This window comes from Salvia hispanica, chromosome 5, assembly GCF_029641045.1.
Source record: "Salvia hispanica isolate PSC_SH4W2 chromosome 5, Shi_PSC_v1, whole genome shotgun sequence".
NCBI lineage: Eukaryota > Viridiplantae > Streptophyta > Magnoliopsida > Lamiales > Lamiaceae > Salvia > Salvia hispanica.
Genome location: NC_142696.1, coordinates 15,361,638 through 15,431,822, shown reverse-complemented (window position 1 = coordinate 15,431,822; position 70,185 = coordinate 15,361,638). Strand labels below are relative to the sequence as shown.

General features: G+C 42.0%; 7 protein-coding genes and 1 pseudogene across 14 annotated transcripts; 1 reads left to right on the top strand and 7 right to left on the bottom strand.

Moving 5' to 3' along the window:
- Window positions 1–13,358: 13,358 nt before the first annotated feature.
- Window positions 13,359–14,852, bottom strand: LOC148926345 (uncharacterized). The gene is made up of 2 exons (XM_089059091.1): window positions 14,238–14,852; window positions 13,359–14,135 (listed from the first exon to the last, which is right to left on the bottom strand). The coding sequence occupies exons 1-2, from the start codon at window positions 14,850–14,852 to the stop codon at window positions 13,359–13,361; spliced, it is 1,392 nt and encodes a 463-aa protein (XP_088915217.1).
- Window positions 14,853–22,426: 7,574 nt separating this feature from the next.
- LOC125189809 (uncharacterized) lies at window positions 22,427–23,164 on the bottom strand. Its single transcript, XM_048087040.2, has 2 exons — window positions 23,102–23,164; window positions 22,427–23,028 (listed from the first exon to the last, which is right to left on the bottom strand). Exons 1-2 carry the CDS (start codon window positions 23,162–23,164, stop codon window positions 22,504–22,506), a joined length of 588 nt encoding a protein of 195 aa, XP_047942997.2. The 3' UTR covers window positions 22,427–22,503.
- Window positions 23,165–23,260: 96 nt separating this feature from the next.
- Window positions 23,261–23,920, bottom strand: LOC148926344 (uncharacterized). Its single transcript, XM_089059090.1, has one exon. It carries the CDS (start codon window positions 23,918–23,920, stop codon window positions 23,261–23,263), a length of 660 nt encoding a protein of 219 aa, XP_088915216.1.
- Window positions 23,921–25,075: 1,155 nt separating this feature from the next.
- On the bottom strand, window positions 25,076–27,537 carry LOC125189810 (pentatricopeptide repeat-containing protein At3g22150, chloroplastic pseudogene; annotated as a pseudogene).
- Window positions 27,538–35,503: 7,966 nt separating this feature from the next.
- On the top strand, window positions 35,504–40,364 carry LOC125186717 (pumilio homolog 4-like). 3 transcript variants are annotated; one of them, XM_089059662.1, is made up of 11 exons: window positions 35,504–35,646; window positions 35,939–36,549; window positions 36,813–37,587; window positions 37,787–38,357; window positions 38,453–38,594; window positions 38,664–38,771; window positions 39,013–39,225; window positions 39,315–39,425; window positions 39,511–39,705; window positions 39,816–39,990; window positions 40,061–40,364. In XM_089059662.1, exons 2-11 carry the CDS (start codon window positions 35,953–35,955, stop codon window positions 40,102–40,104), a joined length of 2,931 nt encoding a protein of 976 aa, XP_088915788.1. In that variant the 5' UTR covers window positions 35,504–35,646; window positions 35,939–35,952; the 3' UTR covers window positions 40,105–40,364. The 3 variants fall into 3 exon arrangements, with proteins under 3 accessions (XP_088915788.1, XP_047939106.1, XP_088915789.1); XM_048083149.2 differs by having other exon boundaries at window positions 35,842–36,549; XM_089059663.1 differs by lacking the exon at window positions 40,061–40,364 and having other exon boundaries at window positions 35,842–36,549; window positions 39,802–39,927.
- Window positions 40,365–41,662: 1,298 nt separating this feature from the next.
- On the bottom strand, window positions 41,663–45,465 carry LOC125186224 (OVARIAN TUMOR DOMAIN-containing deubiquitinating enzyme 9-like). Of its 6 annotated transcripts, none has more exons than XM_048082576.2 (11): window positions 45,374–45,465; window positions 43,777–44,224; window positions 43,599–43,687; window positions 43,435–43,508; window positions 43,144–43,198; window positions 42,648–42,722; window positions 42,474–42,547; window positions 42,352–42,400; window positions 42,164–42,251; window positions 41,999–42,055; window positions 41,663–41,922 (listed from the first exon to the last, which is right to left on the bottom strand). In XM_048082576.2, exons 2-11 carry the CDS (start codon window positions 44,108–44,110, stop codon window positions 41,876–41,878), a joined length of 942 nt encoding a protein of 313 aa, XP_047938533.1. In that variant the 5' UTR covers window positions 44,111–44,224; window positions 45,374–45,465; the 3' UTR covers window positions 41,663–41,875. The 6 variants fall into 6 exon arrangements, with proteins under 6 accessions (XP_047938533.1, XP_047938532.1, XP_047938531.1 ...); XM_048082575.1 differs by having other exon boundaries at window positions 43,777–44,204; window positions 45,374–45,464; XM_048082574.2 differs by having other exon boundaries at window positions 43,777–44,248; window positions 45,374–45,451.
- Window positions 45,466–52,309: 6,844 nt separating this feature from the next.
- LOC148926343 (uncharacterized) lies at window positions 52,310–53,161 on the bottom strand. Its single transcript, XM_089059089.1, has one exon. The coding sequence runs from the start codon at window positions 53,159–53,161 to the stop codon at window positions 52,310–52,312; it is 852 nt and encodes a 283-aa protein (XP_088915215.1).
- Window positions 53,162–61,390: 8,229 nt separating this feature from the next.
- On the bottom strand, window positions 61,391–63,357 carry LOC148926342 (uncharacterized). The gene is given in 2 exon segments (XM_089059088.1): window positions 61,391–61,494; window positions 61,497–63,357. Coding segments are annotated over 2 exon segments (1,965 nt in total).
- Between the last annotated feature and the right edge of the window lie 6,828 nt (window positions 63,358–70,185).

Sequence of the window (70,185 nt, the reverse complement as noted above, 5' to 3'; positions counted from 1 at the left end):
TGGGCTGATGGGAACCAACAGCTTCAACTACAGTACCCAGGTTCAGCAGAAACCCAACATAATTGGCCTAACCGTAATCAAGAAGGGCCATAACACAACAACTCGAACTGGTCATGGAAGAATCAAGAAGGGCCGAACAACTGGAGTTACCGCAATCAAGGGGATCAGTCCAATTGGAGCAGTAGGAACTAGAGTAACCAAGGGAATTCTTATGTGCCACCACACCAGAGGAATGCCACGGGGAACAATAAGAATTTCCAGCATAACCACCAAGGGAATCAAGGGTCAGGAAATCGATTCAGCAACAATCAGGGAGGTCAAGGAAACTATCGCCCAAATCAGGGGAGTGGACCGAACCATAATCAAGGGTCAATTTCCAATCAGCCAAACTATAAGCCTCAGAGGAATCTGGATGATATGGTACACGACCTAGTCAACTCTCAACAACATATGCAGAACAACATGCAGGCAAATAATGATGTGGTACATAAAATTCAAGATGCACAACAGGAGCAGAAGTCTGCCATGGACATGTTGGCCAAGAAAATCTCTCAATTAGCAACTTCGTTGAACGAGATGAGGGGACACGAGGGAAGGATACCAGCCTCGGTAAAACCACCTGACCGGGCAAACATCAATCAGATCACTCTGAGGTCAGGACGGGGCTATGAGGGTCCCATGATGAAGGATGGTGAGAGTGTTCCCCCCATGACAAGTAAGGAGGATGAAAAACTTACCCCTGACCAGAGGGATACTGAGATAAGAAGCACCAGAGTAGAAGATGACCTCCAAAGGGATGATTTGGAGAAGCTGCTACCTCGTATGGCTGATCCATTCTTCCTAGACCTAGAACCAAAGGTGGAGAGTGAAGAAACAAGGAACGAAACTGGAGAACCCTCAGCTGGGGGGTCAGTAGGAACATTGAAACGCATGAAGCCATTCCCTTACCGAGGGGAAGCCAAAAAGAAGAAGGATGATACTGAAGACTTCATGGAGATTTTTGCAAGCTGGAAATCAATTTACCGTTCCTGCAGGCTCTGAAGTTGCCCACTTTCAGCAAATTCATCAAAGAGTTCATAGCTGGGAAAACCAAACCCGATGAGAAGATAGTGATTGGAGAAAACGTGTCAGCTGTGATACAGAAGAGGAGAATGCCTTCAAAATGCATAGACCCAGGTATGTTCACTTTACCCATTTCCTTGGGTGACATTAAAATTGAGCATGCAATGTGCGATCTAGGAGCATCGATAAACGTTTTACCGCTTTCGATATATAAAAAGTTGATAGGGGTAAGTTTGGTTGACATGAAAGTGGTAATTTAGTTAGTTGATAGAACATGCATTTCACCCGAAGGTGTGTTGGAAAGTGTGATAGTTAAAGTGCATGATTTCCTGTACCCAGCGGATTTCCATGTGATAAAATTGAGTGAGAATGAATCTGCTGAGTCTAGCGGAGTGCTTTTAGGAAGACCGTTTTTACGCACTGCTAAGACTATAATCGATGTGTTTGATGGAACCATATTCTTGGACTATCATGGGGAGAAATACACATTTAGCATTGATGAAGCTAAATTTGCATGCTGTCGATGTTATTAACCCCCTGGTCCAGGAATATCTTGAGACTGAATTAATGCATGAACAGTTCAACAATTCAGAGTTGAGTCACTCTATTGACAAGAAGGTAGCAGGGTGGTGTGAAACCCTATTGACTCGGGACATGACAGACGAGCAGATCAATGAAGCAATCATGGCATTTTGCCACCAACCACCAGGATTTTGGAAAATAATCCTTCACCTCAGGAAGCCGTCACACCAAAGAAGGAGCTGAAGAAATTGCCCAAGAGTCTAAAGTATGCCTACCTTGGAGAGGATGAAACTTTCCCGGTGATAATAAACAACCACTAGACAGAGGAACAAGAGACTGAGTTACTGGAGGTAATCGGAAGGAACAAGAAGGCCATTGGATGGACTCTCTTAGACCTGGTAGGAATCAGCCCTGATCTTTGTATGCACCACATCAGACTGGAAGAACGCGCAAAGGCCCATAGAGATCCACAATGTAAGCTAAATCCGAACATGAGGGAGAAAGTTCTGAAGGAAGTCTTGAAACTGCTGTCCTTGGGTATTATTTACTCCATTCCAGATAGTGAATGGGTCAGCCCAGTTCACATGGTGCCTAAAAAGTCAGGGATACATGTGATCAAGAACGATAAAAATGATTTGGTACCGACTGGATGGAGAATGTGCATTGACTATCGGAAGCTCAACGAAGCCACCAGAAAGGATCATTTTCCCTTGCCCTTCATCGACCAGATATTGGAAAGATTGGTTGGGAAGCAGTACTTCTGCTTCCTTGACGGATACAGTAGGTATTTCCAGATATATGTGGATCCTGAAGACCAAGAGAAGACAACCTTTACCTGTCCGTTCGGCACCTATGCATACAGGAGAATGTCGTTTGGTCTATGCAATGCACCTGGAACCTTTCAGCGCTGTATGATGAGCATCTTCTCAGATCTGCTGGAAGTGTGCATTGAGATTATTATGGATGATTTCACTGTGTATGGGAATTACTTTAATTCTTGTTTGGCCAATCTAGATCTGGTACTGAGTAGATGTCAAGAGAAGAATTTGGTCCTAAACTTTGAAAAATGCCATTTCATGGTACTGGAAGGAATAGTCCAAGGTCATGTGGTTCCGAAGAGAGGTATTCAAGTGGATAAGGCCAAAGTGGATGTGATCTCGAAGCTACCCTACCCTACGAATCATAAAGAAGTCAGGGGATTCCTGGGGCATACAGGATTCTATAGAAGATTCATCAGGGACTTCGCGAAAATCGCGCAACCACTTACTAATCTCCTGCACAATGATGTGGAATTCGTCTTTGACGGAGATTGCAAGAAGGCGTTCCAAATGTTGAAGGATAAGCTTATCTCTGCCCCAATAATCAGAGCACCATATTGGAATCACCCATTTGAGGTGATTTGCGATGCAAGTGATTTTGCAGTAGGGGTTGTCCTGGGTCAGAAGATCGAAGGGAAAAGTTATGTCATTTTCTACGCCTCGAAGACCCTCAACCAGGCTTAGAAAAACTATGACACTACAGAGAAGGAGATGTTGGTCGTGGTATACTCATTTGATTAGTTCCGACCATACTTAATAGGGTCGAAGGTGAAAGTCTACACTGACCACGCAGCCATTAAATATCTCCTGGCCAAGAAAGAGTCTAAACCAAGGTTGATCAGGTGGGTGCTACTACTCCAAGAATTTGACTAGGAGGTAAAAGATAAAAAGGGCACAGAGAACAAGGTCACGGATCATCTAAGTCGAATATTTCAATGGGACACAGATGAAGCCATACCTGATGCTTTCCCCGAGGAACATCTGTACTATCTCGGGAAATCTGCTAGACCTATTAACAGGGAAACAGTATTGGTAGTAACGGGTCCAGGAATATCAGATAAAGGGAAATATCCGATGAATACAGAGCCATGGTTCGTTGACCTGGCCAATTACTTGGTCACAGGAGAAATGCCAGGTTCCTAAGAAATTTCCCGGCCTAGAGGATGAAGTTGAAGAGTGAGGCCAGATATTACTTTTGGGACGATCCTTATCTCTGGAAAATGTGCTCAGACCAAGTAATTCGACGATGTATTCCAGAATGGGAACAGATGGACGTGCTCAACCATTGCCACGCCCTGGCATGTGGAGGTCATTTCGGACCCAGGAAGACTGCGAGAGATGTCAACAAACAAGAGGTATTTCAAGGAGGGACGAGATGCCCCAAGTTCCAATAATAGTCTGCGAAATCTTCGACGTATGGGGGATGGATTTTATGGGACCGTTCCCATCTTCTTATGGTAACACTTACATCTTGGTCGCAGTGGACTATGTGTCCAAATGGATAGAGGCAAAAGCTACACCCACCTGTGAATCGAAAGAAGTAGCTAAATTTCTGAAGGCGAACATTTTCAATTGGTATGGGGTGCCCAGAGCTATTGTCTCAGACCATGGAACACATTTCTGCAACCGCACCATAGGGGAATTGATGAGGAAATACGGTGTACACCATCGGTTATCTACCCCATATCACCCCCACTCAAATGATCAAGCTGAAGTCTCGAACAGATAAATCATGAGCATTCTAGAGAAAACGGTGAACACCACAAGGAAAGATTGGAGTAAGCGTCTTGATGATGCTCTCTGGGCCTATAGGACCACTTACAAGACACCAATTGGGATGTCACCTTATAGATTAGTGTTCGGAAAAATGTGCCAACTGCCCGTGGAAGTGGAACACAAGGCATATTGGGCCATAAAGGAGATGAAGATGAAGGCTCCGGCCTGTGAAGAAGAAAGGAAGCTGCAACTACAGGAACTGGAGGAACTAAGGCTGGAAGCATTTGATTCAGCGATGTGGTATAAAGAGAGGACAAAGCTCTGGCTTGACAGGAACCTCTGGGTCAAAGAACTACGAGTGGGGCAGAAAGTACTTCTTTTTCAATCTCGGCTCAAGCTGATGTCTGGGAAGTTGAAATCCAAGTGGATAGGACCATACACCATCGTTGGCCTTCGAGCAAATGGAGCAGTGGAACCATACACCTTTCAAATCACAAACCCTAACCGAACTCTCTCTCTCTCTCTCTCTAATCTCTCTCAAAATTCTCTCAATACCCAAATTCTCTCAAACCCTAACCAAATTTTACCCTAATTTTCGTGAAATCCTTGCAAGACAGACATGAAGAAGGCACCAGATGCTACTGCAAGGAAGGAAAACCCCATCACAAGGCCACCTCCCGGCGAATCGTCTAAAAGACTGGCGGATCTGACGGCACAACCACCGGATCAAGTGCAAGCGACTTTTCCAGTGCTTGATATAAGCTCTGAGTGGCGTTTGACCTCAGTTCCAGAACCTCCTGCCATCAAAGATCCTAAAGAGGCGGCATTCTTGAAAGAGTTGGAGGAAAAATTTGGCAGTAAAGAGGAGGCCAACAGAATATTCGCCCTCTTTTCGGCGATGCACCAAGGAAAATCTACCGGAACCGCAGCCATAGTGCCACAACCGCCAATAATCCCTGACGAATCAACAGCCCAACCACCGATTACTCGCTCAGAGGGGGCCCAAACCTCAGCCGAAGAGCACACCCAAGTTCAACCACATGCAGAAATTGGGCCGAACCCAGATATAGAAGAGTAGGGATGTCAATGTAGCCCGCAACCCGTGGGCCGACCCGAATAGCCCACCAAATTTACAGGGTTAGGGCTGAAAATTTCTAGCCCGATAAAATTACAGCCCGATTAGCCCGCACCCGATTAACCCGCAACCCGTTAGGGCCAGACCCGAAAACCCGATGGGCTGGCCCGAAAACCCGATAAAATTTCTATCATGCTATTTGTTTGACTCTAATTCGACACTTCATTGATTATTTTATAATATAGATTACTAAAAAAATAACTTTCAATTTTATATATTAAATATATAAATTATATATTAACATAATAATGGATATACAAATTAGAAACTTCAAATTCACTGAAAAATATATTTAAACTTCTAAAACATGCTTTAAAATTTCTTTGATGTTTATGTTTTATTTTGCATAAATATAAAATATTAGTATTTGATCATGTTTATATTTGAGTTTAAGCATATATCTCAAATTTATCATAATTAAATATTTTACATTTTATAAATGTAACTAATTTTCACCATTATTTATTGGATTGAACGCGCGCTAATTTTATCGGTAGCAACCCGATTAGCCCGCTGGGCTAGCCCGAAACCCGAGCTTTTAGGGTTAGGGTTGAACTTTTATAACCCGAAAAAATCACAGCCCGATTAACCCGCACCCGATTAACCCGCAACCCGAATAGGGTTGGCCCGAAACCCGGTGGGCTGGCCCGATTGACATCCCTATAGAAGAGCAAGAAGGCGTTGGTGGACTCGAGGGGGAGTAGGAGGGTGTTCGTAGTTTTGCGGAGGAGCTCGATGGAATGCCAGTGGACGATTTTGGGAATGAGGTCGCGAAGGAAGTCAAAATTTATTGGGAAAAGTGTGTTGAGGGGAAAACCCCTGTTTCAATGTCTGTGGAGGGGGTAACCCCAAATCTGTATGTTGAGGGGGGAACCCCATTTGAATCTCTTGTGGGGGCAACCCCAGAGTTGTTGGCTTAGGGGGAAACCCCAAAAAATACTGAGGGGGAAACCCGAAAAACACTGAGGAGGAGACTCCGAAACTATCTAAGGGGGAAACCCCGTCTATGTTTGCTGAGGGAAAAATCCCTAAAAAGTTTGTGCGAGATGAGGTCCCCGTTATTACTGAAAAACAGGAGCCCAGGGAAGATGGGCCACGAGAGATTGTGGATCTGGACGATGTGCCAGAGGGAGACGACTCGCCAGTACATCTGAGGGAGTCAAGAAGAATGGCGCGAAGGAGTGTGCTGGATGAGGTGGACGACGGAAACCAGTCCAGGGGATCAGGATTCCTCGCCCCAGGGGCAGGAAGCGTACAGGAAGGGGAAATGGGTCGGAAGAGGAGGTAGACACTGCGGAAGAGCGCCGCGTGGCAATGGAGCGCATGAGAAAGGGCAAGAAGGTGTCCACTCCTAAGCCCAGGAAGTCGCAGAGAATCTCTTCCGTCAGAGAAGCAGTGACGCCGCCCCGTGCACCATCTAAATTTCCTGGATCTGGCAACGCAGATGCCGGTAGTGAGTCAGAAGAGGAAGTCCCCAACTATGAGCGGGAAGAAATCTGGGTCACCAAGAAACTCCTGGGATCTATGGCCAAATTCAACGACTCCAGACGAGCACAGACCTACAAGGACCGAAGTGCAGTTGGGAAGTTGGCCAAGTCAGGGAAGCGGTATGACCCAGATTCCCTGAAACAAATAGAGTCGGAGGAGAAGTTCCTCGGCCACATCAGGGATATCGGTTTCGAGTGGTTGCTAAAACACAGTGACCACGATGTCCCTGTGGACGCAGCAAGGGAGTTCTTCTCCACATTCCGCTTCAAGGAAACCACTGATCCAGATGCAGAGTCGATCTCCTTCCGCCTCTTCAATATCGAGCATACTATGAGTGTCAGAGAGTGGTCCCTCCCGATGGGGTTGTTTACAAACGCTCAGGACGAAGAGGGTATCTGGGATGACAGAATGTTTGGCCCACCAAGGAACACGACAACGGCAGGATTCACACCATAGACGGCATGAGAGTCTATAATATACGCCAGGAGTGGAACCTTCAAGACCAGTGTGTCGAAGGGAAACCATATCACAGATCATCTCCTCCGGTTCGCACAGGAATTCATTGGCTACAACTTGATGGGCACGGCCAGTTCAAGCCTCACCACCACCGAGCTTTATTTCACATGGTGCATGTCGAAGCTTATCAAAGTCCACCTTGGCTATTGGTTGGCCCAAGCCTGCCACCAAATGACAGCCAACCCTTCCCGCCATATGTATACCTGCCATCTCTTGGGTGCCTATATTGAGCGGAACTTTGTGATGAAAATTGGAAAGGCGGAGCCCAGTGTGAAGATGTGCGGGCCCCTAGAGCTATTCAGCCTGGAGTACTTCTTGAACAAGGGGCTCTTATACATGGAGGGAAAGGAGGTGTGCTTTTACAACGTGGGAGCAGCTGTGGATAAGGTGAAGAGGGAACCACATGAAGAGGTGGTGAGTGCCGATGTGGAGGAACTAAGGAAGGAGGTCGCCGCGATGCGTGAGGAGTTGGGCGGGGCAAAAAGGGAGTTGCAGGCCATCAGAGGAAGTATTGATGTCCTGGCAGAAAGGTCGTCAGCCCAAAACGAAAGGATGACCGATGCAGTCAAATTAATGAAAAAGATGGCGGAATGGCTGGAGGAAAAGCTTTCCCAGACCCAGCAGAGGCAGCCTCCTAGACCCGACACTGTGGTCAAGTAGCCCGGTCAGGGAAGCTCGGCGCTCCAGCAGCTCCCACCCCAGTCTAAGCCTTTGGTAGCCCAACTTACATCGTCGTCCCTTGCGTCTGTATCTGTGAAGAAACCCTTGTCTAAAACACCCGTGATAGCTGGAGAGGAAGCGCCGGCATCGCCGGCTAAGAAGAAACTGAAGATGAACCGCCCCACCGTACCATCCAAGTCTGGCTCCCGAGGGGACCAGACTCAGAATTGACACCACCCATTGACCAAGTAAATTTTATATTTTAGTCATTTTTTTTTTAATTTTCTTTCTTATGTTTGTGTTTTATATGTGCTGAGCATGTGTAGTTGTTATGTGCATTCACCCACTTAGCCCAATCATTGGTCTAAGTATGAGAAGCTTTTGTTTAAATTGAGCATGTTGTTTTTCTGTATAATTCTGCTATCTCCCACTTAGACCAATTCTTGGTCTAAGTGTGAGAAGTTTATGTGTATACTCAGCATGTTATTTCCTTTTTTGTATCTCTGTGTTCTCCCTCTTAGCCCGTTGTCCGGTCTAAGTGTGAGAAGTTTTCTAGTGTTTTGTATATGTTTTTTTTTTCTGTGTTTTGATTGATTGTGTGCACCAACTTCCATATTTCCCCTCTTCACTAGGATAGCTTGGAGACAAGCTGGAGTGAGATGGGAGGGGGTAGGGGAGTTAGTGCAATTTGTGCTCAGCATGTGTAAAAGTTAATAGGTCTCGTTTTTTTTAGGACTTATATGATTTAGCATGAACTGGTGATAATAATAAGGCAAGATTCCCTTAGTAAGAGTAATTAAAGATATGATGCACTACAACTTTGAGACCTCTTTCCTTTAAAAGCTGAAATCGGTTTGGAAGAAGCAAGAACGACAGAAGGTGTCTTAGCTGACGTAGTTGTGAAGCCCTACTATGTAAGTGAGTTATAAGCCTGATGCTTAGGGAGAAGAATTTAGGAAGGAGAAAATAGGGGTAGAAAAAGAAAAAGAAAAAAAATTTAATGTCTGGAGGAATAAGCTAGACGAAGTCCAGAGGAGGAAAATAAAAAAATATATATTTTGGAGGTATAAGCTGGACGAAGTCCAGGAAAATGAGGAGGTATAAGCTGGACAAAGTCCAGGAAAACAAGGAGGTATAAGTTGGACGAAGTCCAGAGAGAAAAAAAAAAAGAGAAAAGAATATGAAAGGAGGATAGAAGGAGGAATTTTCATAACCCGAGGCATCAGTGGTAGGAAATAACTAAGAGTGATCGATCCTAACATCCCTGGTGAGGAATGACTGATCGAGCAACTCCAACAATTAGTAAAGCTATAGGCTATCTGGACGAGCTGACAAACCGACTAGGAAGATGAAGGAAAGGGGAGGATTTGGAGTGTGTAGACTATTTGATTGACCTTAAACTTCTGGGGACGACTGCTTAAAAGTTTGAACTAGTTCATGCCTATGTGTTTTGTTTTCTTAAGTGTTTGTTTTCTTTCTTTTTATGTCATTAGTATGTCTAGGTCTAGGAGTATGGTGTCTTTAGGGGTCGGTCATGAAATAACCATGCATTGAAATTCGCCTTTTTTTTTTCTTGTCTTTATTCTTGAGGACAAGTATGGTTTAAGTGTGAGCAGTTTGATAAGGCTAATTTCATGCATTGGTTATGGGGTTAAATTCTATAATTTCCCGGATCTGACAAGGTTTTATAAGCCAGGTGTGTACAGAAAAGGCCAGATCCAGGAAGAAAAAGAAATCGCCTGGAGCAAGGAGCTGGCAGAGGAAGCAAGCAGAAAAGGAGATGAAATTCATTAGACGGAGGAGCATTCTGGACAAGGGTAGAATGGGAAGCACAAGAAGAATCTAGAAGCTCCATCCCTTATAAATAAGAGCACGCGACTTACATGATCATGATCATAATCCTCCTTTAGCTCTCAGCTTAGCTTTCTCACTCTATACACACACACACTTGGGGAATTCAATTTAGGGGTTTTCGGTTCAAAGTTCGTCGGTAGTTGTGTAACACCGTCTCCACGGGAGGCGAAGATACAATCTATTTTCTGTTTTCAGTTTATGTTTCTGAATTTCCCGAGACTTCGTTGTTCGAAGCTCGGCTGTATTTTGCTAAGTTTCTGTCGGATATTGCACTACTGTGTTATGGAATCTGTTGCTTTGGTTTCGTTTTATGTTATCGCTGCATATTCTGTTTACTTTTGATGCTTTTTGGTGATTGATCTGAGTTTGGAGTCGAATTGCATGGAGATTGTAGTTGATCGGCTGAATCTGGTTAAATCTATGTGATCGGAGATGGAATTTGATGTTTAATTTCTGTTTTCTCGTTTACCTCGTCTAGCAATATTATATCTGCTTTAGGTTCAGTAGTTGATCGAATTAATCAGTTTAATTTCGTTTGCTCTGTTTCAATCTGTGTTTTTCTCTGCTTTTACTCTGCATTTCGTGATCAAAGTTTTGAGAAGATGAAGTCACTGTTAGTTAAGCCTTTAGTTAGTTAATCTGCAGCTTTTCATACGTACAATGCTATTTTGGGAAATGGTCTCCACGCTCTGTTTTTCCTCTGTCTAGGCTAGTTTAGGAAGTTATTTGCTCGGTCTGGTAATTGTTTTAGTTGGAAGGTTATCTTGAATACGTCTGGTTATCATCATGCATGTTTATGTTATTTTTGCCTAGGTCTAGCTGTTAGGATAGAGCATTTCATTTCCCAAGTCTAGGAATATAATCTCAACCCAAAAAAAATGCGTGGCAGCAGCCAAAAACAGTGTCCATGTCTTTTTCAATGTTTACTTACGCATCCATCTCTGTGGGATTCGATCCCTGCTTCGCAATACTAATCTTTTTAGCATTGCGGGTTGAGGGTTTTGAACACACACAAAACACACACTCACAGGGAAGATATCAAAATAAATATATAAGATTATAAAATAAAAATAAAATGAAAGCGATTAAAATCCAAAGTAGTAAAATTATCCATTTGAAGATATTACTCCAAAGTGAATTGTCTTCCCCGGCAACGGCAAAAACTTGATGCACTATTTTTTTTTTTTTAAACACCTTTACGGTGGAGGGTTCGTGGGTCCCTCATCCCTATATTCCACAATCAGATGAGTACACTGCGTGGCCGTGCCCAAAAGTGGCACTCCAAAAGAGCAAAAAGCAGGAGTAGGACGTGGTCCGGTAGATGAAGTGACGGACCCCATACTATTCCCGAGAAAGCAGAAGACAATCAACATCAGCAAATCTAAGAGGAGACCTACCTAGGACTATTTACCCTAATATAGGGAATGCCCAACTGTTCCGTGCGAATAGTCGCCTTCAGGAGTCTAGGGATTGAGTTGGGGTCGAGACAGTGGAAGGTTGTCATTTCAGAGCCCATTTTTGCGAGGTAGCATGCCGGTTTGTTGCACTCCTTGTGAATGTAGGAGAACCGGACTCTCCCTTCTCTCGCGAGCATCCTCAAACTTGCCAGGGCGTGCCTCGATGGCGCTGGGCCGGCACTATCCGAGTTTAAAAGAGCAATGGCTTGAGCATGACTCCACCCAAGTGTATTCCCCCGACTCCCTGGCCAACAAGATCCCCTTACGGATGGCAAGAAACTCGGCCTCAAGGAGAGAGGAGGCTGCGAGAGGGGTTGAGAATGCCGAAACAAGGCTGCCAGAATGGTTTCGCACAATCCCGCCCCCGCTGGCTTGGTCTGTCGACGCGTTGAAAAGCCCATGTGTGTTTAGCTTGAGCCACGGTTGATTCGGGGGATCCCATTTGATAGAGACCACGAGGTCGAGCCTATTTCTGTTTAAATGGGGTTGCTCTGGGACCGGGAAAGGCAATGCGACCCCCTTCCACTGTTTTGGACCAATGACACGAATTTCCATAAGCTTCCTAATGTGCATATGTACTTGCCACACCACATTGTAGGCTCTGAACTTTAGCTCGTTGTGGCGGCATTTGTTTCGCTCCGACCACAGAAACCATAAGATAAGGCAGGGGAGCAGACGGCAAAGGTAAAGTTTCGAGTGTTGTTGTATTCTTTTCGCCCACTTTTCCATTCTCTCCGGGATAGAGTCTTGAAAAAGAAGGGGCTCTCCAAGTCCACCAAACCAGGAATCAAACTCGCTCCAGATACTTGATGCTCCAATCCCTTGAATGAACAAGTGTTGCAATGATTCGGTGTTAGGGCTATCCGGGCAGCAATGGCATTTAAAAGCTAGGCTGATCTTGCGCCATTGGAGCTTCGCATCAACTGGGATTCTGTTTGAGAGAAGTCTCCAAACAAAAATGGATATGGATACGGTGAGTCCTTTGTTCCAAACGTCATCAAGAGCCGGGATGATTGGCCGGTGGGATCTGCAGGTGTCCCATGCCGAAGCTAGGGAGAAGTTGCCATGACGGGAAAGGCACCAACTGGGATATCCTGCTGGCCCTGTAGGATTGGGATGTTTTGAATGTCTTCAATCAGCTGGGCCGGGAGACCAGCTTGCATCCGTACAAGTTGGAGCTTAGCAGAGCTCCACCTACCATCATCCCAGAAATCCGAGACCCGTGCCAAGGGATCGCCTCTGTCATCCAGACTCTGTTCCCGCAAGGTGGTATTCCCGAGCCATATATCATCCCAGAACAGGACGTTACCCTCCCCGATGACCCAACGAATGTGGGGATGGGCCTGGATCCATGCTCTGGAGAGGCTTCGCCATATTGGGCTTGCCCGCCCCGAGATCGACGTGGAAAGCGGTGAGGCTTTGCTGCAATATTTGCTGAACATATGTCTTGCCCACATCGAGTTTTGTTCCCGGAATCTCCACCATAGTTTAATGTTGAATGCGCGAAGGACTTCGTGAAACCTCCTGATCCCCAGGCCGCCTTCCGATGTGGGTAAGCAGACTTGTTCCCAGCCAATCCAGTGAGTTTTTCTGATTTCATTGGTTGCACCCCAAAAGAACCTAGCCAGTTGTTGTTCCAGTAGTTTCAAGGCTCCACCCCGTTGGTTCGATAGCTTGGAAGATATGTAAGGGGATCGCCTCAAGTGTACTCTTGATAAGAGTGAGTCTACCTCCGAATGAGAGGTGTCTGTGAGCCCATCCGCTGATTCTCCTAGCGATCTTTTCCCGCAAGAAGAGGAACATATCTGTGCATTTGTGTCCTCGGTAGATGGGTACACCAAGATAAAGGAATGGGAAGTTACCTCTCGAGAACCCACCTTCTGACTCGATTGTTGTCGACCACCCTTCGTGAGCTTCGGTTATGTAAAAGTTGCTTTTGGAGAGGTTGACCTGCTGGCCCGAGACGTCCGTGTAGTCTGTAAGGCATTCCTTGAGTCGCCTGAGAGGGGCAGCGGCTGCTTGGGTGAAGATTAAGATATCATCCGCGTAAGCCAGATGGCTTACCTCTGATCCAAATTTAGAAGACTTGAATAGCATTTCTTTACGCCCGAGGATCAGTTTGTCCAAGGATCACGAGAGATAGTCCGCGGTGATCACGAAAAGAGCCGGCGAAATGGGATCCTCTTGCCTCAATCCCCTGGTTGATTTGAAGAAACCCGAGGGGGAGCCATTGATCAAGACTGAAAACCAACACGAGCCCACACACCTCTCGATCAGGTTCACCCACAAGGCTGGGAACCCCATTTGGTGAAGGATCCTTAAAAGAAATGGCCATTGAACCCGGTCATACGCTTTGGCCATGTCGAGTGTGAGGGCGACGTTCGGTGCAGGCCTACATCGAGGGAGTTCATGAAACATTTCTTGAGCCAAGAGGACGTTATCATTAAGCAACCGCCCCTTGACAAATCCGCTTTGATTTGACGAGATCACGAGAGGAAGAAGAGGCGTCAATCTTGTAGTAAGGACTTTTGTGATAATCTTGTTCGTCACGTTACACAAGCTTATCGGTCTATAGTCCGACCAAGAGGATGGATTAGCTTTCTTCGGTAGAAGCACGATCATGGTAGCGGTGACGCTACGTGGGAGAAAGGCTCCTTGAAAGAACTGATCGACTGCCTCAATGACATCTGGCCCCACAATCGGCCAGCATTTTTGGAAGAAGAGAGCTGTATATCCATCTGGGCCCGGGGTGCTTTCTCCCGAGATACCGAAGACCGTCCTTTTTACTTCTTCCGCCCCCGGCGTAGCAGTGAGCTCATCAAGGTTTATGTCAGGTGGAAGTTGATGAATGATGCCAAGGTTGGGTTCTTTAAGCGAAGCGATGCCGGTGGTGGAGCTAGCAGATCTCTGAAGTATTGAACCGCGGATTCCTTAACGTCTTCTTCCTCCGAGATGGGTGTTCCGTCCACTATAATAACATGAATTCGGAGGCGAGCCCTTTTGCTTGACCCAGCTTTGGTAGAACTTAGTATTTTTATCCGCGTCCGAAAGCCACCTAAGAGTAGCTTTTTGTCTCCAGAAATCCTCTTCCATTTTGAGGAGGAGGATGTATTGGGCAATATTCTTATTGACCTCGGCTCTGTGGGTTGGGGAGGGGTCCACTTCGAAGTTAGCTTGAGCCACAGCCACCACTAGCTCAGCCGCAGCAAGGTTGGAATGGAGGTTTCCAAACACTTCTTTGTTCCATCTTTTCAAGGCTGATTTAAGCCTTGTGAGTTTGATTTGTAGGTTCAGCAAGCCCACTGCTTCCGAAGGCTGACTCCAGACATTGAGGACAAGATCAAGGAAACCGTGGTGTCTGAACCACATGTTCTGGAAGCGGAACGGGTTACCTGGTGGTCTAACCGAAGAGGTCTTGCATCTCATAAGGATTGGTCCATGATCCGATGCCACCCGAGGTAGATTGGTCACTCTAGAAGTCTCAAAGAGGTTGGTCCAAGACTCACCTACAAGCATTCTATCGAGTTGCTCGAAGAGATTATTTTTAGACCAAGTGAACTCGGATCCGTCAAAGCCCAGATCCAGCAGCCTACAATCTTCGATCATTTCTGCGAAATCCACCATCTCCTCCTACCGGTTAGTCTCGCTCCCCACTCTGTCTCGGAGGTGGAGGATTGTGTTAAAATCACCACCAATCATCCAAGGAACCCCGTTCAGGGAGTTAGCCAACGCCCGAAGCTTGTCCCACAGAAGATATCTCTCGGCTCTCGAGCACTTCCCATAGACTGCTGAGATGCAAAGAGGAAGTGCGAGCTTCGGACTCACAAAACGCCCATGAATGATCTGATCCGAGTCCTCCAAAACTTCGAATTCTGAGCCATGTTCTGTGAAGACCCAAATCTTCCCATTAGCATTTGTGCCTCTGTACTCCAGCCCAAAGATTCTTGAATATAACTCCGGGTCGGGTTGAGTCAGCGGTTCAATTATTACAAGGAAAGCACCATTGTAAAGGTTAATATATCTTTTGATGACGTTTCGGGTTGGCGAGTTAACTACACCCCGAACGTTCCAAAACATAAAATTAAGAGACATATTAATGGGTTGGATTCTTACCCGAACGGTGTGGAGTCCGCCCATGAGAACCATTTGTCTCATCAATTCTATTCATGTTGGTTCCCTCAGAGAGGGGGAAGTTTGGCTCGAGGACAGGGACGTCTTCTTCCTCGTTGACGTCCATGTCAATCCCTTGCGTCTCCTCAAAATTTTCCGTATCATATTCGCCATTCCCCATGAGTTTATAGTATTTGTTAGAGCTCAATATCTCCCTCTGCCAATCTTGTGATTTGTCTTTTAACGAGGAGTCACGACCTTTTAGTCGACCAGAATCCGGTGAGAAGGAGTGTCCTCTCGAACTAGGCCCTTGGGGAGTCCCCTGTTTCACTTGATGCCCCTATTCTGCCGTGGCCAGGTTCTCTATCATCGGCCAATTGGAAGGTCCAATAATGTCTGGAGTTAGGTCGCCCGTGTTCGGAGCGACGGGGGGGGAGGGGGGGGTCCTTTCTCTTTCCCTTCCTTTACCATCATTACGGTTAACGGTGTAGTTATCCCTTCCCTTGTGGTTTCCATTGAGAGTGACCATGTTTGCCGAAGGGACAGAGGAAGCTCCTTTCGGTGGGCGGGTCTCGTCTTTGCCTCCCCTGTTTTGAACAGCATGATAGTTTTTCTTTTCTGGTCTGGCTCTCCTACCAACCGCGTAGCAGACCTCCCCCGTGTGCCCCACATGCTTGCATTCCGAACAATAAGGAGGGATCTTATCCCATCTCACTTGCTGAGTGTGCTGCCTCCCGCACAAATATAGGATTATCTCCTCTACTGGTGGTTTGGTGATGTCAATCTCAACGCAAATGCGAGCAAAGGATAGCCGAGTCTTGTTAGCCGTTGCACGATCGACCTGAGTTGGACTGCCTAGGAGCTTACCGATTGCAAAGAGGGCTGCGGGGTCATATAGATGAATCGGTAGGCCAATGAGGTTGCACCAAATGGCCGCAATGGGGGACTCACAGAAGACGTCGAAGTCGGGCGACCATTTGAAAACGCGCATCGGGTGTCTGTCTACGTACCAGACCGGGTTACCTTTGGGACCACTAAGGAGCTTTGCATAGTCTTCCATGGCATCAAATTAGATGAGGATATGCTTAGCGTTGATGAATTTCCAGTTAAAGCCACAAGAAAACTTGATGTTGTTGAGGGCCTTTTGAATTTGGGTAGTCGCTGGGATTGAATGGGAAAATTTTCCAACAATGGCGAAACCCAAACTTTCTGCCAGGATTTTTGTTTCCGCACCAGAGAAGTAGATCGAGGGAATACCGTTGCTGGAGCTCGCGAAGCCCATGCTCTTGATTTTATCGGGGTCGAAAATATGGGGACCCTCCGGATCCGCTCCCCCCGGACAACATCTGCCATAGATGGAGGCGTGGTGCTAGCAGTTGGTTTCAATGGGGTTGAGTGAGTATTGGTATCAGCTGACGGTCCTTCATGGTGTTGCTTGATTGCGGTGATCGTCGACGAGCCTCCTGGAACTCCACCAAACCCACTACGCTCGGTGTTAGTACTCTTCTGCCATACCGAGGGGCCTCTTTCAAACGCATTACAAAGCAGCTTGGTATGACCACGCTCAAGTGGTGGGAACTGGTCGAGAGGAGGCGCATATTGGAGAGTAGTCGGTGATGGAGGGGCTACAACCGCCGCCGGTGGAGCCCCCTGAATGAGCTTGAGGAGGGGATGAGGAGCACATGTCGAACTAAGCTCCATGTGATTAGTTGCCAGCAGTGGTTGAGCTACGATGCAGTCTAAGATCTCAGCAGATTCAAGGTGAGCCAGGTGCAGCAAGGAATCCTTCTTTGACTCAGTAAGAATTTCCATACGCTGCGAAGACATTGGGGTATCAGCTGAAAGAGTGGAGTTGGCATGAAGCACTACAGCGAGGTGACCGGCCTCCGGTGAGCTTCCGGCGAGGGAGGGTTGACCAGCAGGAGGGTTTCAGGAGAGGACAATAGAACAGGCTGCAACGGGGTGTCATTTTTTGGCTGCATTGGGGTAGCAACGGCTAGTACACCTTGAGGTCCTTCAGTATGGCAAGCCTCCAAACTTCTTTCCAAAAGTAGTTTTGTCTTTGGATCTTTTTGAGGAAAGTTGACTAAACCACCAACCATCGAACCATTTGCATTGGGTTTTGCATCTAGCTTTGACCGGAGTTTGAAGGGAGTGTAGTCTTCTTCCGGGACGATAGGCATTTCGCTGCCGGCGACCTTGCCGGATTCTGGTGGGGCTTCATCAACAACAGAGGGAGAGGAGCAAGCAAGGCCCATTGCAAGGTCCTTGTCGTAAGGAGTTCGAACATCTCGTAAGGAATAGAAATAATATAGCCAAAGGTCAGTACCGGATATCGAACACGAGGAAGGAAAACACAAAGTGTCTATCTTCTACTAAGACTCAATTACTATATGGAAGAACAAGAGAATTTTGGAAACTTTTGAAAACTAAAAATAATGAAAACAATTAACAACTTAGTGCAAATAAAACAAGGAGATAATATATAGAGATAAGGGAATTCCAGGGATGTGTATTCACAGTTATGATTATTCAAATTCCAAACTACAATACCCTAGCACAGTTATTACTTTGATAGGACGAGTCACATAGCTTATGCTCATGCGATGCAAACGTTGATTACAAGATTAGGGTTGTCAATCCTAACACGTAACTCCATAAATGTCCTAAGACCCTTGAAAAGTCCTCACTCTCAATTAACAGTTCCGTTTTAAGGGAAGCTAACTGTAGTGTCTACTAAGTGGACCTAACTCGCTAGAACTCTCTTACAGTTATGAATCAAGCTATATTAAATCATACACGATTGTGTCACTCAATCATGAAGCATAAAGATTAACTTAGGGAAGAAATAAAGCAAAAAGAAAACGGATATTAAATAGAAAATTGGAATTGTATAACCAAAGTCGTTACTAATACATCCCTCGAATCCTATAAGTTTAGTTACACATAATGGAATAAGCTAAACACATAGATTGAAGGAAAAACAATTTGAACATAAAACTAAAGCAAATAAAACCCGTAGGTTGAGTCCTCGTCATTCTTGATGTTCTTGAAATCCTTCTCCAACTCCTTGCGCAATTGAAGTACTCTAGCTTTTGATCTCTGTGAATTATTTTGCAAGTAGAAGCTCTCTCATTTGATGAAGCTTGAGGTCTTATTTATAGGGGAAAGCCAATCCTCATTGTAGAAGGAAAAGATCTTCAAAATATGGTAAATCTTGGGGCACATCTAGGGCAATTCGGATTCGCCGCCTTTCTCTGGCGGGCCGCCGCACCTTGGCCGGTGGTCGCCGCGTTGGAGTCCAGAGTCTCTTTTCCTTCGGTAGCGGACCGCCGCACGACTTCCGGTGGTCGCCTCACAAAACACGTCAAAATACCAAAATAGATCAAATATGCAAATAATGGACGTGTAGAGTGACTTTGACATAAAAAACGGACCAAATAATGGCCTTAAAATAGTGCAAATCCGAGCGTATCACCAGTGCAATTTTTCGATTTTTTTCGAATTTTCTCCACGTCCAACCTCTACGCGAAATTTTTCAAGGTATGTTTTATTTTTAGTAGTTCACTCACGTCCCTACCGACTCTACTAACTTATTTTACACTTTATTGTAAATAAGTTTGGGGGGATGACGTGGTGGACCGTGAGTTTAGGTTTTTTGTTTTAGGGTTTTCTTTTTGTTTTAAAGTTTTTGTTTTTGTTTTTCAAAACCCCGTAGGTGATTTTTGTTTTCTATAAAGGTTTTCTTGAATCCATGTCGTGAACTTAACATGAAGAACTTAGAAACACGCATGCTTAGGGACACACTTTGACCGAGTTGCCAATGATATTACATTCCATCTATGTTTAAGTGTGGCTTAACGTTTTGATTTGATTGTTTGGTGAAAAGGTGCATAATTAGTGAATTGCTTTTTCGCCTTGATTCATGCTTTATACCTTGTGAGGATTTGAGCCTTAATTTTATTCTTGTGTGATTTATCTGCAATCATGTATTTGTTTCTAGAACTTGCTCCTAGTCTTGCCTAAGTTTACATAGTGTTTAAGTTGATTAAGGAGGATGATTGACCATCTTTTCTAGCCTACTTTTATACCTAAATTTTTCGACCCGCTCAAAATTTCAAAATTTTTCCCTTTGGGGCCAATTTTGAGCCTTTAAGCCTTTTCTTTGGAAGCCAAAATAATGGGGACAATTCCTTGGGACAATTTCTTTGTAAAGAATTGGAGAGATTAGGAGGAAAGTATAAAAAGTAGTGTGCTTAAATGTAGAAAAGTACAAGTTGTGAAATTGTGAAAAAATTCAAGTATGTGCTTGATCTTAGAAAGGATGCCTATGAAAAAGAAAATAAAAAGAAAGAAAATAATTTTTTTTTGTGAAAGGTCGTAAAAAGAAAAAAAAAGAAAAGAAAACCAAAGGTTTGGAAAGTGAGTTGAAGGAGAAAAATAAAGTGTTGAAAGTGTCTTGGGTTTAGAAAAGTGGAGTCACTTTAACTCTGCTTGGGATATTTTATTTTTAGTCACTTTTTAGCCAAATATTCCTCACCTACCAAAGAGCCTACATTACAACCAAAGATAAAGACCTTTCGGACTTTTGATGCTTAATTACATCAAGTAGAGGAGGGATTAGACTTTGAGCAAGCCTATGGTAAACTTTGCATGATTTGAGTGCTTATAAACACATTACTTTTATACACTTTGAGAGTGAGAGAACACTTCCCATCTTTGGAAGTTTGTCAAATGTGAGTGCTTGAATTCAAGGTGTTTCACGAGTGCTTATAAACACATTACTTTTATACACTTTGAGAGTGAGAGAACACTCAAGCTTGATTTGATTGCGTTAATACATGCTTAAGCTATTCTTCCATCTTTTGAGGCAATTATGACGTCTAGTCCTTGTGCATTCTGTGCGTCTATTCTTGTATCTTTATTGTTTTGTTCGAGGACAAACAAAAATGTAAGTTTGGAGGAGTTGATACGCTAGGATTTTGCACTGTTTTAATGCCATTATTTGGTCCTTTTTTGATGTCAAAGTCACTCTATACGTCCATTATTTGTATATTTTATCTATTTTGGTATTTTGACGTATTTTGTGAGAAATGTGCATAATTGAGCCGAAAAAGGGAGTCAAAACACAAAGTCTGGAAATCTGGAGTCAGACGGCGACAGCCGTGAAGTTGTACGGCGACCGCCGGTGCCTGGTGGTCAGAGCAATGCAGCGGTCCGCCTCGGAAAAATGACACTTGGAAGAGAGTCTCGCCCGGCGACCACCGGAAGTCGTGCGGCGGTCCGCCGCCGGAGGAACAGAGACTCTGGACTCCAACGCGGCGACCGCCGGCCAAGGTGCGGCGGCGAATCCGAATTGCCCTAGATTTATTCCAAGATTTACCATATTTTCCTTCTACAATGAGGATTGGTTTTTCCCTATAAATAGGACCTCAAGCTTCATCAACCATAGAGCTTCTTATTGCAACATAAATTCCCAGAGATTAAAAGCTAGAGTACGTCTTTGTGCAAGGAATTGAAGAAGGATTTCAAGAACATCAAGAACGACAAAGATTCAACCTACGAGTTCTATTTGCTTTAGTTTTATGTTCAAATTGTGTTCCCTTCAATCTATGTGTTTAGCTTATTCCAATATGTGTAACTAAACTCATAGGATTCTAGGGATGTGTTAGTAACGACTTTGGTTATACAATTCCAGTTTTCTACTCCCTCCGTCCCTGAAAATTTGTCCCCTATTTCCTTTTTCGTCCGTCCCACAAAATTTGTCCCCTTTAGAATTTACCTAAAATAGACTATCAAAATACCCTTCATTTTTCCCCCAAATTACCCCATCTGCCATTAATGAGAATTGAATTCTCATTTACTCATCTTCAACAACCCGTCACCTACCCACCCACATTTATCTCTCTCTCCCACATTTAATCAATCAGAATCCCTAATTTTTGGTTCCAAATCACCACCTCTTCACCGTTCTCATTCTTGAGTTGTCAATCGACCGATTTTCCTTGGTTAAATGAGTAACCCCACCGCACCTCCTTGGTTCTCGGCGGCCGATCTCGTCGTCCCTGACACCCCCATCGATCTCGTCGTCCCTAACTCCCCTGAAACACTCTTCAATTCTTTCATCCCTGAAATCCCTATCGACGTGCCTTCAGCCACCCCCTTCGACTTTCCTCCAGCCTTCCCCGTCGACCCACCTCCAGCCGCCCCTGTCAAAATCTATAATGAAAATGAAAAGATAATGCTTGCTATTTTGCTGCCTGGATTTTTTAGATCTACTCTAAGTATGTTCTTATTTCTTGATCCAGCGTTTTTTCTTCTCATTATTGGTTTGGAGGCTGTTGTTGTCGATGGGCTTGGAGGCTGATCTTGTGGTTGTCGTTGGGTTTGGAGGTTGTGGCTGTTCATGGGTTGAATGCTCTGTGATGTTGTCGATGGGTTTGGAGGCTGAGCTTATTGTTTTCGATGGGTTTGGAGACTGGTTGTTGATGGGTTGAATGCTATGTGATTGTTGAATGCTCTTTGATTATTGTTGTTGATGGGCTTGAATGCTCTCTGATTATTGTTGATGATGAGTTTCATTACTCTGTGATTGTATGTGTAACTGATCTGTGTTGATTATGTTATTGGGACAATGGGCCTGATATGTGGCTTGGCTATGTGATTGTTGAATGAGTATCTCCTTACTATGATGATACCTTATCTGATGCTTGTATGTGTAAGTGCTCTGTGATGTTTATGTGATTGGGATACCCTTATAAGCCACCCCTTGAATAGGTTAGGAGGCTTATCTATGATTGAGGCAGCCTTATACCACCAGCCACCCCTTCAATGTGTTAGGAGGCTACCAAATGATGAAACATTATCTGAGGGATTAGGAATTAAACCTTACAAAAGTAGACTAAATTCATTTCACAGCCACCCCTTTAATAGGTTAGGAGGCTTATTTGAGAATGAAAGAGCTTTACAAGCCACCCCTTAAACAGGATAGGAGGCTACCCAATGATGACAAAATATCTGAGGGATTAGGATTTTATAAGTCACCCCTTACATAGGTTTGGAGGCTTTACAAAAATAGACAAAAAAAATCAGTTCACATTTTAAGCCACACCTAATTTTGAGGCTTATAAAGCCAACTGACAAAAAAGCTTTGCTCTTTGATCTACTAGAATCCTAGAGCTTCACTGATACGTGAAATGTCATAAGCTTCACCAATGTTGTTTTCGGGAAGTTGGAGGTATTCCAGAGCTTCCTTAACAAGCTCTTCCTCGACCTCTAAAGTGATTGGCAGCGAGTCCAACCTGGATAACCTAGCCTTCTTCATATGTGGAAGTTTGTATCCATTCCCTCCATGCACTTTCATTATCTCTAATAAGCAACCTTGAAGAGATAGGAAAACATTGTTGAGGGTGTGTGGGCTAAGTTCTTCAAAGGAACTGTACACATTATTCACCAAGTCATCCACCCCTTTAGCAATTTTATCATCCTGCAGAGATTGGATTGCTGTGAAAAAACCCAAATCCAAGACATTAGGCGGTTGGCAAATGATTTGGAATTTGAATCCATCTTTGTTTGCAATTGCCTGAAACTCTGAATCAGTGGGGCTGATATGTGGCTTGGCATTGTCTTGTTGAATGAGTATCTCCTTGCATACGTTCGGTGGCCATTTAGACTTGATAGCTGGTATAATCTGTTCAAAAATTCTGTATGTGATGATATTGTACATGTCTGATAGAAAATCTATATAAAAAAAATCAGTGTACCTTTTGGATTATGCAATCTCTCGTGATCGCCTTGTTGACTGATTGGATTGGCTTGGTCTCCATGGTACCTTTTGCTCTGTTCTTTGAATTCCTCTTTGCTGGTTCCATAGTTGTGAAAGGAAATATGCCTATTTTTCCATCAAAAATGGTTTCTCCATCTTATGCAAAGTGTGGTCTACACACAGCACACATGAACATAACCTTTGTGATGAATCTCTTTGACTTACATGATCTATATGGCTCATCCTCATCTGGCAGCAGGTAGTATCTATCTGAACTCTTAGTCATGTAAAACCATTTCTCATCAATATGCACTACATTGTGCATTGTGTTGTATTTGAGCTTACCATCGATTCTGATTGGTTGAATCTGGCTGAGACTCCATCTGAGCCGTGCTAACTTGTTCAAATCAGTAAGTATTGGCTTAACTGCACTTGTGTGTGGTCTGATCAGACCCTCCTTCTTCATCCTTCCTAATGTACTCTTGCTAATTTCAAGTTTGCGAGCCATCTTACGTATGGTAGATCTTTCAAGCATAGATAGTTGTCTTACCTTGTTATCATCAAGCTGCATTTTATCTTTGTGGTTGTATCCTCTAACACGATCTCGCACATTTACAGGTACTCCACGCTCCATCTGCTCTTTTGCTTTTGCCCAGATTCTGTGAACTGTCTTTTTGCATACTCCAAACTGTTGGGCAGCTTTTATAAGAGCTCCATGTCGTAGATGACCTGAATAGCTTTGTTGGAGAAGACTTTGAGCTATCAAATTTTTGGTGTCCACTCCTATAGTGCGTGTATCTCTCTGAGTTGTCTCCATAACCCAATGATGAATTTTTTCTGAGGGCAAGTGTTTAAAAGTTCTCTTTTTGGATGTATTGATGCTTTTATAGATAGTGGCAGCTCCAATCTCCCTCCAATATTTTCTGTACTTTTGCCTTTTGAATTTTTGGACATACCTCCAAAATTTTAGTACGTGTACTTGTGGTTTTGGGGATTTCCCACCAAAAAATCCCAATTGTAATGAAATTGGCAGATTATTTTTATGGATAAAGTCTTTTTAACATTAAATGTTTGTTAACTTCTTTAATTACCGAGACTAAAATGACACAAAAAAGTTAAATATACCACTTCAGTTTATTCACTAACTAACAACAAAAACACAAATTTCAATGTGGGACCCATACTCCACTACACATCTCCATTTAATACAAAGTCAAACACATTTTCTTAAAACCCGTGCCCGGTCAAAAGGGGACAAAATATGGGGGAGGGAGGGAGTATTTAATATCCGTTTTGTTTTTACTTTGTTTCTTCCCTAATTAATTCTGATTCTGCATGATTGAGTGACACAATCTTGCATGATATAATATAACTTGCTTCATAACTGTGAGAGAGTTCTAGCGAGTTAGGTTCACTTAGTAGACGCTACAGTTAGCTTCCCTTGAAACGATACTGTTAATTGAGAATGAGGACTTTTCAAGGGTCTTAGGAGCTTTTTGGAGTTACGTGTTAGGATTGACAACCCTAATCTTGTAATCAATGTTTGTATCGCATGAGCATAAGCTAGTTGACTCGTCCTATCAAAGTAATAACTGTGCTAGGGTATTGTAGTTTGGAATTTGTATAACCATAACTGTGAACGCAAATCCCTGGAATTCTCTTATCTCTATATTTTATCTCCGTATTTTATTTGCAATTAGTTGTTATTTGCTTTCAATTGTTTTCTGTTTACAAAATTTCTCAAAAACTTTTAATTTTCCAAATAGTAATTGAGTTCTAGTAGAGGATAGACACTTTGTGTTTGCCTTCCCCGTGTTCGATATCCGGTACTGACCTTTAGCTATACTATATATACTCTGTATACTTGCAGGTTTATTTAGTGCTAAAAAATAGTGCATCAGTGAGGTCATATCCAAAACCTTCCATAGATCCCTGGCCCCAATATGAACTTAATATAAATAGGAAAAATAAATGAGACAGAAAATACACTTAATTTTCATTAAAATTTTCGACCCCCTCTCTAATTAGAAGAGGATGATTTTTCAGCTCTCCTCTGTGAGATTTTTTTATCTTCTTTATTTAAGTCCTGGTATCCTAGTGAGATCAGCCCATACTGATATCAGAATACACAGTTCGGGAACCAATCAGAAGATTTGTGGTCGAATTTCTCCAGCATCTCCCTCCTCGTCGTCTTTACAACTTCCCAGTTCCCCTCCTCCGCGTGTATATTAGAAAGTAGGACGTGGTAGCCTGTAGCCCTATCTGGTCATTCAAACTCGAGCTGTTTATCAGCAGCAACCTTTCCCAGCTCAAATTCTTGATGGATTCTGCACGCATAAAGGAGTGATCCCCAGATCCCCAATACATTGTCTGCTTTCCCCAATCTCCAAGAGAACTCATATGCCTCAACCAACCTCCCGACTCTTCCCAACATGTCCACAACGCAAGCATGATGCTCCATCGAGGGCTTTATCCCATACTCACCCTCCATAGACTCAAATATCTTGAGCCCTTCATTGATCAGACCTGTGTAGCTGCAAGCAGATAACACTGCTAAAATGGTGATGGCATCGGGGTTGATGCCAAGTTCTTTCATGGAGTGGAACAGTTCGAGAGCTTTCTCTCCCATCCCATGCTGACCGTATCCCAAGATCATATTCGTGCAGGTGACTGAGTTTTTCTCAGTCGATTTTGAGAAAACCCTCTCAGCGTAAACAAGTGCCCCTGACTTTGAGTACATGTCCACCAGAGCAAAGCACACGAAGATGTTTTCATCCAAGAAATGGCGAATTGCAAAAGCATGGAGTTGAGTTCCAATAGCCAGACTTCCTAACTGGCTGCAAGCCGGGAGAACTGAGGCCATGGTCACAGCACTCGGTACAACATTCTCCACTAGCATCCGCCTGAAAACATGCAAGGACTCATCAATTAATCCATTTTGTGTGCTCGCAGAGATAATGGAATTCCACATGGCTGGATCACTACTAGGTTTGCAATACAAATCGAAGACCGTCTTTGCAGCTTCCATCAAACCCGATTTTGCATACATATCAATGAGATAACTCTCCATCCCACTGAACTGAATCCCATGCCTAATCAGATAAGCATGGGTCTGTATCCCAATGTCCCGATTTCCAAGATTTGACGTTGCAGAGAGTATAGTTGTGATTGTCACATCATCAATCGGAAACCCTAGCTTCTGCATCTCGTACACGAGCATCAACCCTTCATCATCCAAGCCGTTCTGCACAAGAACACAGATCATAGTGTTCCACGACACTACATCCCTCTCCTGCATCTCACTAAAAACCTTGAACGAATCACTAATACAGTTGCACTTGGCATACAAAGCTACAAGTGCATTAAGCATAATAACAGAGGAAACCAACGACTTCTTGATCAAATACGAATGCAGCTACTTTGAAACCTCCAACTGCTGCAACTCGGAAGCTGCAGTCAAAGCTGAAAGAAAAGTCACATCATCCACATCATCACCACCATCTTGCGACTCCAATGCATCAAAATAGCTCCAATGCCACAACTAGCCAATTGTTCAACACGTAACCACCAATCATAGTGTTCCAAACATGTGCATTCTTGACCAAGCAGTTATCAAATATCTTCCGAGCAATATGAACACAGCCAAGCTCTGCATACATAGTAATAGCAGAGCTCACAACAAACAAATCATCAACATATTCGCCACGCAATCTAGTAACCATCCCATAAACAGTGTCAGCAACATCTACATCACCTAAACCCGAAACAGCCGGAAAGGCATTGAAAACTAACCACCGTAGGTGTAACCCCCATTCTCACCATCATCACCAAACACCTAATTGCCTCCACAAACATCCCCTTCTTCACATACCAAGCAATCACAGTATTCCATGAAACCACATTTCGCCTTCGCATAGCCTTAGCCTCTCTACCAAATCAATCCCCACAAAGGAAGCATACATGTTCAACAAAGAATCATAAACAATCCTACTACAATTCACATCGCATCTTAAGACATGGTCGTGAACAGATTTCCCAATAGAGAGATGCATCGCCTCCGTGCAAGCTTTGAGAACAGAGGAATATGTATATAGCTTCATTGGGCATGTTATTGCAGACGTAGCCTATCATGAGAGTGTTCCAGAGAACAGTAGTTGGTTGGGGAATCGCGTCGAACAGTTGGCGGGCGAGGTTGAGCTGGCCTTGATGGCATTGCTGGATGAGGCGGAAACGGATGGTTTTGGGTTTGAGAGGTGGGGACTGGTGGGTGTCTGGTGTGGTGTATTGGCTGCGCAGCGGAGGAGGGGAGGCGGCGGGGATTAAGGAGATGGGGTGTTTGCGGTGGTGGGATTGGGCGATGGTGGATGAGGAAAGGTGGGATGCCAGTGGCGAAGAAGGCATCATACTTGCGCGCATTTCTTTTTCTCCTTTATCCTAAGATTTCATATACTCCTATTCAAAACTTTGAATTATTACTGAATACACAGAAATAAAAGTAACATATGAGATCTTTAACAAACCATTATTCTAATTCTTTTGTAATAAGTCATTTTAAAAATTTTCATTTATAAGTTTTTACACTCCCTCCGCCTATAGAAATACTATAAATAGGTTAATTGGAGATGGCATGAATTTTAATGCGTAATTAATAAAGTAAGAGAGAAGTTGAAATAATGTAATGGATTGTAAGATTCATAAATGATAAAATAATAATTAAAAAAAAAAGAGAAAAAAAATTCTTAAATAAATATGGACTACTTTTATGGGAATGACGAAAAAGAAAATCAGCATATTTCTACGGGACGAAGAGAGTATTAAAAATAGAATGTGTTCTACAAAATACATTAAAGTTGGCAAGGAAAATAATTCCTAGGAAAATGAATCCTTGGAATATGATTCATACACATTTACTTTCCTGTGTTTGGACAAATAATAAATTATTAAAATAATTATTATATTAAGATTCTCCTAATAATTTATTTATAATTATAATAATAATTGAAATAATTTAATTAAGATTTCTTAATTTATTATTTTGTATTATAATAATCATAAATAAATATATAGTTATAATTATTTATTGATATTATAATTGAATAAAATTTATAATATACTAATTATATTTTATTAATAATAATATTACTCCATTATATATTATATATAATACATATTTAAATAATTAAACTATAATTATTTAATAATTACAATAAAATTATAAATATTATAGTAATATTATAATTGTTATTACTATAATTATAATGTAATAATAACTATTTATTATACTGAAATTAAGTAGAGTATGATTCATAATTTAAAATTATTTTTTAAATTATTATTTAATAGTAGTAGTAGTAATAATAATAATAATAATAATAATAATAATAATAATAATAATAATAATAATAATAATAATAATAAAAGTAATAGTACTTGTATAAGATTATATATATTTCTTATTACTTTAAAATTTTACTTATTTTTTAAAATATTATTATTAATATTTTTATTCATTTACATATTAATATATGAATTTGAGAAGATATGAATTCTGAATCATATTAATTTCTCAGACAGAATACTAGCAACCAAACATGGAAGGAAAAAACATATATGTAGTGGTTCAATCGAAATTTACTTATTTTTTTAAAAATTTATTATTATTATTATTACTATAATTTATTTTTATTCATTTACATATTAATATGTAGAGATTTTATTTTCACATATTCTAATTTTTTGTACACATCTGTTTTCAAATCATTTTTTCTGTATTGGATTCTTTTTGTAATATACTCCCCCCTTTCAATAAAAAATATCACAATTTATTAGGCTATTATACCAAGTTATTTACAACTTATACCACCATCAAAATACTAATAATAATATGGGTCTCACTATCCATTTTTTTTTTAAACACCGAAAGGTGGAGGGTTCGTGGATCCCTCATCCCTATATATCAGAGCAAACAGTGGTTACCATGGTCACGCCCAAAAGTGACGTGCCGAGAGCAAATTGAACAAACAACCTAATTGAAACGGGTTACAAATCAGGGGGTGTCACGTAAGAGAAAACCCAAGCGGAGGACCCATCGGTAAGAGTATAAAGGGGACAGCTTGTTTGATGGGCCGACACCCGTATACTCTAGGAGGGGTCCTGCAACAAAACATCATCTCATTCTTCCTCATCATTCATTCTGACGTATGGGACGCCAGATTGTTCAAGCCGGATGGTCGCACGAAGGATCCTAGGGAACATGTGGCTCTCCAGGATTCGGAGAGAGGGAGCTTCGGCTCCCATTTTTGCTAGAATGCCGGCTGATTTATTTCCTTCCCGATGAATGTAGGCAAATCTGCAAATACACTCCCGTTGTAGTAGTCTGATTTTTGACAAGGAGTGCCGTGTGTGCGCTAGCCCCGCCTTACCGGAGTTGATCACGGCGGTTGCTTGTAAGCAATCCGACTCCACCCAAAAAGGTTGCCCATACTCTTTGGCCATGCTCATACCGTGGATGATAGTCAGAAGTTCGGCTTCCAACCTCGAATTTGCACATAGTGGGGTGGAAAAAACAGATTTTACGCTGCCCTGCTGATCTCGGATAATTCCGCCCCCACCCGCCGATCCTGAATCCGAGCTAAAGGTCCCTGTTGTGTTAAGTTTAAGCCAAGGAATTTCCGGAGGGTGCCATTTGACCGACAAAACCAGTTGCTGCCGCCTTCTTGCCTGGGGATGTGTCGGTCTACATATCGCAATATTAAGTCCTTTCCAATGTTTTGGCTGACACTTCCCATTTTCTGTGAGCCTCTGGATGTGAATCTGGACCTGCCAAATGACACTGTAGGCCCTGAATCTAACCCCGTTGTGGCGGGAGTTGTTACGTTCAGCCCAAAGGAACCAGAGGATAAGGCATGGGATGACTTTGCTCAAGTGAGCTTTTGCAGTTTGTCGGGTTCTAGCAGCCCATTTGTCCATTCTGGTCGGGATGGAGTCGTCCAGCCTAAGAGGCTCGTCCGCCCCATCAAACCATTTATCGAAAAAGTTCCACACTGAAACAACCCCAACTCCTCGAATAAAGAGGTGTTGTAGCGACTCAACCTCGGGGTGCTGCGTACAGCACTGACATTTAGAGGCGAGCTTGATTTTTCGCCATTGTAGCTTTGTGTCAACCGGTATTCTATTCGAGATGAGACGCCAAATGAAGATGGACATAGAAGCCGTGAGGCCCTCATTCCAAATATCTTCCAGGGCCGGGATGATCGGTCTATGCGTGGAGGCATCCCAAGCCGAAGCTAAGGTGAAGTCACCCATGCGTGAGAGGGTCCATCTCGGCAAATCTTGCGTTCCCATGAGAATTGGGACAGTGAGGATGTTTTCTACAAGATGTTGTGGGAGGCCAGCCTGATGCTGGATGAGGTTGAGCTTGGCGTGGTCCCACTGCCCGTTGCTCCAGAAGTCCGCCACCCGAGCCAGGGGGTCTCCTGTAGGGTCGAGGCAGGACTCCCTCAGGGGTTCATCTCCGAGCCAAATGTCATCCCAAAAAAGAACTGTTCCATCTCCAAGATTCCATCTGATGTTGGGTTGGGCCAAAGGCCAAGCTTTGGCAAGTCTCTTCCACGTTGGCTGCTCCGGCCCGAGATATTTCTAGCAAGAGGGGATTTATTGTGGCAGTACTTACCGAACATGTGCGCAGCCCAGAGAGAGTTTTGCTCTCTAAACCTCCACGAAAGTTTGATGTTGAAAGCTCTGAAAACCTCCTCGAAGCGTCTAACTCCGAGACCTCCTTCAGACGTAGGGAGACACACTTGTTCCCATCCAATCCAATGTGTTCGCCGCTTATCATTAGTTGCACCCCAGAAGAACCGAGCAAGTTGTTGTTCAAGGAGCCGCAGCGTTCCCTTCGTTGGCTCAATGGCTTGGAAAATGTGGAGTGGGATAGCCTCAAGCGTACTCTTAATAAGGGTTAGTCTTCCACCAAACGAGAGGTGGCGATGAGCTCAGCCATTAATTCTTCTTGAAATTTTCTCTCGAAGGAAAAGGAACATGTCCGAGCGTTTTGCCCCTTGATAAATAGGAACTCTAATTTTAACTATTTTTTTCCTCATCTCTCTTACTTTACCAATTTTATCTTAATTCTCATGTCATATCATATGCCCATATTTTTATGGGACACGGGGAGTAGTTATTTTAAATTTTATGTTACTTATTAATTTTATATGATTTTTGTTTTTATGTATAAAGTCCAGTATATGTATTTTATCTTTTAACTATCTTCTTTTAGTTACAAGTATTTCTGATAATTAAATATATAATATTTGAAATAAAAAAAATCGATCATCGATTTAAACTAAATTAGTTACAAGTGATTTTGATAATTAAATTTATAATTTTAAATTTATATTTAATATTTTTAAGAATTACATAGTATTTTTTATTTTTACTTTTTGAAATTTTAAATTTTAAATTTTTGGATCGTCAGAATTGAACATCGAGCAAAAGAAATAATAACATGGTCTTCACTCATCTATTAATATTTTCATGCTATATAGTTAATATTTTCTTCTTTGCTTATAAATAATTGTATTCTTAGCTAAATACACTATATCATGAAATAATTTAAAATATCATATGTGATATATTAATTCTAATGGAGTTTATGTTTTTTATTTCTTTATATTGATTCTAATATTTTAATATCTTTAATACGGTCACCGCCAGTTGGAAACTTGTGAAGGGTTAAGGAGGTTTCACTTTCACGAGACCTCCAATAATTTTACAGAAAAAACAATGGTAATTTAGTAATCTATAGATGTATAAAAAGTGAGTTTTGACAATTTTTTTTAAAAATATTTATAAGTTTTTATTTTTAAATATGAATATTTATGAGTTATGTGTGTTTGAGTATAAAATAGATGATGATTGACATTGTAACTACAAATTTTCAGTTATTATTCAAAAATTAATTATAAATTATTGCATGTATACAATGTGAAGTAACGGCCAATCATATGGTGGACTAAACAAATCTGCATTGAAACTCGTTTAATCATAATAAGAAATGTATTATAACTTTTAATCCATGGCTAATAACAACAAAAATGAATAAGAAAAGTCAAATTTTGTAACCTCTATTGTCTTAATTTTATAATTATGTTGTTTTAATTCCATGATCTCTCATGAACTAATTTTGTGCCTATAAAAGGCATAGAGTTGTGGATGAATCACACACCAACAAAAGCATTCTCCATCCTCTCTCAAGTTCTCAACATTTTATTATACATTTTAGGAACATTGTATTACTCAATTTTTGGAGCCCAACAAGTTCATCGGTGCCTAGGGGGTTGAGATGTTATGTACGTTAGGAGGATTTCATCTTTGGGGATAATACGCCAATCCGAGAGCACTAACTGTATTGTAATTTATCTAGCTAGAAGAGAGGTTTTTTCATCTAGACTGATAGTTCAGTTTATTTTATAATTTTCATTGTAATTTCCATTTATGTATTGTTGTTTTTTTTTTCTTTTGATTGCAATAGTTAGAGTACCGCGTGTATATGTGGTTCGAGAATTTTATCTCAATATTTCTTACAATTCTTAGAGAGGGAAGAATCGTAACATTCTTGACTCGAGAATTTTATCCCAATATTTCTTACAATAGTTAGAGTACTGCGCGTGTATATTGTGATTAACATTTTTCAGAGTAGAGAGATATGAATGATTGTTTTAAACATACTTTTCAAAAGTATCAACACTTGATACTCTCTTCTTTGTTGTCCAAATAATTATAGTGGAGTATATTTTTTTAATTGTTATTGTTATTTATAGTATATTTTTCTATTTTTAATTTTATATAGTTATATTATTTTTTACTTTAATTAATAATTTAAAGTCGTATGATGAAAATATATTTCATCGTGCATCGCACGTGGGTTAAAAATATACATTCTCACACATCTACAGAGAAGGAAACCGTGTTGCAGACTTTCTTGCAGGTAGGGGGGTTCAGACCCCTACTATGACATATTACGATTCTATCTCTGCGCCTCGATACCTAAAGGCGCTTGTTAGGATGGACCAGCTGAGATATCCTAACTTCCGTTTTCGACGCAGAGATGTGGACTGATTATGACTGTTGATAGTTCTGCTTTGTTTATTTCTTCCTTTTGTTCATTTGGCTACTAGTTTAGTATTGATAGCTTGGAGTATCCCGACTTGTGGGAGCTCCAACTTATTTCTCCTTCATGTTCTTGTTTTAGATACTGGTCACTTTTGGGCTAGGATCATGTATTGGAATGTTATATTTTGATTTATTTACGGGTTGGGGGTCTGCCTAAACCCCCCGCCCACTATGAGCGTTTACAATAAAAAAAAAAAAACTAGTTTTAATAAGGTTAACCTTTACCGTTAACCGACAGATTCTGCCCAATCTACTCCTCCACCTGTGCTCCGTACTCTACTTCTTTCTCTTTCTCTAATTCTCCTCCTGGCTTAAAATATTTTAATTCTTGAACAAAGTATTTTTTTTCAATATATTATTTTGATATTGATTGTTTCTATTATACAAAAACAGTTGATGTACATAAAGTTAAAATTGAAAGAAATTGTGACTAAATCATTACTCCTTCCGTCCACGAAGTCCATCTGTGCTATTATGGCCCGTCTATAAAATAATGTCTATATTTACTTTTTATATTTATGGTAAATGAACTCCGCTTTCCACTAAATCATCACACTCACACTCACACTCTATTATAAAATCAATATATAATGTGTGACTCACTAACTTTTTCAACCCCAACTTTTCTTTGCATTATTTAAAACTCACACCGAGTCAAAGTGGGACTTTTAGTCGTGGACGGAGGTAATATGTAACAATGATTAGTTTAGTGTTGTTTTGTTTTTACATAGGTTTATTAATGAGTTGTCAAATATAGTTGAATTTATGAAGTTAATATAGTTGTTTGTGTTGTTATTGTTTAGGTATTACAAGCTTGTATGGGGCAAAAATTATGGTATATATAGTCCAGAAGATCTATTCGTTCTATATTTGTAAAATGAACAAATTTCGTTTATCATTTGGACTGAGATAGATCACTCTAAGTTAAGATAACCTAAGATATGAAGGAAAGATGTGTGATACGCTTATTCTTCCAATTATTTTGCAGTACATTAGGAATATGATTTGGGGATGTGTTGGATCGTCGAAGATCTAGAGACATAGACGATCATCTCATTATTGCATTCGTTATGCAAGACACATTAATTCATATACTCCCTCCGTTCGTGAATAAGAGTCTCGTTTTTTCATTTTAGTCCGTCTGCGAATAGCAGCCTCAGTTAGTTTTAACCATAAATGGTAATAGGGTCTCACATTCCACTGACTCATTTCATTTATATTTTATTCAAAACTAATATATATAAGTGAGATTCATATTCTATTAACATTTGTCCACCCATTTTTTTTAACATTTCTTAAAATCCATGGTGTTAAAAAATGAGACTGCCAATAATAGACAGGGAAGTGTAAATGTTAGTGTTTCCTATTGATTGGTTTTGAACGTAAAGAAGAATTTAAGATGTTGAATTTATTTGGATCGGCGTTGATTACTTAGCCGAAGGAGCCTCTTGAGCATGAAACAAATCTTAAATTCTATATTCAATAGACACGTGTCTATTGTATGCTTTTAATTGGTCGTTTGATCTTACCGGATAACATCGTCAATAAGATGCATTTCTTACATAATTATATTTTGAAAGGTTTAATCCTTAATTTACGATGATTATTTAAAGGTCAAAAAAATAATTTATGATTTAAAAAATTTGAATGAAATGAAAAAATATTCTGTTAAATTTTAAAACATTTTTGTGAATTTATAATCGTATTGTACTATTTACGTTCCTTAAAAATGAAGTTAAATTTTAAAACATTTTTGTGAATATAAGAAGGAATAAAAATGAACTACTCTCTTTGTCCATGATTAAATGTCTCATATTTGATCGACATGAGTTTTAAGAAATTGTTTGATTTTATAAAATAAATGGAATGTAAAGTTTATTTTTATATATTAATTTTATAATAAAATTTGAGTGAAATAAGTTAATGGAATATACATCCACTTATTACCAAATATAGTAAAATTGAATTGAAATATTTATCAGTGAAAGGATGAAAAAAGAAAAAAAGTAAAATATTTAATAGCAAAAAGAGTATTTATTTTTGAGACGGAATATGTGACCTACATCTATAGCATAATAGCACTTATTGCACATTTTCGTGCAAGTTTCTAACACTACTAACTAAATAGAATTGTCCAAGGATACCAAATAATCTAAACTTATTCCAGTAATAAACCAACAAAAGATAAAATAATAAATAAAAAAAAACAAAATAACTGCATTATTTTCGGCTCATTTTGTTTCATTCCACTTTCGCAAATTCTCCACCTTGTTCGCTGCAAACATATTCGAATTCCACACGTCACACAGCTGTTTCACGAATGATTCATAACGTTTTCGATCCCAAACAACTCCATATCAACGATTCCTTGTCGTAAGTTTCTTCAATTTTTTGCATGCATGATGCTTTTTAATTTTCCGATTTATTGTGGATTTTTCGGTGATAAATGAAGTTTGATATGTGTTCGAATATCTCTAAAATGGAATTTGTGATTGTTAATCATCATTTTATATGTGATTTTTTAATTTGATTTGGTTTTGCATGATTCGAATTTTGGCTTGATTATAGGTCTAATTTGATTTCTAAGTGGAGAAATTGAGAAGAATGGGTGATTATTTGCTGTTATTCTATTTCTACCCAATGTGAATTGTGGGAAATAATCTAGGTATAGGTAGTATCATGATGAGAGGATCGAGTTCGAATGAGAAGTCAGAGATCAATGCTAGCTTAGAGAGTGAGATTGAAGCATTGCTGCTACATGAGCAACGAAATCGAGGTCTGATTGTTGAGAGAGAGAGGGGTTTGGACATAAACAGAAGCGGAAGCGCCCCTCCCTCAGTGGAGGGGGCGTTGCTAGCTGCAGGGAGTCTTCTTAGGCATCCCAATTTCGTGAAGCTTGACTCCGGTGGTAGCACTAGTAATAGCGTTGGCGTATTGACTGAAGAGGAGATAAGATCCCACCCTGCCTATTTGGAGTACTATTATTCACATCAGAACTTCAATCCTCGCCTCCCTCCACCTCTCTTGTCCAAGGAGGATTGGCGCGTTGCGCAGAGGGTCAGGGCTGCGGGCAGAAATGGCCTTGAAAATGGGCTTTACTCAATGCCGGTAGCTTTGTCTGTGAAGAAAGCAGAAGATGAGATGATCGAGCTGAGGAAGGCGGCTCTTAGGAATATGTCGCGGAAAAACTCTACTGATTCTTTAGAGAAAGGTATGATGGGGGCGTCCAGCTCTGGAATGGGAGTTAGAAGAAAGAGCTTCGCAGATATACTTCAGGTTTTGTTATCACAATCGCAGAATATGAGTAGAAAGTTGTGACATGATTAACCTCACATACAATTTTATTTTATCTTTACATACAATATACTTAATATTGCCATGTTGAATGCGTAGAAAAAGAAAAGAAAAAAAAAGCCTTGATAACTAAACAAGTTTTTTATTTTAGCACTGAAAATTGTCGACATTAGCTCTAGCCATGCTATAACTTTCTGTGTTTGCACAGAAAAATCACCTTTGTGTTCGTGTTTGGCTTTCTCCAGGAAGGGTGTGGACAGCCTACGAAATCACATCTTTCACGTCCTGCTAGCCAGAGTTCAGTTGCAGATATTGCAGATATGTTACCTAATTCCAGCGGAGCTGATTTACATAACAAAGCAGAATCATTTGAAGCTCTACACCCCAAAAATAGTTATACTGTCTTATCCAACACTCAGAGCAATCCGAGCTCGTTGGCTTCTTGTGTCAATGTAACATCCTTAACGAACATCAAGACTGAGATGGGGGGCAGGCCCCCAGCTCCTGCTCTTATGGCACTTGGGAACGGAGTTCATCTCGTCGACAACTTGACCTCTGCAACGCTAGTTCCTTCGCCTGGTATCTTTGAGATAGCCGACATTGCCTCTTCTCTATCTGGATTGAAAATGTCCATGGCCAGAGGTCAGCTTCCTGGTGAGAGTATTTCACAGTCGTCACTTCAGATGGGGATTAATCCAACAGGGTGGCAGCAGCAGCATTACAGCGACAGTGCTAGAGTCGAAAACATGGTCATTAACACCAACTATGTAAATTTAGCAAGGAGTAGTCTAACCAGGGGGCCTGGTGTTTCAAAACTAACAATCAATGAGCGTGTAGGTTTTCCGAGAAGGACGTCTTCGACTACTAATCTTCAGTCTCAACATCAACACAGTCTATCTGATCTTGCAAGGCTGGAAGATCTGAAGAATCAAATGCAAAACAACAATTCCTCGGGTGTGAGTATTCCTTCTCAGAGAAATGGTGCATATTCGGTCGAGCAAAAGCAGGATGGAATTATAGGTACTAATCTCAAATCATGTTTTTATGATATATCCTTTACTATTAACCATTAGAGCATTTGACCTCACAGTTGATGATAGAATTGAAAAATGAGCAATAGTTTAGGATATATGGCCTTGCAATTCTTGATATCGTGATTCAATTTTTGAAGGATTCCGAAAAATATTGCATTAACGATATATCTCAAGTATTTCTATAGGGTCATTCATGGCCGGTGGTAATGGAGACGGCCAAATCTTGAGACCTAGCTATCCGCCGGGTTTCCACATTCCGGTCATGGATCCACATCAAGTTCAGTATATCCAGAAAATGTCGAATCATGGAAAACATTCGGCTTGTGTGGCTGGAAATTCTTCTCAAGGACTAAACTTTGTTGGTTCCCATGGTCATGACAATTTTCAGTCTTTGGAGAAAGCTTATCTCGAGGCGTTGCTTCTGCAACAGGCACAGCAATTTCAGTCACACATTTTACAGAAACCCGGCACTGTTAATCATCATCAGTACCAATGCAGTCCTGGATTTAACCCATACGTTGCTTCATTTCAAGGCAACATGTTGCAGAGTTCTCGTGATTGTTCGAGAAGTTCTATGGTCCAGAACGAGAAATGTGCTCAGATACAGTCATCATTGGTTAGTCAGAAGGGGGAAAACACTGGTTCCTGCGGAAGCAACTCGAAAGGAAGATTTGAATCCTTATTGGAGATGCTTAAAAACAATAAGACGAAGTCATTGGAGCTCTCCGACATTCTTGGTCATGTTGTTGAGTTCAGGTAAGTAACGAGCAGCAGCAGTTACTCTGTTTTGTTTTTGCTAGAGAGAAAATATAATAATTTAGTCCACGACATCTATGCTGTTTTCTATTCAGTACGGATCAATTCGGGAGTCGATTCATTCAGCAGAAGCTGGAGACAGCAACAGTTGAAGAAAAGACAACGATACTTTTAGAAATCCTTCCTAATGCTCTTGGTTTAATGATCGATGTTTTCGGGAATTACGTCATACAAAAGGTAATATTTCACATACAAAATTCATAAAATTGATTTAATGTTGTGGTGATATCATTGCTTGAAGTGCAGTTCTTCGAGCATGGTACTGAAGGTCATCGGAAAGAGTTGGCAAGGCATCTCATTGGTCATGTATTGCCTCTTACTCTGCAGATGTATGGATGCCGAGTTATACAGAAGGTTTGTTTCTACGGCTTCGTCTCTCTCTATATTGCGTTCCGACACCTTTGGTTGTGGGTTCCTAACTGAGAATATAATATATTTTGAGCATATGAAAACAATATGACTGTACATACTTTTATGTTGAACTTGATAAATCGGATGACATAGATTGATTAGAACTTAATTAAATGAAAGATCCAACTTTGTAACAACATAAGTATTGTAATTTCCATTTTGTTACCGATGTGATTGGTCACAGGCATTGGAAGTGATTGATACAGACACAGGCGCTAAGATGGCAGCCGAGCTCGATGGTTCAGTGATGAAATGCATTCATGATCAAAATGGCAATCATGTAATACAAAAGTGCATCGAGTGCATCCCTCAATATCAAATTCATTTCATAATCTCGTCGTTCTTTGGGCAAGTTGTGACTCTATCCACACACCCTTATGGCTGTCGAGTCATTCAGGTTAGCACTCGTCAGCCCAATATCTGCTTCGTCTCGTTTCTAAGGCATTTAGTTTACACACACATACTTTTTCTCTTGAGCGGTAGCAGAGAGTTCTCGAGCACTGCGATGACCCGAAAACTCAACAGAAAATCATGGATGAAATAATGAACTCTGTCTGTAAGCTAGCTCAAGACCAATATGGAAACTACGTCATTCAGGTGCTCGAATATTACCTGCCTATATCGCCCTTGCAAGTTCACCTAATTTAAGTGTGATGGCTTCGTTCAACTTCTATTTCTGCAGCATGTCGTGGAGCATGGTAGGACCCATGAACGGGCTACGATAATCAGCAAGCTAGCCGGACAGATAGTGAAGATGAGCCAGCAGAAATTCGCCTCTAATGTTGTTGAGAAGTGCTTGGCTTTTGGTGGTCCCGAGGAGAGGAAACTATTGGTGAACGAGATACTCGGTTCAACAGAAGAGAACGAGCCACTACAGGTACCCATGCTTACCGTAACTAACTATAGCCTAAGTTCCATAAATTTTTACTTTTTTTCTGTCGAATGTGCGATTATCTCTAATATTGTCCGAAAGTATAACATTTTCAGGCTATGATGAAAGATCCATTTGGCAACTACGTGGTGCAGAAAGTGCTTGAGACTTGTGATGACAAGAGCCGCGAACTGATCCTCTCCCGCATTAAGGTCCACTTGAGTGCACTCAAGAGGTACACTTACGGCAAGCATATTGTATCACGCGTAGAAAAGCTCATTGCAGCCGGAGGTAAACTCTAAACTAAGCTCCAAATTGTTCAAAACTCAAACAATATTATTCCAAAAAATGTCGTTTGCAGAACGGCACATTGGGCAGTCCTCTTCATCCAAGCAGAACAGCTGAGCTTTGTACATACATGGATGGCACAGAGGCTTTCTACTCAAGAGGAACGAGGTAGTGTAACGTAGGTTTCGCTCGGTAATAACCCTGCATTTTGTTTCTTGATTTGTGTATAGGTTTTTTCTCATGTTCGAGCCGATAATAAGCTTTTTTTTTATGGTGTACATTTTTGTTGATAATTTTGTGTAGAGTGTGATATAGGAAGTTTAGAGAGAGCCACTTTCTTTAAAAAAAAATGAGGAATCTTTGTGATTTTTGCGGTATTTAGTAGTAGTAAATATCTCTGTCTTTCACCGGCTCTCTATTGCTGTTGATTTGATATGTTTTAGTATTAGTACTTCGTAGGACTATCTCTGATTTGATATGTTTTAGTATTAGTAGTTCTAAGGACTATCTCCAAGGTACATTGAAATCTAAAATGGAAGAGGTAATTTAGCTCCAATAGTACTCCGAAACTAATTCCATTTGTTGTTTTTTAGTACAAAACACATTTTTAGGTTCATACTAAACCAAAACCAAAAACTTTTTCAAATTTTATGAGTAAAAAAGTTACATTCCCTCCGTATTCAAAAAATAGAAACATTTGAAATGGTACGGGTTTTAATGCACAATTGGTAAAGTAAGTGAGAAAAATTGGTAAAGTAAGAGAGAGAGAAAAATGAGTAAAGTAAGAGAGATGAAGAGACAAAGTTGTGAAAATAAAATTAGTGGATTGTGAGGTCCATGTCCTAAAATAGAAAGATTCTAAAGTTTCTATTTTTAAGAAACTAATTAAAAAGGAAATAATTGCTATTTTTAAAAAATGGAGAGAGTAATATAAAGAATATCCTTTTAAGTTTTAGTTTAGACAAATGGTTAGAGAAAAATCATATTTAATGACATTTAATTTAAAATGAATTTGAGTTTAGTGTAAATGGTTGAAGAAGTTTTAGTTTAGACAAATGGTTAAAGAAAAATCATATTTAATGACATTTAACTTAAAATGAATTTGAGTTTAGTATAAATGGTTGAAGATAATGTATCGGTTCACTGGTTAACAGAATTGCATCATCATTGAAAAATCGTAGTCAAACTTTAACTGAAAAGTTTAATATTCGTTTTAATACAGATTCCAATCATAAATTTTAAATACTTACGCATTATCACAAAGAAAGATGTTAATACAAGGTGTTGACAAAAATACTAAATTTAATGGAGAACATGAAGGAAATTACGGTGCAAATGAAAATGTCAAATGAGAATGATTTAATAAAAATGTACTGTCTTGAGCTTATTGGACAATGATGCAAAAGAATATCACCTATTAATTTATGAAAATGCTCGACAACTGATTCCGATCTTCACATGTTGTTGAGTTATATTTATTTTCGGATACTCACATTACAGTTGAGACATTTCAATTTTAGCAAAATAACACGATTAATATCTCTTACTTTATCTTCTTTATTTCCATTCTACTTAATTCATTAAATATTTATTCTTTAATAAAATATTTTAACACTAAAATGGAACGGATGGTGAATTGTTTTTCATAAATATAAATAAGAAAGAATTTAAGAAATATGAAAATAGGAAACTCAGTAAAATGGCTTCCTACAATACTTTATAGTTATACTAGATGTGAGATTATTCGCTAGAGGAAATTGTATACAACAGATCAAATGAACTTCAACGATGATACTATAACAATGAAAGAATAGAGAATCAAATGCTGCCATCAAAAATTGCTATACCCAACTAAACCAGATGGAGGAGCAGCATCTTCTCACAAATATCACCACCACCATCGCTTCTTCTTCTTGCTCTCTACCTCAGGCAATTCTACAGACGAGAAAAGGGCAGTGATAAGAAAGAAGCAGTAGTAAATTTCAAGGTCAGGCGTTGAGTAAATCTTTACCTCCTAATGGATATATCGAATTATAGTGAACCTCGGCCCAGAAGCTCAAGAATATAGCTGCATTTGAAACAGAGGATATAGAGCAAGCGTCGTTGATCATCTTACTAGAATTCAACAGGGAAGAAACGAAACGAAACGAAACGAAATGTTTAAAACACAGCTTACTTCTATTGGACTTCTGTTCAGTTTGTGGAAGGATCTCGATGTAGCATGTATCCTTGAATGATGTAACAACAAATATTTTGATGCCAAACTGCCACAAAATACAACATATTACACTATCAGGTAGAGCAATGCAAGAACTCTGCATATAGAAGTAAAAGAATACAGAGAGTGTAGGAAAGGAATCATACCCAATCTGCAGCAGCCTGCAACGTGACGTGATCACCCCATTCCCCGTTCCTACAATCTTTCACAATTGATTAAACAAGTGGCAAAAAGGATAAGCGTATACTAGGTCAGAAGGGGAATCTACTTGCTCATTTTCTTTATGTAATCACCATAAGCCATCGGGACATAATTTTCATACAAGTCCGGTCTTAGCTTCAGCTGAAAGTTTGCAGATAATAAGAAACTAGTCATTAATACAGTTTCAACTTTCAAGACAAAGACAACCAGCGGCGATTGAATTGGCATTTGGCACACAAACCTGGTTGACTACTTGTTCTCTCACGAATTTGTGATGCTCTGACGTCCGATATATTTGATCAGACAACGAACGGAACTGCCGGACGAAAAGAAAGGCTTGCTACGGTTATGAGAAGCCAAATATTATGAAGCATATACTAAGATAACTAGCAACAAGAGTTACTCCCTCCGTCCGCCATTAGGAGTCCCATTTATGGGTGGCACGGGTCTTAAGAAATGTTAAGAAAAGTGGATGGAAAAAAATTAGTGGAATAGGGGGTTCCACTTGTATCTATTAGTTTTAAATGAAATGTGAGTGAAATGAGTTAGTGGAAAGTGTGACCTTATTAACATTTATGGTAAAAGTGAACTGGGACTCCTATTGGCGGTCAAAGGGAGTATAAAGGAATTAGATTTTCCTACATGACACAAACTGAGAGTGATGCAACGACATATGAGAAAACAACTATAAGTCTTATCGACTACAGGATGATGCAGGGATGTTATGAACAGCCGACCTGACAGTTGCCGTCTCCTGAGATTTTGAGTTCAATCAGCTCGTATAATTGCAATCTGACACAGACAACAAAAAATGCACAAGTTAGGAACTGCACAGATTGTGAAACGCAAGTTTCAAGAATTATTTTACATAAGCATGATATGTATCAACTGAAATCATGCTCCAGTATCGCTAGATTATGTTGAAATAATACAAGATGGCCGCTAATTACACAAAAGTATTGCATTGCACGAGAGAAATAGCACTACTAAAAATACAGAACGATGAGAACAATGTACTACAAAAGAACCTGTCCAGAAGCCTTTGATGGTCTGATGTAGCTTCATCCGCTGAGGGTATCTCACCATTGATTTTAGGAACATGCTGACGAAAAGCACAAAGAAAGACTTAAGGTTAATAGTTGACCCTTTGAACACTCTGCCAGCAGTAAAAGAGGAAATTAGGGTAACTTACAGGAATTGGAACCAATTGATTCAGCCTTTTCCCCATTTCACCATCAATAACAGAATCATTTTCAATCTCCGGCAAGGTCTCCTGCCACTCTGCCAACAGTTAAGTAATGTTAAATTAATAACATAGGTAAGAAAATAAAGACAAGTCCAAGAAACAAAATAATCAGTGTTTACCCCACCAGAGCTGAAGTGCCTTCCTGAAGGTCCAAGCCAATTATGAGTAAGAATCGATTCTTTCTGATTTTGTTGTTCTCGAGAAGATACAGATCCTAGATCCTGTGCAGCATCAAGTCTTGATAACTCTTCCTGAAGAGCTTGAGCGATTGCCTTATCATTCTCCACTACGGATTCTGCTTTAGTACAGAAGTCCACCTTCAATGTATCAGTCGTCGATTTTTCCTCCACATAGCACGTCACAGCAGGTAGAGAGCCATTGTTTGCTAATGAGCAAACATCTAAGTGGTGAAGACCCCATCGTACAACATCAGGATCTAGATCACACATCATTCCCATATGATTTTGAGAGATGTGTTCTGCTGAAGTTTGATAAAGATATTTCACAAAAAGAATCTCTTGTGTAAACTGATGAATGATGAGTCAAGGCCAGCTGGTAAAGAGAATGTAGCTCTGATTCAGAAAATAAATAATTATCTGTACCACTACCACATCGTCATATTAGATTTCATAACCACGAGCACAAAAATCAGAAAGAAAAGATGATAATCAACAATTATAAGGTATTACAAACAGTCAACGTGGCCATCAAAGAAAACGAAATGAATCAACATGATGTTATCCTTTCTGAACTCTCATTCCAGGTTACGGGAGCATTCTTTCCAATAAAAAAAAACATTGCACCATCGCATTGATCCCTAAAATTTTCTTGTTCGAGCTTGACTAAAGCCTCCAAACCTTGGATGGTTAAGTAGACGACCGACTTTTCTCTACATTTAAACCTTGAATTGTCTCTTTAAAAATAAAGACACCATGAGTTTAAGTTCACTACTCAAGTGATGTCACAACTTAGCTCATATTCACGTATCCATGGTCTTGCACATATGAATCAATTGAAAACGAACCACCTATAACACCTAGTTGCTGGTTGAAGCATAATCTACTAAACGGGCATTACAATACATAAGAAATAAGATCACCAAACAAAGCCCATTATCCAAACTACGAGACAACTCTTTAATTCACTACGAAAACTACTCACATAGACGACCAAATAAGTCTCTACCAAAAATAAGCGTAAATCAGCATCATTAATTCAACAACCTTCCGCACAATATGAATTCATTAAAAGTTAAAAATCATAGATTGCAAATGATTTTAGCAATCGAAAGAAACTCAGCAACCATATATCACCACCCAAGATCATGTTATCAAATAGCAAATGATAACATAGCATAATCAAGTTTAGTATTTCCCCTATTTGCTTTTCATTCATTTCATCTACCATTTTTACAAAAAATGAAACTTAATCATTCATTTACACATCGATCTCTGCCACAGAAATGAATACCCCATTGTAATAAGCAGAAATTGAGAACGATCACACATATTGATTAACAAAGATTCGAAAATTAACCCATTTAAAAGAACAACAAAACCATCAAAATAACTTCAATTACAGACTTAAACGTTGATTAAAACCTTAAAGCCACAGCAAAAACATTAAAGAGACATCGTCTGATCATGAGGAAACAAAGAAAAACAAATGAAAACAATGTTTAGGAAGAAAGTAAAATAGGGGTGTGGAATTGTATAGCCAACCTTTGAATTCAAAGCGAAGCTAATGAGATTCCCAGAGGTAAATTAGATTTATCAGAATTTTAAAGATCGTAGTAATATTTTTTATCTGTTTCCAACTTTCCATGTTCCAACAATGCTATAGAAAGTCATCTTCTAATTTCGGACAACGGGCAATCGCAGCCGTTAATTCGATATCACAAGGGGCACGTGTCGGCTTTAGAGGCGCATATGCGTGTGTTTGGTCGGTGGCTAGTTGCATATAGATTTTGGTGAATAACGCAACGCGGCTGAGGATTTGATGAAATATACGTCAACATTTTGTGGTTTAACATAGGGCTAGCAATTTTTGAAACAATACGATAATCCAATAAATTTATACGAAATTATTGGGTTTGGATCAAGTTTTATTGGATGCGGGTTATTATAGGGTCGACCCACTAAAAACACGAAAAATTCGGGTCGGATGCGGGTTGGATGCGGGTCGGATGCGGGTAATCCGTTAAAAATTAATATTATTATTTTTTTTTTGAGTAAAGTTGAATTTACAAAAATTGTATACACAAAATGCCCTTCAAATTTTAAAAGGATAATATTAATTTATTTTGATTAGATAACATCATTAATTACATATTTTTTTGACTAATTTGACCTTATTTTTAATTTTTCATTATTCATTTGTATATATGTAACATACCCTTATTAAAAGATAAAATTTTAGAGAGAATAACCATCCATAGTATTTTAATGGAGTAATAATGGAATAATTTTTTATTCATTTTATTTAAACTATCACAATGATATAAAGATAAATAAATTGCTTTTTTTTTTTACAAAGTATAAATTAGGAAAACACTATTTTGTTTGGAAATTCTCTCATATTATTTTTGAAATCATTGATATTTTATCATTAGTTTCTAACTTTTAATTTTGAAAATAATATTATACATATTGGTTGATTATTCTATCTAAAATTATTAACAATATAATATGGGTCATTCAATGATGAGACATTGTTGGACTCAACACATATAATAGTAATACAACATTCAAATGTATAGCACTTGCTGCATAAATTGATAAGATCATGAAAAATTATTGTTGCTATATGATAAATCACAATATTTTCAATATTTCATTTACTGTATTATTTTAATATTACTTTTATAATTATTTTCATAGTATGTAATAATATCATAATAGAGATGGTATGAGGATAACAACATGTGCAACCCAACTTGTAAGTTGTAACATATCCTTTAATTATTTGACTGCTATATAAATTGATATATTTAAATATTATAAACCACAACAAAGTTAGACCCATATTATAAAATTAATTTATGATTAATAATCTTATATATTTTATATTGCATCAAATGATACATAAGAGCTAGTTCGACGATAGAAGGTTGTTGCTCTCAACGTCCACCTAAGCATGTGACACAATCTTCAAGAGTATTAGTTATTATATTCAAAATATATAATTATTTCTTTTCATTCATGTAATTTTGGATAATAATATTAAATGACCAGTAATGACCCTACTCTGCATATTTCTCCATATGTTATAATATATAGAAAATATTTGAAATTACAAGCTTCAAATTATACTTCAAATTACAAAAATTAAAGTAGTTGAAAAAAATGAAATAAAATACAATGTACGTGAGAGTTCCAAATGAAAAATAGTACTAAATCAATTAGTGTTTAGAATAAAAGGATAATTTGAATAAATTTATGAAAAATAAGTTTATACTTATAGATACAAAACGTAATTCAGATATTATGTACTAGCAAAACTAATCTACAAATAATTTTATAATATAATTTATTACTATTATATTCCTTTTATTTTGATTTAATAAATTTAATTTAATTATTAGTTTTTTCACACTTTTGTTTTGTTCTTTTTACTTCTTTAGTACTTTTAACTTGTTTCAAATTTTTTTGTTAAAACTAGAAAAAAATATGATGTAAAATATTTTTCTAAATATAATAAAACATTTTTGTTAAAATTATATAAGCATTTTTGTTTTTGAATTCTAGCCGAAAGCATGTTCAGTCTTTAATCAACATTAGAGGCTATAAGGTAAAATTAATGCTATAACTAAAATAGGTAAATTCCTTAACTTTTGCAAATGATAGAAAATGACAAAAATAGTAAAATACCCTAATTTTGTATATCGTGTTGTTATCGTGTCGGGTCAACCCAAAGTGGTTTGTGTCGGTATGTTCAGGTCGATATCCTGTTGTTATCGTGGTGGGTCAACCCAAAGCGGTTCGTGTCGTTATCGTGTTCGGGTCGTGTCCAGGTTTGAAGGTGGCGAGTTGGGTTCGTGTTTCGGGTTTAGGGTTTCCTTAACAGGTTGGGTTCGGGTTTGGCCTTATTGGATTGGGTCGTTATCGGGTCAACCTAATCCGCACGATTTGCCAGCCCTAGTTTAACATGTGAATACCAATATGTTATACGGAACGGATAATATATTCATGCATTATGTTATACTTTAATTTTTAAGTCATCCCATCAGTCAATTTATTTATTTTTAGTTAAAAACAAAACTTCAACCGAATTCTCTCTTTTATCTCTTATACTTTACTCTCTCTCCACTTTAACTCAATATATATAATTTTCTCAATTTCCGTGTTCAAAAGAATTCCATCACTTATAATGGGACGAAGGGAGTACGGAATAGATAATATATTACTTTAGTTAACTACAATTTATTTTAATTTATTAATGTAGAAAAAATGGAATAATTTTATAGGTCCAAAGTGGTACACTTATTATATAGTGTTTCATGTTGAGTCATTTTATTTTTGGACTTATTTGAATTAAAATAATAATAAATAGTTAAAGTGAAAAAAAATAAAGTAAGAGAGAAAATAATGAAGAGAAGATTCTTAACTATATTATTCTTTCTCTTATTATAGTCTTTCTCCACTTTAACTATTTATTACTATCATTTTCCAAAACGAATGCAGAAAATGAAATAACAAAACTACTGCGGAACGAAGGGAGTGAAGGGACTGGCAGCGGAAGCGTGTGGTGTTTAATGCACAACAAATAAATCAGATAATCAAGATATATTTAGTAGATTATTTAGACAAATTCTATTCGCGCAATTATCATATGTATCATGCTCATAACTCAAATAAATCATGCTTTAAATTAATTGAAACCTAAAACATGCTTTTCTACGGTTTAGCTATTATACCTTGATGATTCTCCAAAGAATCGAAGATAGCTAGCGCCTTCTCCACGTGAAGATCTTTAGTACTAAACCACGAATCGTCTGTCTATCTGGTTCCCGGACTGTAAACTGATATTAGGGTGGGCTGTTCTTACCAGTATACTAGGACTTAAATAAAGAAGACGGAAAACCTATCACACAGAGGAGAGAAAATCGCCCCTTTTCTGGACAGAGAGGGGGACAAAAATTATTATTATTATTATTATTATTATTTTTTTTTATTAATCAAACACCAAGCGGTGGAGGGTTCGTGGGTCCCTCATCCCTATATTTCAAAACTCAAGTTAATAAAATACTTGGCCACGCCCAAAAGTGACGTGCCGGAAGATACATGACCAACCGCCCTATCAACCTTTCTCAAGGGCAAAACAAACTACACAAACATGAGAAATCAAAGGCAATATCACCATAAGAGTAAACGGGGGACAAGCTAAGAAGGCTGGACACCCACCTACTCTAAGGCGACCACGAGGGAGCTGCAGTCGAATGTCATCACCGGGGTTCGAGGCTTAACCGTGGTCCTCATCATACACACGAATGTTAGGTAATCCCATTTCTTCCATCCGAACGATGACTTTTAGTAGTCTTGGGGCTGTTTGGGCATTGAAGCGAGTGTATTCCTCGATCTCCAAGCCCATTTTTGCTAGAAGGTTCGCGGCTCTATTCCCTTCCCGGTGGATGAAGGAAATGCGGTAATCTCCATGTCTCCTATACAAGGCCAGGTGGGCCATGGCTCGGTGAGCGTGAGCTGGGCCCCAACTTGAACCCTTGGCTAAGCTGATTGCTTGGGCGGCGTCCGATTCAACCCAAATTGGTTGGCCAAACTCTCTAGCCAAGGACACTCCATGGTGTATGGCTAAGAGTTCAGCCTCCAAAGCTGATTGTGCATCTAAAGGGGTGGTGAAGGCGGCGACCATTCTTCCCAAGTGGTCTTGAACAATGCCTCCATCCCCTGCTCTCCCTGTTGATTCTGAGAAGGCACCATCCGTGTTTAGTTTGATCCACGGGTGGTCCGGGGGGTTCCATTTCACCGCCAAAGCGCGCGGTATGGGGCGCCTTCCTTCAGCACGGTTTGGACTGCACACTCCAAGCTTGACATCCTTCCAATGCTTCGGCTTAATACTTCCATTGGCGATGCTGTTTCGGACAAACATTTGAACTTGCCAAATCACATTGAACGGCTTGAACTGTGTCTCTTGATGGCGGCTCCTGTTTCGTTCAGCCCAAAGGAACCACAAAATTAGGTATGGCATGGATCGACTAAGGTGTTTCTTACTTGGTTGTTGAGTTCTTTGGGGCCACACTTCGAGCCTATCCGGGATAGTGTCATTGATGCGGAGCGGTGGGGAGGATCCTTCAAACCAGCCATCGAACTCTCTCCATACTCTGGAGGCCCCGCTGCCTTGAATGAAGAGGTGCTGGAGGGACTCCATGCCGGGTCTAAGGGGGCAACAAAGGCACTTAGACGCCAGCTCGACCTTGCGCCATTGGAGCTTGGTGTCAACTGGAATTCGATTCGAAAGGAGTCTCCAAGCAAAAATGGCGATGGAAGAGGTGAGACCGGCCTTCCAAATGTCTTCAAGGCTAGGGACCATCGGCCTCTGTGTACGGATAGTATCCCAAGTAGAGGACACGGAGAAATCACCGAGAGGAGATAAGGTCCATCTTGGAACGTCCGGCTCCCCCGGGATGATTGGGGTATCTCGTATCTTCACAATGATGTGCTGAGGTAGGCCAGCCTGGTCTTGTAGCTGCTGAAGTTTGGGCTCGTCCCAGATTTCCCCATTCCTAATAAAATCCGAGACTAGGGTCTGAGGGCTGCCCCTCTCATCAAGGCATAGTTCTCTCAAGGTGGTGTTGCCAATCCATATATCATCCCAGAAGTAGACATTACCATCCCCAACAAGCCACCGGATATGTGGTTGTGCGTACGGTCGAGCTCTAAGAATCCTCCTCCATGTTGGGCTGGCTCGACTCGAGGCTCCATCCATGAGCGCCGACGAGTTGAAGCAATATTTAGCCATCATGTATCTTGCCCAGAGGGAGTTTTGCTCCCGGAACCGCCACCCAATTTGATATTGAAGGCTCGTAGTACTTCTTTGAAATTCCGTATTCCAAGCCCTCCTTCGGCCGTTGGGCGACAAATCTGGTCCCAACTGATCCAGTGGGTCCTTTTCCTCTTGTTTGTTTATCCCCAGAAGAACGGGCCATGAGCTGGTCCAATTGCTTAAGTGCGCTGATTGTTGGCTCAATGGCTTGGAAGATGTGGATCGGGACCGCTTCGAGGGTGCTTTTGATGAGCGTGAAGCCCCAAAGGACAGATGTCGGTGGGCCCACCCCGAGATCCTGTTGGCGATCTTTTCCCGAAGGAACATGAACATCTCTGTGCGTTTGGCTCCACGATAGCTAGGCACTCCCAAATAGGTAAAAGGAAAAGAACCCGGTGAGAAACCTCCTTCCCGCTGAATAGGGTTTGTCCAGCCCACGTGCGCCTCCGCAATGTAAAAGTTGCTTTTGCCAAGGTTAATCTGTTGACCGGATATCGCCTCATACTCAGTGAGGCAAGCTCTGAGTTGGCGCAAGGCCGGTGGAGCCGCTTGCGTGAAAATAATGATGTCATTGGCATAAGCAAGGTGGCTGATTTCCATGCATCGACGAGCCGCCTTGAATGTCATTTCTCTCTTGCCCAAAATAAGCTTATCTAGGGCTTTCGATAGATATTCCGCTGCAATCACAAACAGGGCCGGCGAGATAGGGTCACCTTGCCTAAGCCCCCGCGTGGATTTGAAGAAGCCCGAGGGGGCGCCATGAATGAGGACTGAAAACCAGCAAGACCCCACGCATCGATCAATCAGGGACAGCCATGCTTCTGGGAAGCCCATGCACCTAAGAACTTGGAGAAGAAACGACCATTGGACGCGATCGTAGGCCTTAGCCATATCAATTTTAATCGCAACATTTGGGGCTGGTGAGCATCTATGGAGTTCATGGAACATCTCTTGGGTAAGGAGGACATTGTCGTGGAGGAGTCGCCCTTTCACAAAGCCACTTTGGTTAGGGGAAATGACCAAAGGAAGGATGCGGGTGATTCTCGCTGTAAGGATCTTGGTGATGACCTTGTTGATGATGTTGCAAAGACTAATGGGGCGGTAGTCAGCCCAAGTCTCCGGTAGGGTCTTCTTTGGGATGAGGACAATGCTCGTCGCCGTGATGCTACGGGGTAGGAAGGCCCCGTTAAAGAACTGCTGGACTGCCTCAATAACATCTGATCCAATAATGCTCCAACATGATTGATAGAAGGTGGCCGAAAACCCATCCGGGCCAGGTGTGCTATCCCCTGAAATATCAAAAACCGCTCTCTTCATTTCATCCGCATCTGGGGGTTTGGAAAGAGTCTCAAGCTGGGCCGAATGGGAAAGTGGCTGTATTAGATTCAGATCCATCTCGGCGAGGACTGGAGTGTCGGGGGCAAGAAGGTTTTTAAAGAAATCAACTGCAGAGCTTTTAATATCTAAATCATCTGTAAGCTCACGCCCATTCACCTGGATTTTGTGGATGCGCAGCCGAACCCTTTTTTGCTTCACCCAACTTTGATAGAATCTAGTGTTTTTGTCTCCCTCCGCAAGCCATCTCATGGCTGCTTTTTGCCGCCAGAAATCCTCTTCCATCTTGAGGAATAGAATGTAGGTAGCAATAGATTTGTTGATCATCGTTCTGTTCGCGGGCGAGGATCAGCTTCAAAGTTAGCTTGGGCCGCCGCAATCTCCACCTCCATATTCTGTATGTTGGCGTGTATGTTCCCAAAAACCTCTCTATTCCACCACTTGAGGGCCTTTTTAGCTCTGGCAAGTTTGATTTGAAGACCAAGAAGACCATGAGCTCCCGAGGGTTGTGCCCACACCTCACGAACCAAGTCCAGAAATCCTTCATGCCGTGTCCACATGTTTTGGAATCGGAAGGCCCTCCCTGTGGTCGTGGTGTTCGCCAATTTGCATCGAACAAGAACCGGCCCATGATCCGAAGACACCCGAGGAAGGTTTGTCACCCTTGAAGCCTCAAATGTCCTAGACCATATCTCGCTGACCAAGACCCTATCCAACCTCTCGAACATCCCGTTCTTAGACCAAGTAAATTTCGAGCCATCAAAACCCGGATCTAGAAGTCTGCAATCTTCAATGGTTTCAGCAAAGTCAACCATTTCGGCTTCCCGGTTGGTGTCACTACCAGCCCTATCCCCCGGGGTTAAAATGGTGTTGAAATCCCCCCCGACCATCCACGGTGATCCATCTAAGCTGTTTGTAAGTTCCCTCATTTTATCCCATAACAAGTACCTTTCCACCCTAACACACTTAGCATAGACGACCGAAATGGCAATGTGTGTAGCTAGCCGAGGAGATGAAAATCGACCATGAAGGATCTGCTCCGAGTCATCCTCAACTACAAAATCAGCCCCTTCTTCCACAAAAACCCAGATCTTTCCGTTGGTGTTGGAGCCTTTGAAGACCAGCCCCAAAGCCTTGGAGTATCGATCCAGATTGGGGAGTGTGAGCGGTTCCATTATTGCAAGAAAGCCAACATTGTAACTGTTAATTATTCGTGTGAGGACGTTTTGGGTGGGCGCATTAGCGATTCCCTAACATTCCAAAACATAAAATTGAGAGACATAATTAACAAGGCGAGTTCATACCTGGAGAGAAAGAGGTCCCCCCTTGGAATTCAATGGCTTGGTATTCGTTCCCTCCTTCGATGCTCATGGGGATGCAAGTATTGGCTCCAGAGGGAGGTTGCACTTCCATCTCCAAAGCCTCACTTTCCCCACAACCATCAACATCAAATTCTCCATTTGCCATGAGGGAGTAGTATTGGTTAGTGCTCATGTAATTCCTGAATGCCGAATTACCACGTCCCCCTCCTGGCGAAGAGCGCCCAGCCCCCCTCGAGCCGCCTCGAGCATTATGGAATGTCCCACGCCGTGCGTACCCCCTCGCATTACTCGTGTGGCTGCTCTCATGTGGAATGGTAGCTAGGTCCAGGCTCGTGATGTGTCCCGGAGCCTCGCCCCCATCTCTCCCTCGTCGCCCTTCAGAGTTCGGGTGCTCCCCACCATGTGCGTTGCTTGATTCGCCCATGATATCCGGTCCCAGCCACCCCGAGTCCTTGTCTTCCCTTCCCTTCGGCTCACCAACGCTAGAGTTCTTCCCTTGTTGTCTTTTTTCGGTGTCTTTTGGAATTTGGTGCGGTTGTTCTCCTTTTCCTCTCGCGCTTTCCTTTCCATGTTGTTTCTGTTTTGGAACAATTGTGTTGTAGTTTCTCTTCTCCGGCCTTTCCATCTTGCCCGCTGCATAGCACACGTCACTTGAATGCCCCACGTGCTTGCATTCTCGGCAATATGAGGGGATCTTTCCCCATCTGACTTGCTGCACCGTTTCGCGCCCACATATATCAAGGATGATCTCTTCCGGAGGAGGCTTTGTGATGTCAATCTCGACACAAATTCGAGCAAATGATAGCCTTTTCTTAGTGGCTGTGTCTTGATCGACTTGGATCGGGTTGCCAAGGAGTTTGCCAATAGCGAATAGGGCGGAATGATCAAATAAGTGGATGGGGAGTCCGATTAGGTTACACCAAATTGCCGCAATCGGAGATTCACAATAAGCATCAAAATCTGGAGTCCATTTAAAAACCCTCATTGGATGTACCCTTCGGTTCACTGAGCAGCCGCGCGTAATCAGCAATATCCTCAAATTGAACAAGGATGTGTTTAGCATTTATATATTTCCATGAATAGCTTCGGCCAAATTTGATATTATCTAGGGCCTTTTGAATCTGATGGGAAGCCGGTATAGAATGGGAAAACTTACCGACGATGGCGTGCCCAATGTTATCCGCAAGCTTCTGGATTTCAGCCCCCGAGAAATAGATTGCCGGGATACCATTTGAGAGGGAAGCATGTCCAATTTGCTGAATCTTTTCCGGTTCAAAGATTTGAGGGCCGCTGGGGTTCGAGCTTCCACGAAGCATGTCCGCCATGGTCCTCGGTTTGTTGGCGTGATTCGCGGCCTCCCCAGCTTCCCCGGCCACATTTGGGCTAGCCGAGCCTGAGCTAGTCCCAGCCCCTATCTCGCACGTGTTGCCGGAAACCGATGTGTTCGGGTTCTTTTTGTTTAAGCCCTCCTTTGCCCTTGGCTTGTTGGCTGCACTCGGACCCTCCTTAGTACCACCGACCAGGCTGAAGCTAGTCGGGCCTGCAAAGTCCTCAATCCTCTCAAGTTGTGGGCCTTTGGTGGCTGAAGTGTCTCGAGGTGCTTGGCCTACCGGGATGTTTCTTGACCACACCGAGCTTCCCCCATGGTGCTGCACACCAGCCTCAAATGTGTCTCGGATCTTCAAAGTCCTTCCTTTCTCAAGGGGTGGGAATTCCACGAAAGATGGCGCATAGGCTGCCACGGGATTTGGTATACAAAGGATTGGGGCCGGCGTAGCTGGGGGTTGAGACACTACAACCAGCTGCCGTTCCACCGGTTGGCCTCCGGCGAGGAGTAGTTGGGGATTCAAGGTGTTAGCCATCTCCTCCGGTGTCGAATTTGCTGCCATGAGGGTCAACAATGGTGGGTCCGCCGCCGGGAGAGGCTCGCCGGAAAGGTCACCGGTCATCTGGTCGTCCTCCGGTTGGCCGCCGGCGAGGAGTGGTTGTGCAGCCATGGTATCAAGTGGTTCAGCCGAATCCAAGTTGGCTAGAAGCAAGATGTTGTCTCTTCTTGGTTGCATTGGGAGAGAAACGGCTAGTGCATCATGTGATCTTGGTTGTAACAACTCATTTTTCCATCTCATTTATTCTCCTATTTATATTAAGTCACATATTGGGCTCAGACAGGGATCTATGAAAGGTTTTGGATATGAGCTCCTCCAATTAGCTTTTAACTAATTAAATTAAACCCCAATTTAATATAAGCTTTTAATTGGAATATTACGAGCAACCACTATAGAAGTAATATTGCACTCTCCATCCAAATCCAAAATTATATGTAATCCAGGTTTACATTGCTTGTTATTTATTTCCCGCGTTTAAGATAGAAATATCCATTAATTAATTAGTGTCTGCTATGGACTTAATTAATTAATCTCTTATTAATTCCAAGAGTGGACTCAGCAAGAAATTCTTATTTATTATTCATAGAGTAATCAAACTCCAACTAGCTAGGTTCCGAATAATAAAACCTTATTTCGAGCTCCTCCTGAGGATGGTATCAAACGAGACGCACCTCGCACACGATTCAATATAATAGCAATCCTAGCACCGCTAGATATAAATCACCACTACCCAATATACCAATATACCAGGTTTATTTGGTTGCGAAAAACCCGCACCATTTGGTAAGTCTAAGTAGTACATAATCAATACCGTATGCTCAATGCATTGTACATTGATTAAGAAACAATAATTATCAAGACCTCATCTTTAAGTAGATAGCACAAAGACATGTCTCGCTGTTAGATTCAATTTTTTTTTTTTAATTAAACACCTTTACGGTGGAGGGTTCGTGGGTCCCTCATCCCTTTATATCATAACTCAAGGGGTACAATGCTTGGCCACGCCCAAAAGTGACGTGCCAAAGGAAGGAAAAGCAACCAGCCCTACCATACTTGGCCACGACCAAAAGTGTCGTGCTAGGAAGAAACATGACAATCAGACCTATCGAGCTATCAAAAGGACAAAACAAAAGCTACACAAACATGAGATTTCCAAGGCAAAATCACCATAAGAGTAAACGAGGGACAAGCTAAAGTAGCTCGACACCTACCTACTCTAAGTCGACCGCGATGGAGCAGCAGCCGATTGTCAACACCATGGTTCGAAGCTTAACCTTGGTCCTCATCACACACACGAATGTTAGGTACTCCCATTTCTTCCAACCGAACGATAACTTTTAGTAATCTTGGGGCTGTTTGGGCATTGAAGCGAGTGAATTCCTCAAGCTCCAATCCCATTTTGGCTAGAAGATCCGCGGCTCTATTCCCTTCCTGGTGGATGAAGGAAATGCGATAGTCTCCATGTCTCCTATGCAAAGCCAGGTGGGCCATGGCTTGGCGAACATGGGCTGGGCCCTAGCTTAAACCCTTGGCTAAGCGGATTGCTTGGGCAGCGTCCGATTCAACCCAAATTGGCTGGGCCAACTCTCTAGCCAAGGACACTCCATGATGGATGGCCAAGAGTTCAGCCTCCAAAGCTGAATTTGCCTCAAAAGGGGTAGAGAAGACAGTGATCATTCTTCCCAAGTGGTCTCGGACAATGCCTCCACCCCCTGCTCTTCCTGTTGATTCTGCAAAGGCACCATCCGTGTTAAGTTTGATCCACGGGTGGTCCGGGGGATTCCATTTCACCGCCAAAGCGCGCGGAATGGGTCGCCTTCCTTCATCACGGTTTGGGCTGCACACCCCAAGCTTGACATCCTTCCAATGCTTCGGCTTAATACTTCCATTGGCGATGTTGTTTCGGACAAACATTTGAACTTGCCAAATTACATTAAACGGCTTGAACTGCGTCTCTTGATGGCGGCTCCTATTTCGTTCAGCCCAAAGGAACCACAAAATGAGGTAAGGCATGGAGCGACTAAGGTGTTTCTTAATTGTTTGGTGGGTTCTTTGGGGCCATACTTCAAGCCTATCAGGGCCAGTGTCATTGATACGGAGTGATGGAGAGGATCCTTCAAACCAGCCATCGAACTCTCTCCATACTCTAGAGGCCCAGCTGCCTTGAATGAAGAGGTGCTGGAGGGACTCCGTGCCGGGTCTGAGGGGCAGCAAAGGCACTTAGACGCCAGCTCGATCTTGCGCCATTGGAGCTTGGTGTTCACTGGAATTCGATTCGAAAGGAGTCTCCAAGCAAAAATGGAGATGGATGAGGTGAGCCCGGCCTTCCGAATGTCATCAAGGCTAGGGACAATCGGCCTCAGTGTGCGGATAGTATCCCAAGTAGAGGACACTGAGAAATCGCCAAGGCGAGATAGGGACCATCTTGGGATGTCGGGCCCCCCCGAGATGATTGGGGTATTCCGAATTTTCATAGTGATGTGCTGAGGTAGTCCAGCCTGGTCTTGAAGCTGTTGGAGTTTGGGCTCGTCCCAAGTTCCCCCGTCCCTAATATACTCCGAAACGAGGGTCCTAGGGCTGCCCCTCTCATCAAGGCATAATTCTCTCAAGGTGTTGTCGCCAATCCATATATCATCCCAAAAGTAGATTTTAGCTTCCCCAACCAGCCACCGGATATGCGGTTGCGCATAGGGTCGGGCTTTTAAAATCCTCCTCCATGTTGGGCTGGCATGACTCGAGGCACCATGCGTGAGCGGCGATGAATTGGAGTAATATTTAGCCATCATATATCTTGCCCAAAGGGAGTTCTGCTCCCGGAAACGCCACCACAATTTGATAGTAAAGGCTCGTAGTACCTCTTTGAAATTCCGTATTCCAAGCCCTCCTTCGGCGGCTGGGTGGCAAATCTGGTCCCAACTGATCCAATGGGTCCTTTTCCTCTCGTTTGATGATCCCCAAAAGAACCGAGCCATGAGCTGATCCAGTTGTTTATGAGCGCTAATTGTTGGCTCCATGGCTTGGAAGATGTGGATCGGGACCGCTTCGAGGGTGCTTTTGATGAGCGTGAGCCTTCCCCCAAAGGACAGATATCGGTGGGCCCACCCCGAGATCCTGTTAGTGATCTTTTTCCGAAGAAACATGAACATCTCTGTGCGTTTGGCTCCACGATAGATAGGCACTCCCAAGTAAGTACAAGGAAATGAACCTGGAGAGAAGCCTCCTTCCCGCTGAATAAAGTTGGACCATCCCACGTGCGCCTCCGCAATGAAAAAATTGCTTTTGCCGAGATTAATCTGTTGCCCGGAAACCGCCTCATATTCGGTGAGGCAAGCTCTAAGTTGGCGCAAGACAGGTGTAGCTGCTTGCGTGAAAATAATGATGTCATCGGCATAGGCAAGGTGGCTAATCTCCATGCACCGACGAGCCGCCTTGAATGTCATTTCTTTCTTGCCCAATATAAGCCTATCAATGGCTTTTGACAGATATTCCGCTGCAATCACAAATAGAACCGGGGAGATAAGGTCACCTTGTCTGAGCCCCCTCGTGGATTTGAAGAATCCCGAGGGGGCGCTATTAATGAGGATAGAAAACCATCACGACCTCACACATCTATCAATAAGGGACAGCCAAGCTTCCGGGAAGCCCATGCACCTAAGGACTTGAATAAGGAACGACCATTGAACGCGATCATAAGCCTTAGCCATATCAATCTTAATCGCAACATTTGTGGCTGGTGAACATCTGTGGAGTTCATGGAACATCTCTTGGGCAAGGAGGACATTGTCGTGGAGGAGTTGCCCTTTCACAAAACCACTTTGGTTAGGGGAGATCACCAACGGAAGGAGGGGGGTGATTCTCGCTGTAAGAATCTTGGTAATGACTTTGTTGATGACGTTGCAAAGACTAATGGGGCGATAATCAACCCACGTCTCTGGAAGGGTCTTCTTTGGGATGAGGACGATGCTTGTCGCCGTGATGCTACGAGGCAAGAAGGCCCTGTTAAAGAACTGTTGAACTGCCTCAATAACATCCGATCCAATAATGCTCCAACAAGATTGATAGAAGGAAGCCGAAAAACTATCCGGCCCAGGTGTGCTATCCCCCAAGATATCAACGACCGCTCTCTTCACTTCATCCGCATCCGGAGGTTCGGAGAGAGCCTCGAGCTGGGCCGAATGGGGAAGTGGCTGTATGAGGGCCGGGTCCATCTCGGCAAGGGCTGGAGCATCAGGAGCAAGAAGGTTTTTAAAGAAATCAACCGCAGAGCTTTTAATCTCCAAATCATCAGTAAGCTCTCGCCCGTTCACATGAATTTTATGGATGCGAAGCCGAACCCTTTTTTGCTTCACCCAGCTTTGATAAAATCTAGTAATTTTGTCACCCTCCGCAAGCCATTTCATGGCTGCTTTTTGTCGCCAGAAATCCTCTTCCATCTTTAGGCAAAGTATATAGGTAGCAATAGCTTTGTTGATCGTCGCTCTGTTTGTGGGCGAGGGGTCAGCTTCAAAGTTGGCTTGAGCCATCGCAATCTCCCCCTCCATAGCCTTAATGTTGGCATGAATGTTCCCAAACACCTCTCTATTCCACCACTTGAGGGTCTTTTTCACTCTGGCAAGTTTGATTTGGAGACCAAGAAGACCATGCGCTCCGAGGGCTGTTCCCACACCTCCCGAACCAAATCCAAAAAACTTTCATGTCGTGTCCACATATTTTGGAAACAGAAGGCACTTCCTATTGTCGTGGTGTTGGCCAATTTGCATCGAACGAGGACCGGCCCATGATCCGAGGACACCCGAGGCAGGTTTGTCACCCTTGATGCCTCAAATGTCCTAGCCCACATCTCGCTGACCAAGACCCTATCCAACCTCTCGAAAAGCCCGTTCTTAGCCAAGTATACTCCGAGCCATCAAAGCCCGGATCCAGAAGTCTGCAATCCTCAATAGTTTCCGCAAAGTCAACCATTTCGGCTTGCCGGTTGGTATCGCTGCCAGCCCTATCCCCCGGGGTTAAAATGGTGTTGAAGTCCCCCTTGATCATCCACGGTGCTCGATCTAGGTTGTTTGAGAGTCCCCTCATTTTATCCCATAGCAAGTACCTTTCCGCCCTTGCGCACTTGGCTTAGACGACCGAGACGGCAATGTGTGTAGCTAGCCGGGGAGATGAGAATCGGCCATGAAGGATCTGCTCCGAATCATCCTCGACTACAAAATCAGCCCCTTCCTCCATAAAAATCTAGATCTTTCCGTTGGTGTTGGAGCCTTTGAAGACCAGCCCCAAAGCCTTGGAGTACCGTTCCGGGTTAGGGAGTATGATTGGTTCCATTATTGCAAGAAAGCCAACGTTAAAATTTTTAATTAAACGTTTGAGGACGTTTTGGGTAGGTGCATTTGCAATTCCCCTAACGTTCCAAAACATTAAAGTAAACGACATAAATTAACAGGGTGGGTTCGTACCCGGAGAGGAAGAGGTCCCCCCTTGGAATTTGGTGACTTGAAGTCCATTCCCCTCTTCGATGCACAAGGGGGTGCTAGCGTTTGCTTCGGGCGAAGGCTGCACGTCCATCTCCGAGGCTCCACTCTCCCCACAGCCATCAACGTCAAATTCGCCATTTGCCATGAGAGAGTAGTATTGGTTGGAGCTCATGTAGTTCCCTTGTGCTGAGTTGCCGCGGCCCCCTGCCGATGAGTGACGACCAGCCTCTCTTGAACCACCTCTAGCATTATGTAGCGTCCCTCGGCGGCCAATGTGGTATCCTCTCATAGTACTAGTGTAGCCACTCTCTTGCGGGATGGTGGCTAGATCCAGGTCCAGAACCATGCTCGTGGGATGTCCCTGAGCTACGCACCCATCTCTCCCACCTCGCCCATCTTTAGTCCAAGACGTCCCACCATGTGTACCCGAAGAGTTGCCCATGATGTCGGGGCCCAGCCACTCTGCGTCGTTACCTCCCTTCCCTTTGATCCCGGGGTTAGGGGGATCCCCGGATTCTTCCCTTACCACGATACTCATGTCATTCCTCGGCATTCCATTCCCTTGATTCTTCTTGTGATGTTCCCTTTCATTTTCTCTTGGTTTTTGGTACGATTGATCTTGTTTTCCTTTCCCGCTTTGGCCCCCATATTGTTTCTGTCTTGGAGCTGCCTTGTTATAGTCCCTCTTCTCCGGCCTTTCCATTTTGCCCGATGCATAGCACACTTCACTTGTATGCCCCACATGCTTGCATTCCCGACAGTAAGCCAGGATCTTTCCCCATCTGACTTGCTGCACCGTCTCATGGCCACAAATGTCGAGGATGATCTCCTCCGGGGGTGGCTTTGTGATGTCAATTTCAATACAAATACGTGCGAATGATAGCCTTGTTTTGTCAGCCGTGGCACGGTCAACTTGAATCGGCGTGCCAAAAAGCTTCCAGATGGCAAAGAGGGCAGACTGATCATAAAGGTGGATAGGCAGACCAATTAGGTTGCACCAAATTGCCGCAATCGGAGATTCACAATAAGCATCAAATTCTGGGGTCCATTTGAAGACCCTCATGGGGTGTCGCTCGATGTACCAAACTGGGGTGCCCTTCGGACCACTAAGCATCCTCGCATAATCCGCGATGTCCTCAAATTGAACAAGAACATGTTTTGCGTTAATGTAAATCCAAGAGAACGCTCGGTTAAACTTAATATTATCAAGTGCCTTTTGAATTAGATGAGAAGCCGGAATAGAATGTGAGAACTTACCCACAATAGCATGCCCGGCGTTATCCGCTAGCTTCTGGATCTCAGCTCCGGAGAAGTAGATTGCCGGCAGCCCATTCGAGACGGTGGCATACCCAATATTGGTGATCTTTTCTGGCACGAACACTTGTGGGCCTTCATGAGCTGGCTTTTCTTGAAGCATATCCGCCATGGTTTTTTGTTTGTTCACATGCCCTTCTAGGTTCGCTGCTCCTTCGGCATGGATTGAGCTATCCGGCCCTAAAATATGTGCGTCCCCTGTCATGCTCGAAGGTCCCGCACCAGCCGCGAATGATGTTTCCTTAGGCCGATCCTTCGAAGGGCCTGGTGTCTCGGCGTGTCTCGGTCTTGTCTCTGGCTGGCCGACGGGATTGCGGGTGGCCGAGCCTTGAAGAGACCAGGTCCCTGCCGGGGCCACGGGAGCCGGTTCAGCCTCTGGGGCACCCGTGACTCGTGAGGCTTGTCTAGCCGAGACATCTCTCGGCATCTCCGAGCCATTCCCACGGTGCATCGAGCCAGCTTCAAATTTATCCCGGATCTTCAAGGTTCTACCTCTCTCAAGGGGTGGGAACTCCTCTAGAGACAGCACAAAGGCAGCTACCGGGTCAACCCTCACTAGAGTTGGGGCCGGCATTTGGAGAAGGAGCTGAGATTCCAATGCATTAACCTTCACATTCAGGCTCGGGTTAGTTGCCATAGGAGCCATCGGGGTTGGGTCCGACACCGGGAGAAGCTTGGGGGTCGGAACGGGGCCCACCTGGTCGTACTCCGGCGAACCGCCGGCGAGGAGAGGTTGCGCCACCTGGCCGCCGGCGAGGAGTGGCTGGGACACCATTGAATCAAGCATATCAGCAGATTCTAGATGTGCTAGGTGTAAGATGTTGTCACTTTTTGGCTTCATTCGGTGACAAACGACTAGTTTCTCATGTGATCCACCAAGTTGATAAGGCACCAAAGCACTTTCCAAAAGTGATTTTGTCTCCATAACAATTTTGGGCATGTTGACTAGTTCACCAACCAAGATCTCTTTTGCACCAGCTGGTGTATCTCCCATTGGTCGAGGTTGAGATGACAAGTTGTCCTCTACATTATCAGCAACTGTCTCGTCGCCGACGACCTGGCCGGAGTCCGGTCTCGCCGGAAAAATGGCGCCTCTGCATTTTGGGGTTTCCAAGGGGAGGCCTTCATCATCTCCAAAATCAATCCTCTTTCGGAGTGGTTTGTCCTCCGGGAATGGGGGTAGGACGTAGCGTTTCTGGCCATTTCCTTTAGTAGGAGTTGCCGGAGTATCTTTCCTCAGCTTGAGCCTATTCAACACATCCTTTTTGTGCGGTTGCTTTGGGGGTGGTGCTTCCTTTGAACGGAAAACCATCAGCTGGTCTGAGATGGTGAGAGCATCCCTTTGGTCCGGCGGTTTGCTCGTTGTTGGGGCTGACATGGACGGTCTTTCAAGAAGGGCGTCGGGGTCTTGGGTCAGAGCTTGGAAACGGTGGGTTATGGCGTACACGGTGGGCAGACGGTGGGGCACTCACCGTGTGACCATGCTGGTGTGAGGAAGGGGATGTTTAGTGATGGGTGGAGGGTACGAGAAGGCCGGCGGGGCAGTCACCGTGAAACCATTTGGCTAGAGAGAGAAAGTTAGAGAGAAGCTAAAGCATGCTAAACTTTCCTTTGTGCTTTTTTTCAGGGCCTACTTGCCCCTTCCCCCCTCGCTGTTAGATCCAATTCAGTGCTATACCACACCAATGTCTTCTTTTTTTTTGTTCAGAACTGACCGTGTTACCTTAAAGTGGACGATGCCCACAACTGGTCTACTAAAGCAAAGACTTAGACTTTGTTAAGTTACTTATACATTTAAACATGTAATAAACATTCATTAAATGTAAAACATTACAACATTTTGAAAAAATTAATCTGTTTTATTCCTTGGAAAATAAAATAAGAGCTTTAACAGTATTCAATCACTCGAAAGGTGATTTTTAGTATACAAACTCTAACAATCTCCCACTTATACTCAAAACAACTTTCGAGTATACAAATAAATGTGCACTATGTCTAATTCTCCCACTTATACTGAAAGCGAGTTGAGGTCTTGAGCGAGTCGAACTCCTATTTCTTCAACATGGCGCTCGTACGGTTTCACCGCCAATGCCTTTGTGAAAGTATTCTGACGCAATCTTGACCACTTGTATGTCTCCTCTCTGCACTATATCTCTAATGTTATGATACTTCCTCTCTATGTGTTTGCTTGCTTTGTGAGCCCTTGGTTCTTTTGAGTTTGCCACAACACCAGAATTGTCACAATAAATGGTGATGCTCTTGGGCAGATTCGTAACCACACCTAAGTCCATAAGAAAGTTCATGAGCCATATAGCCTTTTTTGTAGCCTCTGAAGCGACAATATACTCGGCTTCCATGGTTGAGTCTACAATGCATTTCTACTTCACACTCTTCCAAATTACGGCTCCACCTCCTAAGGTGAACACAGATCCTGAAGTAGATTTTCTCGAGTCCTGATCAGCTTGAAAGTATGAATCAGTATATTCCAAAAGACAGAGCTCGGCTGCATTGTAAACTAGAACATAGTCCTTAGTTCGTTTAAGGTACTTGAGTATATTCTTTACGGCAGTCCAATGTCCTTGGCCCGGATTCGACTGATATCTTGCCACCATGCCACCAGCAAAGCAAATATCAGGCCTTATACAGAGCATAGCATACATGAGACTACCAACTGCCGAAGCATATGATATCCTTCTCATCTCTGCTATCTGAGATGGTGTCTTAGGACACATCTCTTGAGATGAATGGATGTCATGTCTAAAAGGTAAGAAACCTTTCTTGGCATCTTGTATGCTAAAGCGACTGAGTACAGTATCAATGTAAGGTTCTTGAGATAAGCACAACATTCTCTTCTCACGGTTCCTAAGAACCTTGATGCCTAGAATGTGTCCCGCGTCTCCCATATCCTTCATCTCGAACTAGTTAGACAACCAGGTTTGTACTGATGACAACATCTTTTTGTTTCCAATTAGAAGAATGTCATCTACATATAAAACTAAGAACACTACATTCCCCTTTTCAACCTTCTTATACACGCAACTCTCATTGGGGCACTTTTCGAATCCAAACTTATGAACAATTTGATCGAAGCACTGATTCCATGATCTAGATGCTTGCTTGAGGCCATAAATGGCCTTCTTAAGCTTCCATACCATGTGCTCTTTGCCCTTCACGGCGTAACCTTCGGGTTGTTTCATGTAGATGGTCTCCTCAAGACTACCGTTCAAGAGCGCAGTCTTAACGTCCATCTGCCATACATCCCAATCTATGTAAGCTGCTATAGACAACAGTATCCGGGTCGATTTGAGCATGGCCACCGGGGAGAAGGTCTCGTCGTAATCGACACCTTTCTTTTGGGTGTACCCCTTAGCCACTAGTCTCACCTTAAAGACTTTAACTCGTCCATCGGGTCCACATTTACGTTTGTATATCCACTTGCTCCCAATGGCTACAGCCTTCGGGTAGGACAGACAAATCGTATACGTCTTTGTTTATCATTGATTGTAGTTCCGAATCCATTGCTCTTACCCATTCGCAATGATCGACATCTGCCTGCGCCTCTGCAAAATTCCAGGGATCTAATACATTACTGTCCGAAGAGTGATCTATAGATTCTCCCAAACCAATGTATCTTTCGGGCTCATGAGACGCGACACTACAACACTAGGAGTAAAAGTTGAAATTTTGGGAATTGGTTGTACAATAGGTACTTGTTCTTGGTTAATGGAACTTGTGACAGAATTAAGCTCGTCAAGAGCCACTTCATTACTGGGTTTATGATTCATAACAAAGTCTTCCTCTGAGAATGTCGCGTGAGTACTCACAATGACTTTCTTGTCTCGGTGACTATAGAATTCATAAGCTTTCAAAGCTTTAGGGTAACCTATAAACAAACATACCTCTGTCCTTAGTCCAGCTTAGTTGGATCCTTTTCCAATACATGAGCTGGACAATTACTATGATGTTATATCGACCAAAATGATCTTTTTGTCACCTAATTGAGATTGTACAATGAAAGTTTGTATGTGATTATGATTGAAAATGTTTGCTTATTGCCCAAGTAAAAACACAAATATAAAGAGTTGTGCTACAAATAAACTTCCACGAGACGACAATGATTATGATGTTCTATATAACAAATGTATCTTGTTTTCAATATCATTACAATGTATGTGTGTTGGTAATTTCGATTTATAAGTTTGCTTGTTGGCCAAGTAAATGCATAAATATGAGTTATGCTTCAAATAAAATTTTAAAATATAATAATTACTATGATGTAAAAAAAAAGTTACTATGATGTTATATCTACCAAAATGATCTTTTTATTGCCTAATAGAGATTCTACAATGAAAGTTTGTATGCCATTTGGATTGAAAAAGTTAGCTTGTTGGCCAAATAAACCAAATAAAAAGAGTTATGGTTGAAATGAACTTCCAGAGATAACAATGAATATGATGCTCAATGTATCTTGTTGTCAATATCATTACAATGAATATGTGTTGGTAATTTTGATTTAAAAGGTTGCTTGTTGGCCAAGTAAATGCATAAATAAGAGTTATGCTTCAAATAAACTTTTAAGATATGACAATTACTAAGATGTTATATCGACCAAAATGATCTTTTTATCACCTAATAGAGATTGTACAATGAAAGTTTGTATGTGATTATGATTGAAAAATAAAATGTTCTATTTGGCTAGAGCGTGATTAACAGCGCCTTGGGGTCAGGTTTCTGGCTCGTGGTGCAGTAGTGTTTTAAATGTATCATTCAGAAAATTGGATTGTTAAACAAGTAGTACTACTTGATGTAGAAAAAAAAAAGCAACCTTTAAATAGAAATTACCGACACTCATATATTGTAATGGAACTGACAACAAGAAACATTTGTTCTATGGAGCATCATAATCAATGTTGCCTCGTGGAAGTTCATTTCAACTATAACTCTTTATATTTGTGTTACTTGGCCAACAAGAAAACCTTTTCAATCAGAATCACATACAAACTTTCATTTTTACTATCTCTATTAGGTGATAAAAAGATTATTTTGGTCGATATAACATCATAGCAGTTGTCATATCTTAAAAGCTTATTTGAAGTATAACTCTTATTTATGCATTTACTTGGCCAACAAGCAACCTTTTAAATCTAAATTACCAACACATATTCATTGCAATGATATTGACAACAAGATACATTTGTTCCAAAGAGCATCATAATCATTGTTGTCTCGAGTGGAAGTTAATTTAAACCATAACTCTTTATATTTGTGTTTACTTGGGCAATAAATAAACCTTTTCAATCATAATCACATACAAACTTTCATTGTACAATCTCTATTTGGCGATAAAAAGATCAATTTGGTTGATTCAACATCTTGGTAATTTTTTTTATTTTTTTTAACATCATAATTATGTCAGATCTTAAAAGGTTATTTGAAGCATAACTCTTATTTATGCATTTACTTTGCCAACAAGCAACCTTTTAAAAAGAAATTACCGCCACACATATATTAATGAAATTGACAACAAGTAACATTTTTCTATTGAGCATCATAATCATTGTTGTCTCGTGTAAGTTCATTTCAACCATAAATCTTTATATTTGTGTTTACTTGGCCAACAAGCAAACTTTCTCAATTGATTGAATAGAAAGCCATTGAATTGAGAAGAATTATTTTCGGCAGTAATCAATACACCTCCACTATGTGCGATTTTCACAAAGTGTATGGGCGATTCACACATAGCGATTTCACGCTGCATCTTTTGCCTCTTTTCTCTAGATCGCGTGGTTCTTTGAAGGTGAGAAGCGGGTTTCGGTTGGATTCTGGTGTTCTGCCTATGGGTTGCTGGGAACTTGCCGGCTGGCTCCGGTGGGCGGGTACTCGTCTGACATGTTCTCACAGCCTCCAATTGATGATTGTAAAGAAGAATTGACTGAATCAAGGAGAGGAACGCTGAAGAGAACGTCGCATTCGTCGCCTTCGAGGAGTCGGAGGGCGCTCTCGAGCCCTAAGTCTCCGCTCATGAGAACGGCGGAGAAGAGAATGGGCGGCTTATGTGGTAAATCTTTGAGGCAATCGGGAAAGATGGGCTCCGATGAAATGGGTTCGATTTCGAGGAAGGGGAAGAAAGGGGTGGGAAGTAGGGGTTCGACTGTGCTACCAGCTATCCCGGAACATCAAGAGGCTGGCGAAGGGGTTTCGGATGGTCTAGGGCTGGAGGGGATTGAGGCTGGTGTTCCTTTTGTTTCTGGGAAAGGGGAGCCCTCTGCTGGCTCGGGTTCTGGTGAGGGACAGGATTTGGGAGGCTCTGGGGAGGCGATGGAGGTTGTAAAGGATGTTAGCGGGGCCATTATCCAGTCGATCTTGAGGAAGCTTTGCTGAAACATAGGGAGATGATTCCTTCTGGATATGATACAGACTTGGTTCTGGACCTAATATCATCCCAGCCTAGAGATGGAGTTTATTGGGGAACATTTGATTTCTGAGAACTCTCCACAAGGACCTGTAAGAGATTGTCTAATGATAAACCAGAACCAGTCAAAGGAGAATGAAAATCCTATCCAAGAGGGTGGACTTTGTATGAAAATGGGAGATGAGGGAGAGTTCCCCTCACTGAGCTTGGACAATCTGAGGGCTACAAAGGAGAAGGAGAAGGCCAGGGGAACAGGGGGAAAGGAAATGCCGAGAGCTGGCGCTCCTCTGGATAAGGGAAATTTGGATAAGAAAAAAGAGGGAATTAAAGTGGATGGTAACAAATGGCAAGGAGGGAAGTCCTACAAAACGTTAGTGGCAGATGGAGCTTATATGCGGGGTAATCAGCCGGTCAGTTTCGAGCCGAATAAGATAGTGAAAATGGGGGTACAAGGAGAATCTTCGGGGCTTCCTTCAATCCATTTTTCGAGTGCAGAAACAATGTATTTGGCAGAAAAGATGGGCTATGCCATTGTGGGTAAATTTTCACATTCAATCCCTTCTTCTCTGCATATTCAAAAGGCATTTATCGGCATGAAATTTAGGGGAGAGTTCACATGGAAGTATATTAATGCGAAGCATGTACTGATACAATTTAACTTGATTGAGGATTATGCAAAGCTGTTGAGCGGTCCTAATGGTATGGCGTTTGGTATATTGATCGTCATCCCATGCAAGTGTTCAAGTGGACAACGGATTTTGATCCCTACTTTGAGTCCCCTATTACGGCTGTCTGGTGTAATTTAATAGGTTTGCCCATACATTTGTTCGAGAAATCTGCTTTGTTTGCTATTGAAGGCCTTCTTGGAGAACCTTTGCAGGTAGATCATGCGTCGATTTCCCGAACCAGACTGTCATTTGTGAGATTATGTATCGAGATAGACATCCCAGACACCAGTGCAGGAGATTGTTCTAAATCTTCTGGGGAGGGAGATAAGGCAGAGTGTGAAATGGGACCGGATTCCACTTTATTGTCAAGAATGTAAACATGTTGGGCACTCGAGTGATGTTTGCTATGCCAATGGGCAGAGAGTGAAACCGTTGAAAAGAGATTATAAGAATTTGAATTCAAAGAGCTTTCAAGGTGGGCTGGAAGGGTCTGGTGGTGCTGGAGAAGTTGTGGGGGTCTTTGGGGGTGGAGAAGGGCTGGGGTGGGGGGGGGGGGGGGGTGTTTCTCAGGTGGTGGTGGAGAGCAAGGAGCAGGGGCCTGGGGTTGGTGTGTTCGGCTCTGGGGTTGGGATTGGGGTTTTTCCGGCTTCTTCTGGGTCTGGGGTTGGGAAGGTTATGGAGGTGGATGCTGGGGATGGTCTAGATCCTGAGGGAGAGGGGTTCCAGGTGCAGGGCAGGAGTCGCGGGAAACAAAGGTGGGGTTCCTGGGATGCTGCGAGTTCGATTGGGGGGTTGCCGGGAGGTTCTGGGGTGGCGCTTGGGGGAGGAGGATTTGATGTTGGTGGGGCCTTCGCCAACAGATTTTCTCTCCTTAGTTCTCATTCTTTGGTCTCGGATGGAGGCCCCTTGGCTGTTCCTGCACAGGATCATAGCTCTGATATTCGTTATATGAACGCTTCTTCCAAATGGAGAATACGATCCTGAAGTTTATGAAGATGAAAAAGATTGGGAAGGGGGCGAGGAGTTAGAGATGGAATCCTTGGCATAGGAGGTGGGGGGAACAGATAAGAGGGATGTGTCTTTGATGTTGTCAACAGGGGAGGATGAGGATAATATTTCCAAGAAA

Coding starts and splice junctions, on each gene's coding strand:
- LOC148926345 (XM_089059091.1), bottom strand. CDS start 14,852: ATGGTGGATTTCGCAGAAATGATCGAAGATTGTAGGCTGCTGGATCTG. Junction 14,136..14,237: donor CTAAGTTCTACCAAAGCTGG/GTCAAGCAAAAG, acceptor TCAATACTTCAG/AGATCTGCTAGCTCCACCAC.
- LOC125189809 (XM_048087040.2), bottom strand. CDS start 23,164: ATGGAGACCAAGCCAATCCAATCAGTCAACAAGGCGATCACGAGAGAT. Junction 23,029..23,101: donor GAGATTGCATAATCCAAAAG/GTACACTGATTT, acceptor ATTTTTGAACAG/ATTATACCAGCTATCAAGTC.
- LOC148926344 (XM_089059090.1), bottom strand. CDS start 23,920: ATGGAGACAACTCAGAGAGATACACGCACTATAGGAGTGGACACCAAA.
- LOC125186717 (XM_089059662.1), top strand. CDS start 35,953: ATGATGAGAGGATCGAGTTCGAATGAGAAGTCAGAGATCAATGCTAGC. Junction 36,550..36,812: donor GCTTCGCAGATATACTTCAG/GTTTTGTTATCA, acceptor GGCTTTCTCCAG/GAAGGGTGTGGACAGCCTAC. Junction 37,588..37,786: donor AAAGCAGGATGGAATTATAG/GTACTAATCTCA, acceptor GTATTTCTATAG/GGTCATTCATGGCCGGTGGT.
- LOC125186224 (XM_048082576.2), bottom strand. CDS start 44,110: ATGGGAATGATGTGTGATCTAGATCCTGATGTTGTACGATGGGGTCTT. Junction 42,723..43,143: donor CAGGAGACGGCAACTGTCAG/GTCGGCTGTTCA, acceptor TTCGTCCGGCAG/TTCCGTTCGTTGTCTGATCA. Junction 42,252..42,351: donor TGCAGGCTGCTGCAGATTGG/GTATGATTCCTT, acceptor ATTTTGTGGCAG/TTTGGCATCAAAATATTTGT.
- LOC148926343 (XM_089059089.1), bottom strand. CDS start 53,161: ATGGAACCGCTCACACTCCCCAATCTGGATCGATACTCCAAGGCTTTG.